Here is a 72089-nt window from a genome sequence, read left to right as displayed (position 1 = left end):
CACTCCTGGGAGCAGGGCCCTTCCAGACCTTGCCCTATGTGCCTCTTTATCTGGCTATTCATTTGTATCCTTTAAAAAATGCCCTTAATAATATACCAGTAAATATAAGTAAAGTATGTTTCTGAGTTCTGCATGCTGTTCTAGTAAATTATCAAACCTGAAGTGGGGTAATGGGAACCATGGTTTTGTAGCCTGTCCGTTACAAGTATGGGGGAGGCACAGGATTTGTGATTAGCATCTGAAATAGGGGACAGTCTTGGGGACTAAGACCTTAACCTGTGGAGTCTGTACTAAACTTCTGTTAAGTTTCAGTATCGAATTGAATTGCTGAACACCCCGTTGGTGTTAGAGAATCAGAGAATTGACTGCTTCATGTTTGGAAAACACTCTAGAGTTAGTGTCGGAAGTGTTACCATGAAAAACCCCTTACCTTTTAATTAATTTTTCAGCATCTAGTTGTATTCTTTTTCAATTTATCTTCCTCACTGGTGCTAATTTACCTTCCTGAAGGAGAGCTATGAACATGTCATTCCCTTGTTCAAAAATCCTACAGTGCGGCGCCTGGGTGGCACAACAGTTAAGCATCTGCCTTCGGCTCAGGGCGTGATCCCAGCGTTATGGGATCGAGCCCCACATCAGGCTCCTCTGCTATGAGCCTGCTTCTTCCTCTCCCACTCCCCCTGCTTGTGTTCCCTCTCTCGCTGGCTGTCTCTATCTGTGTTAAATAAATAAATAAAATCTTTAAAAAAAAACAAAAACAAAAATCCTACACTACTTATCCTAAAAAGATTTGGGTAATGTTTAAAGTTCTTCCATAATACTTACATATGGTTCTGATCTTTATTTTTCTATTTTTTAAAAGATTTTATTTGTCAGAGAGAGAGAGCGAGAGAGAAGGAGAGACTGAACAGGGAGAGCAGCAAGCAGAGGGAGAAGCAGGCTTCCCACTGAGCAAGGAGCTCAATGTTGGACTCGATCCCAGGACCCTGGGATCATGACCTGAGCCGAAGACAGACGCTCAACTGACAGAGCCACCCAGTCATCCTATAAAATGTGCATCATTTATTGAGTTTCCATGTCAAGAACAGGTGGAGGCTTCCCCTGTATTATCTTTTGTTCTCATTGTTAGGTCAGTGTGGTAAGACTCCACCAACGATTCCCCCACTCCTTGACATGGGTCGGGTGGGTGGTTGTATTCTGGTTAATGGGAGGATGCAGTTGGTCATGGAAGCCTCCCACACTGAATCAATGGAAGAGAGTTTTGAAATGCAACCAAGGAGAGAAGAAGCTCTTCTTTCAACACAAGGACTTGAAGTTATGCTAGTAGGAGAGATAAGAATCTCTTAGGTAGCTGCAGGGAGGCTATCTAACTTGTTTCATGTTCTTGAGGACAACCAAAGAAAAACAAACCAAGACTCAAACTTCAACTCACACTGGAGGATTATCTTCCTTTCCTCCCCCATCCTGAGGCTTGAAGCTTCCTCTTCTTCCCTACCCAGCAGTGAAAACCAAGGGCAGGAAGGAAATGACTATGATTCACAACTTACGCTGGAAGAAAACAAAATTTCCCAGGTGCTAAAGAAAGCTCATGAATAGCTAGCTGCTGGGCAAATTGCAGTGCCCAGGAAGTGGGGAAGGGGGAAGAGCAACATGATGAAGAAAGTGGAGACTCTGGGGGAGAGAAAGTGATAGGAGCATAAGAAATAGAAAGAGGGTCAGTGCGGGACAATCTCCTAATTTAGGAAGCGTTCATTTGAGGACATCCTGAAGAGCTGGGCAGCTCAATTCTATATTGCTTTCTATTTACTGTGGTAAAATATACATAACATAAAATTTACCATTTTAATAATTTTTAAAATGTGTAGTTAAGTACATTTCACATTGTTTGCAAAGATTACCACCAACCATCTCCAGATTTTTTTCATCTTTTCCCAGCTGAAATTCTGTACCTATTAAATACTGCTCCCTATTTCTCCCAACCTCCAGCTCCTGAAATCACCATTCTTCTTTTGTCTCTACGAATTTGACTTCTCTAGTTACCTCATGTGAGGGGAATCACACACTATTTGTCCTTTTGTGGCTGGCTTATTTCACTTAGCATAATGTCTTCAAGGTTCATCCGTGTTGCAGCCTGTGTCAGAATTTCTTCCCTTTTTAAGACTGAATAATATTCTATTATATGTACATGCCATATTTTGTTTATCCATTCACCTGTGAATGGACATTTGGTCAACTCTTTATTTCTTTATAAGATAACTAGAATTAAGTGTGAAATGCCACCCCTTTCCCTAAGTCTGTGTCATTTGGATTTTATCCCTGGAACCTTGAGCATAGGCAGGGCTTCTTGAACTTGGCTTGGAATTTTCTGTGTGGGGTAATAGAAACTCCTCACTATGTCTGGGGGCCAATTTAATAGCAAGTTACCAGGACTTTTTCATTTTTGTCTGAGAAAGCTGAGCTAGAAAAAAAATAATGCCAAATCTCTTACCCATCTTCTCCTTCCTCAGCCTCCCTATCCCCTAGACTTGCCACTCTAAGGCCAGAAGTAAGGACCTTAAGACTCAGACGCAACTATTTTTTTTTTAAAAGATTTTATTTATCTGACAGAGAGAGAGAGAGAGAGTGAGAGATGGGACACAAGCAGGGAGTGGGAGAGGGAGAAGCAGGGCTTCCTGCTGAGCAGGGAGCCTGATTCCAGGACCCTGGAATCATGACCCGAGCCAAAGGCAGACGCTTAACAACTGAACCACCCAGGCACCCCATCAGAGGCAACTATTTTACAGAAGATACTGAAGCTCTCAACACCGGAGTTAGTAAGTGGCAGAGTCAAAGGAGTTGAACAGGAATCTGTCTGTGTCAACACTCATAATTCCATCATGGTATTACTTTTACCTTGAAGTGGCCAGACTCCTAACATTTGAGAGGGGGAGTCTGGGCCAGGAAAGAGAGGTTACGCTGATGGCAGGGAGGGGGTGAAATGCACAGGAAGGAGATGTGCTGTATATAAAAATAGCAGAACTTTTGACTTTTAAGTGTTCAGGCTGCTGCTATTTTCACATTTCTCCCTCTAATGTATTTATATCTTAATCTTAAAAGTCATTATGTGAACATGTTACCTTAAAAACTATGAAATAGTATAAATTGTGGAGGGATGTCCGAAAGAAACAATTTCTCTTTTTCTCCTGCCTCGTCTTCTCTTTTTTTTGGCTTTCATTTTACTACTCCTCTATGTACACGCATACTCTGATTAAACGGACCTGATTGCTGTTTCTTTGACATTCAATTTATTTTCTCTATCTCCATGTATTTGTTTATAATATCCCTACCTGGAATGTGTTCCTTTATTTCTATCTTTGTCATCAGAATATACTGGCTTGAATCCTTGCTTGAAATCTCTGTGCTCCAAGTAAAATAATCTCTCTAGTGAACCCACAATTCTTATAGGGAATTTCCCAAATTCTGACATGTATTATAGATACGGTACATATGTATATTTCCTCACTTCACATTATAAGCGTCTAAAGGGCAGGGACATATTTCGCTGTTAAGGTATAATTTTCAAAATAGTGAAATCATGACTCTTATACCAATGAAAAATGAACATGTACCAAAAATTATTCAAGTCATTAATGAGAGAACCAGTAAGATGTTAAAACTGTTTCAAATAAGAATTTGATTTACGCTCTTCACAGGACAAAACTAATTTGCACTGGCAGGAACAGAAATTATTTACATTGTTATCAGTTTTCTAGATCTTCACTTCTGTCTTCCTGGAGTTGCAAAACACTAGTCAACCAAAGAGAGTCAAAGGTCACACCTCTATACAATCAGATAACCCCTAGAAGGTCTTCCTGCTAATACCCAGGGCTCCCCTGAAAGGACATCCAGGAGTACCTCCTGGCCATCTCCGAGTCTTTGATAAGTTTTCCTCATATTATCCATCTTCATTTCTCATAAAATACCAAGAACCAGTGCCTTGTAAAGACCATACTAGAAAACAATAAATCATTGAATAAATATGATTACTGCTGTGTAGAAAATATAGAACAAATTAGAAATCTGGGGAAAAAGCCCCACAATTAGATAACTCCTAGAAGTATATTTATTATATTTTCTAATAAACCTAGACCATAGATGGAATTCTAAGCTTTAATTTTAAAGTTTGACTTATCAGGCCTTTAACTTTAGAATGATTTTTAGTAGTATTTGAAAACTCTTAGTTTGAAAACTGAGAGTGGGAAAACCCAACTCATCTGGTTTTAATTAGCTTAGCCAGGGCATAGGGAATTATGAAGGTCAATGAAAATTAACACTGATTTTTAGGGAATAAAATAAATCATGCTCTGGGCATTTGCAAAATATCTTATTTTGATAGTTATAACCTTAAACAACCTAGTTCTCTCAGAAGATTCAGTAAATAAGCTTCTCTAAGGTTAGCTTACTTTAGGCTTTTCAAAAATATTTGATTACAGAAAGTCCTTTAATTGTACTACTTATTAGAACAAAATGGTACACGATTCAGAAAGCCTACACATAAAATAATGAATGAAAAAAATTTTGTCCTAGAAAGTATAAAACTAAGATGATTCTTTCATTCAAGGGATATTTATATGCCTACAATTCGTCAGCCAAAAACTTTTTAAGACTTCAAATGTATTCTGAGGGTGGAAATGGGAAATAATCTGATAAGTAGGAAGCAATAGTATCATGGCCCATCCAACATGATTAAACCTCTCTCCACAGTGTCGCTTTCCTGGTACCTGGAGAAAATGCCATGAGTCAATGTGGAATTTACATGGTACAGTTTCAGTTGAGACCTGGTACCAAAGAGACCAGGTCAGCATTATGCCTTATCTAGGACCAAACTTATTTCTATAATTAGTCCAGCTGAAAATTACATAATTTAGGAGAGTGATGGTGCTGCACTGATCTGTCCATCTAACTAACCGTTTTAGGAGCCAGAGAACTTTCCAAGGAGCTGGGGCCACGTGTCACCTTTGCAAATGATAGTCTTGGGAGTTGACTGTGGTGATTGATGTTGATGGTGGTGGGTGCGGAGGTGCTCCAGTCTGCAGTTAGCTAAGCCACTTCCAAATAGCCGAGGAGGAGCTGCAGGCGTGGCCGTAGGTACAGCTTATTTTAAGAAGCCCTGGGAGAAGGCTTACAAAAGGAAGAGAAGTGTAGACAAATGAGGGGCAAATTCTGTGGTGGAAGCCTTGAGATTTCGTCATTGCCACTGGAATTCTGCCTTGGGGGAAAAAATCCATCTCTGCTGGATGAGAAGAAAATCTGAATTTAACTCATCTTATATCCTAAATTACTATTAGCATGGTCATCATCAGTGTGTAATTATTGAGTGTCTGCTGGATCTGCTGGATAGGTGCCCTTTAACTAGGAATATGCAGCCTTTACAAACGACGGAAAAATGGTCGAGACTTTCTAGGAGATTTAACAGAAAAATGAGTAGTCGCATATTAAACATAAACATAAATATGGAATGTAGATACACACATCCATGTAAAATGAGTGCGTATTGATAGCCAAATGGCTATTTTACTTTGAATTAGTGTCCAGACTGGAGATGATACATTCCATTGAGAACAGGTAATAATCAGTTTATATGGAAAGCAATATAATTTTTAGAAAGCATTTCATAATCTTTTCTAATAGTGAACTAATTACTGTGATGTTAAGCTTCTGAAATAAATGATATTTAATACAAATCCACCAAGAAACAGTTTTAGGTCCTTAGAGTCCTATGTTCTTTAAATGCAGAGCATTATTATGACACCTTGCTTCCCACCAATGATCTCATGGATCTCTGGGACTACTTAGATAACAATGACAAACATAAATTACTTAATATCTCTAGGCTCTCTGGACTCTTATAGGCAAACTCTTTGGAAATGAAAATATTAAGAACAAAGTAAGCTACAGTTATAGTCCTTTTCAGAATTCTGAAATCTCTAAATCTTTTGACAATTTAACCCAAATGAGATTCAAACAAGGAGCAGTTTAGAGTAAAAAATATCTGCCTTTTGGGGAAGGAGAGCTGCTTTCTTTGATTTGAAATCTTGCCTCGCTCTGTGTAGGAGTGGCTAGCCCCGGCCCCCCGTAGCATCCTTGCTCTCCTCTGGCTCTGTCCCAGGCCTGGGGAAAGGCCATACACTTCTGTCCGTGGGCACCAAGGTGGGCAAGGTTAACTAAATGTAGGCCCATTCTTTACTGCCACTACCACTACAGTATGCAGAATAACTTTCTCACACTTGATTATGCAGCTCAGTGTAAGTCAAGGGTGTCACCAAGTATGCACCAAATATGATCTTTTCTGAGGTCCAGAGAGAGAGCACCCAAGAAACTAACACACTCATAGAGGACCCCTCTTGGGCACATTCATGTTTCTAATCTGGTTTCTTACACCCCATGCTTCATTTTTCTAATTTCTGTCCTGCGAATCTTCACCATCCTTTTGGGAAATCATGCCTCTTAACTGCAGAGGTTGATCTCCTCCCACAATCCATTCTTCTCTTCACGAAAGTACATTTTCCCAAATCTGAGTCATTCATTTCAAAGTAACATTCTGGGTGGGTGGGTGGGAGGTGGGGAGTCAATGATCTGTGCGACACTCCCTAAGTAGCTTGGTAACGGCCAGAATAGATATGAATCTTCCATGAGAGCACTGTAAGTTCATGGAATGGCAGTTTCTTTACCCAGTTGTGCATGGAGGAATACTTAACACACACACACACACACACACACACACACACCACCCCCCAAAGCACATCCTAATTCTGATAGATAGTAAATTCAATCCTATAATAAAATAAACATTTTTCTAATCCATAACCAAATTAATACTTCACAGTTTTTAGATTAAGCAGAACAAATAGTATTTTCCTTCTTCCCTTGTTTTCAAAAAAAAATTTTTTTAAATGGCCAAACTTTTTTCTTCACAAAGGCCCTACAGAAGCTCTGAGATTCTTTCAGCTTCTCTTAAAGGGAGAGAGGAGAAGGTTTTATTCTTTAAGTTACCTTTTATTCTTCCAGTAGCACAATGACTCAAGAGATTCATTATTCATTCATTAATTCCTCATTCATTCACTGATTCATGTAACAGACATTTGTTAGGTAGTACTATGTGCTACTTGGTACTTGGGGGATTATATCAATATAAACAAGATATGCTCTGAGTCCGCAAATATCTCATAGTGTAGTTAACTATAATACCATGTGAAAAGTGCTATAGAAGGTGCTACGTGGGAATGGAGGAAGTTGCAATTAAGTTTTCCTTGGAGAGTCATGGTCTTATTTCTCATTTATTTCCATTGATAATGGGAAGTAACAATTCAGTTGTGAAAGAGAAAAATGTTTCTTTTCTCTTTGTATTTGTACTGCACTGTCTCTCAGAATTAATATTTGGTTTTTGGAGATACCTGGGTTCCCCTGACAATCCTGTGTGTTCAGCTGGAAGAAGAAATTGGCACGCCTTCAACTTAAGAGTGACGGGTAATGGCACAATGGAAGATGCCTCCACCTGGGTAGATTCTGAAACATCTTCATTTTATCTTAGGGATTAGTGATTCACATAGCATGAGTCTCAGTTTATCTCATCAGCTTCATCCTTGCAAAAAAGCTGCTTCCTGGGGGCACCTGGGTCACTCAGTTAAGCCTCAGACTCTTGGTTTCCACTCAGGTCAGGATCTCAGGGTCATGAGATTGAGCCCCATGTGGGGCTCTGCGCTTAGTCTACTTCCCCTCTCCCTCTGCACCTTGCCCCCCAACCCCTCTGCCCCTGCTCACGCAGTCTCTCTTCCTAAAATAAATAAAATAAAATCTTTAAAAAAAAAAAAACTGCTTCCTGGGCTGCTTGTACAGCCATTTTCCCATAGCTGTAACTCCCCTGGGCCTCCTGCTCTTCTGGGTCCACAGCTGTCAAAGGTTGGGGGAAAGGTCAGTGATGGTATGAAAATCTGAAATCCATTTGTCCATTCATTCTTAAAATATTTACTGAGAGCTTCTATGGGACAGGCAATGGAGTAGGATCTGGAGATGTAGCATGTAGTAATAACAGAGATACTGTGGCAAACAGCTCGCTGTCCCCCTAGATTTAATCTCTCCTTCTTCCCTAGGATAGGTGATTGCCAGCTAAAGACTACATTTCCCAGATTCTTTTGTAATTACTTGTAGTCCTGTGACTAAGTCAGGGTTGATGAGTTGTGAGTAGGAGCAATGTATGCTCCTTTAAAGGGTCTCACCCTTTAAATTGAACTTGTGCTGCTGCTCTGGTCCTTTTCTCTTAATCAACAGGGAGGTAATAAGAAATTGTCGGGGCGCCTGGGTGGCTCAGTCGTTAAGCGTCTGCCTTCGACTCAGGGCGCGATCTCGGCGTTCCGGGATCGAGACCCGCATCAGGCTCCTCTGCTGGGAGCCTGCTTCTTCCTCTCCCACTCCCCCTGCTTGTCTCTTTCTCACTGGCTATCTCTCTCACTGGCTGTCTCTGTGTCAAAAAAATAAATAAAATCTTAAAAAAAAAATTGTCAGCTCCCTTGACTTAGAGATAGAAGCCGTGTGTTGAGGAAAGGAGAGCCATCCTACCAGCTCCACATGGCCCTTATGTGGAATGTTATGTGAAAGAGAAATAGGCTTGCAACTTGTATAAGTTCCATTATTTGAGGTTCTCTTTGTGAAAGCATTTTAGTCCTTACCTTAATTAACACAATCCCTGCCTTCATGGATGTTACAATCTGCAGAGAAACTTAGACGTTTGGTCAACTAATCTCAAAATAAATGTATCGTTACAACTGAGATAAAGTTCTGTAAGAAAAGACTGTGGTGTTATAAGAGCATATAATGAGGAGGTTTGACTTAGTCTGGGGAGTCAGGGAGGATTGCAGAAAGATCAGGAATGAAATGAGTATCAGAGATGTGCTGGGATAATATCTGACAACTTGTAAAACAGTGATTTTACAATAAGCCTTTTCAAAGGTCATAACCTAAAAATTTTCTGCATGAATTTCTCTACCTTATGTGGTCCTTGGACTTGAGGCAGCAATTACAAATGTTAGTATATACAGAATAATCAAGTGAAGTAATATAATAAGCTGAAAAATATCTAGCCTCTAATGAGACACTGTATTAGGATGAAGTACCAAACAATAGTGTCTAGTAAGCTGTGTAAGCTGTAAGTCTTATAAAAAGGAAAACATCTTAAATTCTTACCAGACCAACATTCTTAGTATTTAAATTATAATGCTCAGCTTAAAAAGAAAAAAAGCAAGGAAAAATGTTTCTATAAGGTAAATCAACATAGACAAACATATGAGGACATAAAAAATCCAAACAGAAACTACAAGCTCTTTCTCTTACTAAGGAAAAGAATGAAGTTATTTTTGGTCTAAATTGTTGGCTTGTTGTCCACAATGATCAAATACAACTAAAGGACCCTGCAACTGTCTGTTGGCTTCACATAGGCTTGGAAGCAGAGACTAATTGTAACTAATAGTGTGTACTGACAGGGAAAGCCAACATCAGATTCAACAAATGCTTCTTTGAAGAACAGGAGACACTTTTCAAATGATAGACACATCAGCAACTTTAATAAAGTGGTGCACAAATATGCCGTTTTACAAGCAACAGTGCATTGCTCAAACACATCCAGACACAAGAATAAGAAACAGTAGGGAGAGACCCGCATGGATTAAATCTCCGGTTTAAATCCATTATCATCTGAAAGCAAACTCTGTATGATTTAGTCTAAATTTGTTAAGATACATTTGATGGCCTGGAATGTGATCTATCTTGTTCAACGTTCCACATGAGATTGAGATGATTATTCCATTAGGAATCTTTATTTCTGTTTTGCCCAATATAGGGATAATTTGAATTTGGAACCACCGAAGATTGACTAGATCCCCAATATTAATCTAGAAGATATCTATTCAATCACGTCTGGTACAAACATTAAATGCAACAAAAACTAGTGATTGTGGTAAAGACTAGCTAATTACTCTATATTACTCTACATACTACAGTGTTATCCCATATTATTCTATGATGGAGCAACTTGTTCTTTTCAAAACTAAGTTGAGATTACATGGAAGAAATAATCTATATTAAAAAACTATGACATTTGTAAAAAAGTATTGCCTTGGTTAATTAGCTCACATGCTAAAATAAGTCTGATTTGCATTTAGTGCCTTAAGGTTAAAAAAAAAATACACACTGTGAGGAAAAAAGCATGAAAAATGAATGAATAGTTAAAAGTATTAATAGGGAAATAGTCATGAACATATTTGTTTTCCATATAAATGGGAAATTCTACCAGTGGATATAATCTTAATAATTATGATGATGATGATGCAATTTTCATTTCATTATAAGTTACTGGAAATGTTTTCCAAGAGAGTTCTGATAATTTAAACAATCTCTTTTGAGAGGAAATAGTTTAACATTATGTTTTAACTACCTCATTGTATAAAGAGGAAGAATATGTGTTTCTGGAAAGCTGACTTTTGAAATAGGAAAGAAGAAATTTCAAAGAATTCATCGTTAAATATTACCCTCATCTATTCTGATGTAATTTTATTATGATAATAAAAGTCATATCTAATTCAAGTTAAATAAACATTAATATCATGGTTCAGTTATGACTGTTTTATAGAAATAAAAATTCATCATTTAGAAGATGAATTATGATGCTATCTGAAATGGAAAATAGAAAAGCCAGTAAAAATAAGAATACGTTTGTTCAAGAAGCAAAACATCTTTTAATATGCATCATCATATTTAAATATTATTTTATCATTTTCAAATCATTATCACAGGTACCACCTTGTTCTGCGATTTATAATATCCATGTGAGAACAGGGGGTTTATTGAGTATCTATCCTGTGCCAGGTATTGGTAGGCACTGAGAATATAATGTCGGGCCAACAGATACAGTCACTGACCTTTTAGAATTTATAGTTTCCTGGGAAAAAAGAGCCAATATATTTGATATTAGGAGGAACTATGACATATTAGAGGAACTTAAAGGGCCAATAGACTTGATATAGAAGGAAGTATGACATATTAGAGGAACTTAAAGTTAGATAGTGTGCTGAAAGCACAGAATGTTAAAGGGAGTCTGAGCTGAAGAGAGAGATAAGCAGTGCGCTGGTAAACTGTTTCTCCCAGGGGAAAAAGAAACCCCTGTTTTGTAGCATTTGCCAATTTCTCCTACCGCATCCAACCTTAAACTACCAACCGTTCAAAAATCGGTTTGCAAAATTCTGGAGAACTTAACCATCCGTATGCCAGGGCCAGCCAGTATGAGCCCGCTCCAACACACCCCTTTTCTCACACAAGGGCCAGATCATCCAGAGCCTTACATGCTGTGAGAAGGAGTTTATTATCTTAAGAAACAACAGAAAGCCCTATAACTTTGGCTGTAGTATGAAGAAAACATTGTAGAAAAATATGATAGGATGTAATGAAATAACTTCTGTTGCAAGGTCCTGTGAAAGATGATGGTGGCTTGGACAAGGGTGATGGCAAGGAGCAAGAGAAGTAGAAAAACTCAAGAAATATTTTGATGGGAAAATCAATAGGACTTAGTGATGGACCAGGGCATAAGGCAGAGGATGGTCTTTAGTATAATTTACAGTTTTCTGGCTTGCAAAACTGAATGGGTGGGTGGGTAGTGGTATCAAGATAGAAAACTCTGGGGGAAAACCAGCTTGGGAGGGAAAAGATCATGAGATCAGTTTTGGACTTGGAGATTGTGAGTCGCCTTTCAGATCTCCAAGTAAAATGTTGAGTGGGCAATGAGATATGTAGATTTGGAGATTAGAGGAGGTCTGGGATAAAGATAACCCTTTGCGAATCAAGGGTTCAATTAGATGATCATTGACACCATGAGCTTACATCATTGTCTAGGAAGAAAATACAGAGTGAGAAAAATGAGGACATGTAGGAGTAAGCCCTGAGGACTATAGCCTTTAGGGGGCAGGCAGAAGAGACTGAGCCAGCAGGGGAACACTATGACCAGAGAAGTAGGGGGAAAGCGAGGAGAGTAAGGTCACAGAAGCCAAGGGCAAGAGTGCTTCAGGATGCAATATTGCTGAATGACAATTCAGGTAATAACTTGTCCAAACTCACCCTGGGGACGGAGAGCCAAGCATTCTTAACTTCGTGTTAGTTAGGAACAAAATCTCAATCTATTCAGATCAGACAGAAAGAAAGATTATTAAAAGGATACATAGATTTCATTGAGAAATGAAGAAAGGATCTGGGATTGATGGGAATCAGAACTAAGATAATTTTTATTATTCGTCATTTTGATTATCATCTTATATTTAATATATGACTAACATTGTACGTTTACCATGGATCAGACACTGCTCAGTACTTCATAGACATCTTTCTTTTGATTCTAATGACAACCCTATGAGAATGATGTTACTATTAACTCCATTTTATGGATGAGAAAATTGAGATTTAAAGAGGTTAAGTAAGGTTACATTACTGCAAGTTCACATTAGTTGATAGGGAGCGAGGGCTCCAACTTAGTTCTGATTCTGAAACTCACTCTCCTGAATGTTATACAGGGTAGCATTGATCAAGCCTCCATTGTCCTCTCTTTCAGGGTCCCACAGTCCCTTCTACTTCCCTCTGTGGGAATGCTCCAGTTCTTTTCAGTGGCTGGCTCCCTCAGTTACAGCTTGCTCATGGCCCAACATAGTCTCAGCCTCTACTCTTTATGAGCTCAGTCTTTACACATCTCAATTCCAAACCCCACAAAAGAATCCAATCAGACAAGCTCATCTAGGACATACAGGGAAGTCAGGAGCCCCCTCATGATACAAACAGCTGTGGTCAGAGATTGAGGTCACAAGGGCAGGAGGGATTTGGGGCAGGGACTTTTAGTTCAAGGGGAGCTATGCAGAAACAGATTGCTGTCTGGGATACACTCTCCAGTTCTGTCTTTTGTATCTTGCCTTTCTCTTTCGTCTCTTTCCTAAACATAGAAGCATGTTCCTCTCAGTATTACTTGAATACTTCTTTTTTTTTTTTTTAAAGATTTTATTTATTTATTTGACAGAGATAGAGACAGCCAGTGAGAGAGGGAACACAAGCAGGGGGAGTGGGAGAGGAAGAAGCAGGCTCATAGCGGAGGAGCCTGATGTGGGGCTCGATCCCAGAACGCCGGGATCACGCCCTGAGCCGAAGGCAGACGCTTAACCGCTGTGCCACCCAGGCGCCCCTACTTGAATACTTCTGATGATGGTAAATGACAGAAGCCAGCTAGAATTCACTGAAGCAGAAAGGGGGAATTTTATTATAAGGATCCTGATGATCTCATACATCTCAAGGGAAAGAATGTTGCTGGATCTCAGGAACAAACAGAAGCAGGGATCTAAATGTTGCTAGGACTCTGGACTTCTTTCCTTTTTTTCTGTCATTTTTGTACCTTTATATTCCTCTTAATCTTGGCTTCATTTGTCTTTCTCATTACAGGTTGCTTTTCAACACATGATAAAAAAAATGGCTGCAAACTGATTTTTAGTTTCAATCACTGGAATGAAATTGACTCGATATTTCCTCTGGTATGAAATCTAAAAATCCCACGGTAGAGATATTTTGGCTCATTTGATTAACTTAGCCACTCCTAATTTATTCAACTGGTTCATGAAGTTGGGTTCTTTGGATAAATTTTGGTTAGATTTACCCTCTACCAATTAACCTGAACCAAGAAATAGGTCATATAAGAATATAACATCTCAAAAAAACATAAAAACTGGGAGGAGGTGGGAAGAGGAATCAGTTTCTAGAAGAAGAAAATCGCTCCATTGTCTTCCTTCTCATGACTGGATTCCTGCCCTTCAGACTGTACAGAATGAACTCCATTCTCAAGAGTGCTGAGCTAACTATGGTCTTGACCTCTTACTTTCCTTTTCACAGGCCAGCTTGTTGAAAGTGGAATCTATATTCCTCTTCATTTCCCTTATAATGTCATGCTTCTATCTACTGTAATTTGACTTACATTTTCACCAGGTAAGAAATTACTTTTGCCAAAGTTGTCGCTGACTAACAACAATAAATACTTTTCACTCCTTATCTTATAAGAACTCTCTTCAAGTTATGTCATTATTAACCAATTTCTATGTGGCAGAGACTTCCAGTTGCTTCCCTGAATCCATTTCCCCCCTCTTCTTTGGTACATAAACCAGAACACCATTTTTAGCCGGGCTCGTGGTTGCCCAGAGTACGATGTGCATTTTCCAGTCTCCTTTGAAGTCAGACATGGCCATGTGGCTAAATTTTGCCAATGGATTGGAATCAGAAGTGTTGTACAAAATGTAGAGTAACTATCTTAAATGGGAGTGGAGCTCCCTTCCTCAATATGTCCTCCTTTGCACCGGGCTGAATCTTAGACAACCAACTTAGACTATTAAGATGCTGAGTAGAATAGAGAAAGAATTGGATGATAATGGAGCCCCTGCACTAGCACCAGCTGCCCAACTCCACATCTAGACTACATGAGAAAGAACCGTAACCTGCAGCTAAGTCTAATCCTAACCAGTACATAATCTTTCTTAAAACTCCCCTCCATTCCCCCTGTTTACTTTATCTAATTGCTATTCCTTACTGGTCTTCTTCCTATTATTCTTGAATTCCAGCTCAGTCTTTTCCTTGATCCACCCCCCTTAAATGTCTCCAGGGTTCCATTCTGAGTCCTATGCTTATTCTAAATATTCTTTATGTGAAACCTCATAACTTCCCACACTTTGATAGCTAAATTGTATTTTTGACTCAGAAATACAAGTCTCTAGTCTTTCTATCTTCTCTTGACTGCTGAACTGGACCTCTGAACACTTTGACCTTCTGAACATTCTCTTCATTAATTCCACATCTCCTTTAGTGACCCCAGCCTCTAGACTATTGCCTGAGAAAGAAGACTGAATTTCCCCGGACCTCCCTTTTCTGCTCTATTGCTGTGTTCTTCGAGCTGATATTCTTCTCTTACTCAGACTCTCCTCCACCTTACTGCCGAAGTAGCTTTTCTAAAACCAACCTTGATAGTGTCACTTCACCAAGTCATAAATCATTTAGACTCTCTATTATCTAAGGCATTTAGTCCATTCATCGTAATGTTTCATAATAGAAACTTCAGGGACTTGCCTTTCTCTTCAGACTTATTTTTGGCAACTTCTCCTTCAGATTCTGAAACTCCAGCAATACCAAACTATTCACAGCTCCCAAATGAGCCACGCTGTCCTTTTCTTCTATCCCTTGTAGGTGCTGTATGTTTTAAAAATGCACTTTTTCTATAGGGCATGCCTCTCTTCCCCTGTTACGTAACAAATTCCCATTGATCCTTTAAGACTCAACTCGAATAGTTTTTCCTCTAGGAAGCTTTCCCTGACATCTTCAGGTGTATGTAGATTGACACTTTCCTCCAAAGCTTCTAGTAACTCCTTAAATACGCATAAGCCTGAATTGTATTTCTTACAATGCAAGTTACATTACTTACACATCTACGTCTCGTTCTGGAGTATGAGCTTCTCTTTTTATGCTTGGAATTTTGTTTTCTCCCTTGCATACTGTAGGTACTTACTAAAGTGTTGAAATTATTTATTAATTTTAGAAGAGAAAAATGTAGGAAAATCAATGTTCCGTGATAAACACAGGACTTTAGAGCCTGAGTATAAGCTCACCACCAAAGTGGGGTTGCTGCTCGGGCACAGTGATTCTCCAAGTAGCCCTGACTGTACTGTCATCCCTTTCATTCTTCTGCTTATTCTTGGCATTGGCTGTGCTGTTAATCCAAAAAGATGTTGAATCTAGCTGGCCCAGGGAATATTCCCTCCCCAGACAGTTGAAAATAAATTGAGATATGTAAAAACTGAAGGTTCTCAGAGCTGAGTCATCTGATGTGAGCGTTCTGGAGAGAGGGCTCAGGAACAACCAGTCCCCATGATTTTCCTGCATCTGCTCTGATTTCTGTCCTCTTCAAGTTCGATGAATCCTGCCCTTCTTTTGATTTTGAGGGCAACCCTTTTAACACACTCGCCTGTTTCATTTGGATTAGCCAGTCAGTTTCTCGTGCTTGCAAATAGGAGACTCTTAACCATAGTACCTATTGGAAAAGTACTGAAGACTTGTGGACACTATTGGTAGATTCTATGTTCTGTGAGTTAATGATTAGGTTCTCATAAAGCCACACGGTGAAGCTCTTTGAGCATACAGATTTGATAGCCTCAGAGGGATTAGATTGAGCAGAAGTAAAGGTAGGCAAATAAACAATAATCTTTCCTACAAACTGTATCAACTCAATTTAAATCTTTCTTTTTTTCCTTTTCAAGTGTTCCATTTTCGTGTTTTTTATAAAAAGAATATTTTTTCCCCTTTGAGAAACTGAATTTCCACTTCAAATTTAAAATGTCATGTCAAGTTAGTAAAGGATTTGGGCTTAAATTGTTCCTAGAGATTAGGTCTACTTTCCCTCAATGCCAATTAAAATGACACAGTCTGACATAATGTAGTATCTGACGTTTCCATAGCAGCTTGCACTAAGCGGCTTTCCTTGCTAATTAGCCTGACAGCACTCTGTGAAATACCTTCTACCCAAAGATGATATGGCCCCTTTGTAAACATAACCTCATATGACAGGAAACCAGAAAAGCAAAATTTATCCAGATGAAACAGAAAGGGGAAATGCGTTCAGCCAAAGTGTTAAATCCAAGCTGAGAGTTGGCAGAACTCGGGGAAGAAAATATCCTCTCCTGTTTTGTTATCACACACTCAGTGGAATACTTAATAATCAGAAGGAATTAAAGGCTTGGTTTTGTAATGCAGTTTGGCAACTGGCATTTCCACTACCCACAAGTCTTTACGTACCGACACAGACATTATTTAATACTGGTTTAGAGGACATATCAGTCTGCTGATTCAGCCCCACCACTTCCTGTCAACAGGAATGTTAATATAAAAACTCTTCACGTACCCAGCAGTTATTTAACAAAGTAATCTCAGCTCTCAGGAAATAGAAAATAATCCATCAAGCCAAAGGGTTTACTGAGAATTCAAAGCTGCATCACAATGCTAGGTAGTAAAGTTTACGCTGAGCTCTATTTACTCCTCTTTTAGACCTAATCTGAGCCGGTATAAAGTTCAGTTTTATGGCTCCCCATTAGGTGAGCAGCAAATCAGTTTCAATAGAAAGAAACTAGAGAAAAATGATAAAAAATAATTTCTATTACACTGACAGTGAGAGAGTGAAGAGGAAGTTATAGAAAAGTGATCCCCAAACTACAAAACATGTACTTGTCTGGAGTCATTTCACAGACAGGCAGGGGTGCCTGGCTGGCTCAGTTGGTAGAACACGTGACTCTTAATCTCAGGGTCTAGAGTTCAAGCCCCATGTTGGGTATGGAGCCCGCTTTAAAAAACAACAACAACAACAAAGAAGGGCAAATGGACTTATTCAGTTTAGCAACCCCTGAGGCAACACCATGTTATTATTATTTTGCCTTTTTTATGACTTTTTATATTCTGAAAATTATAATGAAAGATATTTACTTTCTAACAGTAGTTTTTTTAGAAGGGAAGCATAAAGAAATTCTTGAACACAAGTAAATACATGCACTGAAAATAAAACACACACATGTACAGCCCTCAAAGGGAGGTCTGTGGAGAGGGTGCTTGTGTTTGGGTGGGCTCTGGTGTGGGGACTTGCCTTTAAGTGTCGGGCAGGAGGCTCAGGACACAGCAAGGTGTACCTACGTAGCGGGGCATGTTCAGGGTGCTGCCTGCTCTGTGGACACCTTCACCCCTCCGGGTGCAGCGAGGTGCCCCACGGCCCTGAGGAATAGGCAGGGGCAAGACTCCACGTGTCCAGGTTCCCCGGGAACTCAGTCTTTGTGGCTCCACAGATACATTCTAAAAGGGCAAATCATAAAAATATTTATGAAAACCAAAAAAAATGGAGGTAGAGGTAGTGGAAGAAAGTATCTTAGACCATCAGGAAGGGTTTCTATCCAGTGTGGAGGCTTCTACTGAAGAAGGTAGGGACATATTTGCTTAACTTTCTATTAGAATTGATTGTAGGACTGAGCCGAGGCATGGGGAAGGGAGGAGATTGAGAAAAGCGGAGCGATGAGTCCACAGAAACAAAATAGGAGACATGACTATGGGCAGGAGTGCAGCAGCAGGCATGCACTGACCCGGAGGAGTGGGAGATGAGAGCCGGCCGACTAACTGGAACCGTAAGGCAAGCACACGACCCGCTCTAGGAGTTTGGGGAGGGGAGGCCTTGGGTTGGAAGCAGAAGAAAGTACTATACAAAAGGGACTATCCAGTGTTGATGTGGGAGGCAATGGTCCTCATTTATTTTAATTAATTAATCTTTAGCCACATGTAATTTGAGAATAGAGTAGAATTATTTTAGTCATATGTCTCTGTCAATATCAAGTAGCAAGTGTTTGACTTTATTTAAAAAGCACGTATGATTTATTTTAAGCAAACATTGTCTTGTGAATTAATAGAAACACAAAGAGATGGTCTTCACTTTCCAGGTGTTTTCAGCTGAGTGACTGGGAGAGTCACATGCACAGGTCAGTCTAATCCAAGTCTGTCCAAAGGAGTATGAATAGAACAATTACTGAGCTCCTACTGCCCGACTATGTACTAAGCATTTAAATAAATTATTTTATCGAAATCTTAGAGCAATCATAAGAAGTAGATATAATTATTTCACTTTCACAGATGGGGATACTGAATCTTAGAAGTTCAGTTAACTTGCCTAGGGCCACAATATTCTGGAAATTGGGGAAGATAGATTCAAATTCCTCATACTCATTCCTCAAGGCATTTCTGCTCTAACCAATTAATTTCTTAGAGTCAAAGTGTGTTTGTTTGATGCCTGACGAGATTTGAAATATTTATTTTTTGAGGCCTCATCTACTGAGTTCTGCCTAGCAGAGTAAAGGCAATCTGTTTTGGAGGGTGGATCATTATCCTAAAGGGTGAATATGGAGAATGAAGCTTACCTCTGAAACCATTTTACACTTTGATTTTTTTTAACTCCTCACTCCCACATACTGTCAAAGCAAATAATAGCGTTTGAGGTAATCTTGTCTCAAAATATTTCTCCATGACTGTGAAGTAGTAGAAAGGACTTATGACAGAAGGTTAGAAAAATAGCAAAATGATGACCAGGATGTCCAGATATCTTTGATTACTTCCCTGCACCTAGGTCTATGCTTCTCGTCTTCCTAAGTTGAAGTAAATTAAAGTATTAAGCCTATTGAACTGGTTAACTTGGGGAGTGATACTTTGAAGCTCTCTTCTTTTGGAATGATGCAATTGAGAAACATTTAGCAGATTAGATTTATTATTTAAGTGCCTAGGAAGAGCAGATGTCATTGAGGAAACACAATGCTAGTCCAGAGTGAGTGCATTTTTAGCATTCCTCATCTCGAAAAAGAATTGCAGAACAACAGACGTTTCATAAGACTCCATGCGTTTATATGGCTTTTCGGCTGCGTTTGGGCATGGTTTACTTAATCTTAACCTACACCTCAAGGAGTCTACTGTGGAATAGTTCTCCCACTCTCCCCAAGAGTTCCATATTTAAGTACAGAAAATTGTTTTGAACAGATGTCTAATTGCTGTCTAATATCAGGAGACCATACTAAGGGTAGGTAATAAATGTGAAACCTCCAGAACAATTATTTCAGATTATCTCTGCTACTCCTCTAGTTGGAAATAGAGTAGCCTCTCTGAGTGCCTTTTTGTTCTTGATAGGATGAATGGGGTGTGGCTTGGTGCCTGGTAGACAGGCAGACACTGGTTTCAGTGATGTTGGGGACTTTGCAATTAACCTTAAATGCTGTTTGCAGTTATTTGAAATAATTTCTCTGTCTCTCTTTTTCTAAATTTCACTTACCTTTTATCCTCTTAATATACGGATTAATTTTCATCACGGAAGTGGAATATTCTGTACTTCTGCTTTTATCTACATGTTTTGAACTCTTTGAAAGAGAGAGGTAACATAATTAGTTGAATAAACAAACTGCGATGCAGAGTAAATCTCACTTGATAATTCAGTCTAATTTTTTTTCTTTTAATATACTTCAAAACAGGGGAAGAACCAGTTCTTAATACAGGCTTAGACTCCTATAAATTTCGAGGTGGATGTTAGGTGTTTGAGCAGGCAGGCAGATTGAATTGAGAATCATTACCCAAGTTTATCTTGGTGTTCAGGGAACACCATGAAGCAATTTTAGTGAATTTCCCTGTCCTTTGGGTTTGTCCTTTGTAAACACCTGTGTTTGTAGACCACGGGAAGTAGGCTCCATTTAGTTAAGTAATTCTTGGCCAAAGTCTATTACTGTGATCAAATTGGCTTGGCTTCTGACTGTGAGTGCTTCTGCCAGATGCGAGCACAGGCAAGAATGGCAATCTGGCTGCTCCACTCTCTCAGCAAATGCTCCTCTTGTTACAGATCCCACATCACTGTTTCCCCCTTTTGCTGCAAGGGTCAGATGTGGGTCCTGATGCAATATTTGCCTCGCATATGGGCTTATTCGTTCAACAGAGACATGTGGTGTGCCTATTACAGGCTGTGTTGCAGTGCGCTCCAGACACATCAGTCCAAGAGCCAGCAGGGCTTCTACTTTGCAGCGTGTTTTTGTATTTTCACTGAGTGAGACTGTGGCAATCTTTCAGTCTAGTTGTTTTGCTCTGTCTTCCTGGGTGCCGAAAATATCTGGGCCTCAAGGAAATTTACGGGTTCTCTAGCCTAGTTATGTTTTGGTCTTTCCTTTCGTTACATTGATTAAACAAGGAGGCGGTTAGACTGAGGTGGTTCCAATACCTATGTAAGCAAACCAAAACCAAGTCCTGTAAACGACTCAAGGTTAAGAAATCAAAACCTAAGGACAAATCACTGATAGCTAATAGGCTTTCCCAAATAAGGCAAATGCTTAAGTTATAGCCAATTGAATGATTTCTCTTTGTTGGCTTCGGCATTTTCTCTGTAAGTCTTTCTCCTCATTCTCGTCACAGGAGCACTTCTAACTACTCCCTGTGTGGAACTGCTCAATTGGAATCAATTTTTGTTCAAATAAACTTAAAATTTGTAATATGCTTCAGTTTATCTTTTAGCACTTCTATGATTTGATTAATAGAATTTTACAGGTGGAAGAATTTACTCATTCATTAAAGAAATATGTATTAAATGCTGCCATATGCCAGTCTCTATGCCAAATACGAAGTACACAGCAGTGATCAAAAGGATAACCTCCCTAGTCTCATAGATCATAGTTGGATGGGGAAGACCAACATTACAAAACAAACATATAAATACATTTATGGTTACAAATTGTGGTAAGAATTGTGAGGTGAAAAAAAGGGTGGGAGAGAAGAATTATGAGGTGAAAAGACCAATGTGAGTTATCTCCTTAAGATTGGAGAACCTCTTTGACAAAGTGAATATGCATTATTATTGTATACTGATGGTTTGCACAATTACAAAGTTATGAAAGGTGCTCACTGGAGTTGGGCAACATGGTGACATTAAAACCTGAAGGAAAGGGGCCCACCATGTAAACATACAATGAAAAAGTTTCCCTGTAGAAAGAAGAACATGTATGATGGCCCCAAAATGGGAAAAAGTTCAGGATATTGGAAATCTGAAAGAAGGCCAGTGAGAGTGTAATAGTTGGACAGGGAGAAGCCAATAATAGGGAATGGAAAAGTAACAAAGACCTGACAATTTGGGCCTAATAGGCCATAGTAAAGTTTTGTTTTTATTTCAAAGATGATGGAAGAGTTTTAAATAAGAAAGTGATAAGATCTTAGGTTTTAAAAAGCTCTCTCTGTTGTAGGGATAATGACAGAATAGAGACCAGTTAGAGGTTTATGGCCCTAGTCTACACAAAAATGAGATTGGATTTAAGTGGTAGATTAAAGAAATATTTTGGTTAGTAGAATTGGGAGAATTTATTATTAAGGGATTGTAAATGATGGGTGAGGGAGATTAAGATGTCATGATATAACTTCATTATTAACATTTCAAATTTAAAATCTTAATAAATCAAAGCTTTGATAACTAGCATTCCAAATAATTTTATGTATTTGGCACTCAGCATTGAACAATGGCAAAATTATCTCCAACTGGAAGTCTTAAATTACACTGAGTATGTTATGGCCTGGTACATATTAAATGATTAAATAATGCTCAGTACATGCTCAGGTACATATTAAATGATTAATTAAAGTAGTAGTGTTTTTACTATTCTAATAATTTATAAAAGTGAATGCTCAGGTACATATTAAATGATTAAATAAAGTAGGTAGTGTTTCTATTATTCTAATAATTTATAAAAGTTAATTAACATATTTTTTATAATTCTTCCTGATTTCTCAAATATTAGAATAATAGTTATTACAATTGCAAACGTTTACATGAAATGCTTTGACAGATCAGTCACTGTAAAATCCAGAATATGTTTGCTGCTATTGGACAAGAAGGACAATTTCTGCTGGGCTGAGTAGCTGGTAGAGTGTGACCCTGAGCTGCTGCTGGTCATCTGTGACAGCAGATGGGGAAGACAAAAGGACAATTCTTAATGAAATCTTTGATGACCTGGGTCTGGTTCCATGAGCAATTCAAATTCCCAATGCCACGAGGCAATATGTTTCCTTTTTGGATTTCAAGCTGGTTTGATAGGTTTCTATCATTTTTTTTAAAGTTTATTTATAGTTTTTAGTAATCTCTACACCCAATGTGGGACTCAGACTCACAACCCCGAGATCAAGAGTTGCATACTCTTCCAACTGAGCCAGCCAGGCACACTGGATTTCTGTTTTCACAAAATGTATTTGGACCAGACAAGGACCTTAGTCTTAAACTGAAGGCTATAACTTAAGGAGAAAATAAAAAATGAAACCACCACAAAGAAAGTAGATTACACACACACACACACACACACACACACACACACATGAAATGGAAGAGTCAGGACACTTGAAATCTAGTTTTGATTCATTTCCTCTTAGCCCTTCTGATTATGGTGCCCTTATTTGGAAAACTAGTGTCCATTCTGTTTCTGAAATTCTGTTTCTTGGTACCGATTTTAGTATTTCAGTATCCAGCTTAAATCATCTATCTTATTTCTTGGTCTTTTTTAGGATAGACACATCAGTGAGGAAATAAAAATGTGTTCCTTAGATGGCTGTATAGAATAAGGAAGGAAACAAAAGAATATTCACCCTAATGTACTAAAGTGGTCAGATTAGGATATAACCATTAAAGTAGAGAATTTACTGTAAAAAATTAGTGTATCATACATATATGTCAATTTTTTTATGGAAATGTGTTGATATATAGTTTGAATTTGTGCTGTAAGACAAAGACTCAGCTGCAGAGAATGGAGAATGCTAATCTCTTGGAAACATATAAATCAAATTGTGCTGACCAGGGGTTCTCAGGCCCATAAATGGTATCATAAAAATATAAAAATGGGCTCTGCTAGTCTTGCTTCTATCTCTTCGGAGGTACCACGGGTTACTCATCTGTTATCTTACTTGGTTTCTTTTCATATCATTGTGTACACATAAAATGATAGCATTTGTTTGGCATTTGGGGCAAGCAGCAAAGACTGCTGTGGATCAGAGGAGACTGGAGACCATGGGCACCCCAAGGCTACTGGAATCACCATCTCTACGCCATCACCCATGCGAGGCATAGCTGTGTGCTTTGACATCCTGGCTGAGAAACTCTGGTTTAAAAAATATATGTGACTTGGGGCGCCTGGGTGGCACAGCGGTTAAGCGTCTGCCTTCGGCTCAGGGCGTGATCCCGGCGTTATGGGATCGAGTCCCACATCAGTATATATATATATATGTGACTTAACATGTCCCCACTGTTACTACTTTTCTTAATAAGTGTTCAAGGACCTCTTTTCTTAAATTCTTGCTCTGGGCTTACATCAGGTATAGTATCAGGGGTCCCTAAAACAGTTTAACGGGGATGTTAGCACTTCACAATCTTGAAAAGAAAGACCCTCAGTTTGCATCAGATTTATACAATAAGCAGACTCTATTGTAACGTCTGCTTAATAAAAAGGGAGCTTTTCCTTTATATCTACAACCACATTCACAGAATGCCAGAGGCGGGGGGGTCACTTTCTATTAACCACTTGCTGATTTTGAGATAAGCCTTCATAAGCTGTGTGTAGAGCACTTAAGTAGCTATTAGGGAGGTCCTTTGGATGCTCAACAAAAGATGTCATACTGACTTACCTTGGTCTCTGAGAGGTTAAGCCCTCTTGTTTCCATTGTGCCTGTGAGTTATATTTGAAATCAGCACTTATTTTCTTGTTCTGAGCCTATGATTTCCTAATTAATTTAGTGTTTATAATCGTTCTATCTTACTGGGAAAATATGTAGGGAAAATCTAAAAGGACTAAGGGGGACAAAAGGTTAAAGCAGAATTTGACTTAAAAAGTATAAGCTCCTCATTCAATATTCACGACATTTACTTTTACTTATTTTTCCTCGGTTAAGTTATCTCTCAAAGGAGTCTATTCTCATGGCTTCAATGGAGAACTGATTTTGAAAGAAGTCATTTCTCTGGGGGCGCCTGGGTAGCGCAGTTGTTAAGCGTCTGCCTTCGGCTCAGGGCGTGATCCCGGCGTTCTGGGATCGAGCCCCACATCAGGCTCTCCCGCTATGAGTCTGCTTCTTCCTCTCCCACTCCCCCTGCTTGTGTTCCCTCTCTCACTGGCTGTCTCTATCTCTGTCAAATAAATAAATAAAATCTTTAAAAAAAAAAAAAAAGAAGTCATTTCTCTGAATTGAGTGCTGACCTTTGCTTTATTTTTACAGAGGCATCCCTACTCTCCTTGCTACTGCCTTTCTGTATTTTACAATTACTCCTGTCTTAAGTCGATTTATGCTTTCCATGTGGCTCAGGAGGGGATAAGCCCATGCCCAGCTGTTTTGGATTTATATACAACCCGTGTCTCTGAAGTCTCATCAATGCAGGATAGTGCAGGCTACTTCCTGAACATAAAGATATACATTTCCTTCTAGGAAATACAACGATTTAAATTACCCCCAGCTCTTCCCGGATTTATAATACTTACCAAGGAGGTTATGCATCTATCCTGCCCACTCCTTACTATTCCACTTGATTTACTTTTATTTGGTTTTAAGCAATAAAAGGTGACTGAGAAGATAGAAATTATTCATTCCTAGGTGCCGTGAGGAAATGTGAGAGCACAATTTTCTTCTATTTCACCAAAGATGAAGGCTTAAAAGTAATTTTTCCCATTTGATCATTCAATCCTGAGGATAAGCTTCAGGAAATATCAGCTGGTCAGAATTTATTTTTGAAGACTTTAGAGCAGTTTTAGGTTTACAATAAAATTGAGAAGGAGGTACAGAGATTTCCAATTTACCCCCTGCTCCCACTCATGCATGGATGGCCTCCCGGCTATCAGCATCGCTCACCAGAGTGGTACTTTTTTTTTCCTTTTTAACCAACGGTGAACTTATACTAACACATCATATCCCCCAATTCCATAGTTCACCTTGAAATTTATTCTTGGTGTTGTATATGACAGGCGTGGGGACAAATGTGTAATTGGCATGTATCTATTATTATAATATCATACGGAGTATTTCCACTGCCCTGAAAAGCCTCTGTTTTGCCTATTCATCTCCTCCCCCAATCCCCTCCACCTCTGGTAACCACTAATTTTTTTATTGTCTCGATATTTTTTTTCAAAATGTCATATAGTTGAAATTAGACAATATGTGGCCTTTTCAGATTGTCTTATTTCACTTAGCAATACACATTTAAGGTTTCTCTATGTCTTTTAATGGCTGGATAGCTCTTTTCCTTTTAGCGCTGAATAATATTCCATTGTCTGGATGTACCACTGTTTATCCATTTATCTAGTAAAGGGCTTTTAGTTGCTTCTAAGTTTTGGCAATTATGAAAAAAGATGCTATAAAGATTCATGTGCAGGTTTTTGTGTGGACCTAAGTTTCAACTCCTTCCTACCAACAATGAGTAAGAGTTCCTGTTGCTTCATATCCTTACCAGCTTTGGGAGTTGCCCATGTTCTGAACTTTGGCCATTCTAATAGGTGTGTAATAGTACCTTATTGCTGTTTTAATTTGTATTTCCCTGATGACACATGACATGGAACATTTTTTCATATGTTTCTTTGCTACCTGTATATCTTCATTGTTGCGGTGTCTGTTAAGGTCTTTGGCTCATTTATTAATCAGGTTGCTTGCTTTCTTACTATTGAATTTTAAGAGTTTTTTAAAAATATTTTTTGGATAACATTGTTTTATCAAATGTTTCTTTTGCAAATATTTTCTCCTAGTCTATAGCTTGTCTTGTAATTCTCTTGATATTGTCTTTTGCACAGCAGAATAATTTAATTTTAACAAAGTCTAGCTTATTCTTTCTTTCCTGGATTGTGTCTTTGGTGTTGTATCAAAAAAGGCATCACCATACCCAAGGGCATTTAAGTTTTCTCTTATGTTATCTTCTAGGAGCATTATAGTTCCATGTTTTATACTTAGGTCATTATATAGGTCATATTTCTAAATCATAAGCCATTTGAGTTATTTTTGTGATGGGTGTAAGGTGTCTAGTGTCTTTTTTTTTTTTTTTTGCATATGGATGCCCAGTTGTTCCAGTACCATTTGCTGAAGGGGCTGTCTTTGGTCTATTATATTGCTTTTGCTTCTTTGTCAAAGATCGGTTGACTATATTTATAGATCAGCATTTATTTTTAACCAATCCACAAAGTTTTCACCTACTCTTCTTGCAAAAAATAGTAACATTGGTTAATGTGTTGGAAGGATATGAACATCAGTAGTTTCAAAAAGTAGAGCTGGATGCTTTGGGGTGCCTGGGTGGCTCAGCCGTTAAGCGTCTGCCTTTGGTTCAGGTCATGATCCCAGGGTCCTCGAATCGAGCCCTGGATCGGGCTCCCTGCTTGGCGGGAAGCCTGCTTCTCCCTCTCACACTCCCCTTGCTTGTGTTCCCTCTCTTGCTGTCTCTGTCAAATAAATAAATAAAATCTTAAAAAAAAAAAAAAAGTGCCTGGGTGGCTCAGTCGTTAAGCCTCTGCCTTCAGCTCAGGGCATGATCCCGGCGTTATGGGATTGAGCCCCGCATCAGGCTCCTCCCCTGGGAACCTGCTTCTTCCTCTCCCACTCCCCTTGCTTGTGTTCCCTCTCTCACTGGCTGTCTCTCTGTCAAATAAATAAATAAAATCTTAAAAAAGAAAAGGTAGAGTTGTATGCTTGGGATCATAATTTCAATTTAGTATGACAGCAAACTGATTGTGACCTCTGTCCCTCCATCACCTCCATGATTGACATGACTGACCTCACTGGCCAGGTGAAGAGGCCTTTCTACCAAAGCCATCCTGAAAATGCTTGCTCAGCTCAACAGGGTGCCTTTCCAAGAGATGGACGGGTATATGAGTACTTATATTTTATTTCTTAAATCCTTTCTCATCCATGGCTTTCTACCATGTTGTTTTTTTTTATTCCTTGGCCTATGCAATGGAGGTTATTAACCTGGAGTCTGTAGACCTCTAGGTTGAACATGAATGAATTTTAGAGGATCCACAGCCTTTTCAAAAACTATGCAAAATTTTGGGTGAATGTGCAGATGTCTATTTTCCTGAGGGAAGGTGACCATAGTGCTCATCAGATTCTTAAAATGTATATGAAACCAAATGATTAAAGCCACTGTTAACCACTCCAGTTAAATTCTACGGCTTAGATAATCTTGATATTTCACAGAATCATATCTAGCACAAGGGACAATTAAGCTGTGAAGTATTAATTCTCTATAATATGATTTATGTTCACATATTTGCATGTGTGGATATTATATAACTTTCCTCTGATCGTTCTACTGAAAAGCCTTTGAGGCTTTGAAAGTGTTATTCGATATAAATCACTGTCATCACACCACCAAGGTGAATCCTTGTGTACAACCACATGATCTGGACACTGAGAGCTGAGAATCATGATCATCTACTCTTCCATGCCTCCATAAATCGTAAGAAAAATATTATTGAATTAAAAACATCTAATCATAAAGATTATTAAAATCTTAGCTACACATTTCCCTTTTAATGTTCACTTATATGTGGAATCTCAAAAAAGGAAAAAAATTTAACTCCTAGAAGCAGCTAGTAGAAAAGTGGTTGCCAGAGGCTGGGGGAATGGGGAAATATGGTGGGGTTAGTAAAAGAGGACAAACTTTCAGTTATAAGATAAATAAGGTTTGAGGATCTAATGTATAACATGGTGACTATAGCTGATAACGCTATTGAATAACTGAAATTTGCCAAGAGAGTAGAACTTAAACGTTCTCATGGGGGGTGGGGAGGAAAGGCAACTATGTGAAGTGATGGATGACTTGATGGGGGGAATCTTTTCACAATGTATAAGCATATCAAATCATCACACTGTATACTTTAAATATCTTTGGTCTCACACAACCCCAGGTTCTTGTGGACCTAGAAGAGGGAAAAGTAAAGCAGACAGTATTTGGACCTGTGGAGAAGCAAGGGAAAGTGAGAGTAAAACACTTTAATTAGATCTGATTGTTAATACAACCAAACAAGAATAGGAAAAGTACCATAGGGTTAATTAGACTTAATATCTAAGGTCTGGGAAAAGAGTGAGACATAAATGTGGAAACAAAATTTAAGGCTGCTAGAAAAAAAATCACTTTGTTTCTGTTGGTTTACTATGTTCTAGTGGGTCTGCAACTCGTGAAGGTGCGGGGTAAATTATTTTTGTGTAACCCAGATAATATAACACAATTCTTTTTATTTTCCTTGGAACCTTTTCTTCATATTTAAAGATGTTCCACATCGGAGGCCCCATACTGGGTTATACAATTGGAATGTAACTGTTAATTTTAGTTCGATGTCTTTGTGAAATGCATTCTGCTATCCACACAATATTTCTCATTTCTTGTTCCTTCAGCTTTGTGTATGCGTAAAACACGCCATAGTGGAATTGCCTGTTGAATGCCAGCACGTTCATTTGTACCTGAGGAAGGAAAAAAAACCAATACAGACCATCACTTATCGGGAATGTACTACATCTATGAGATAATATTAAACTACAGACTGGTTTGTGTTTGTACAGTGCTTATTTGTATTTATATAAGCAATGTCCAAATTGGGCCAAATAGAGGAAAACGGTAGCAACTCATCAAGTTCTAAAGGGAACTTTAGTGTCACTCTACAGATAAAGACAGAAAATAGTAGTTTAAAAAGTAAGTTTATTAAAAAATAAATAAAATAATGTAGGTTTATAGAATCACTAGACAAACTCCAAATCTTCTCAGCACTGCTAGCACAAAGATTCCTGGGAAAATCTTGGTGTTTGGGTGTGTATATGTATGTGCGGAACTTTGTAGTAGTACATATAGCTGGCTTCTAGATAGCGGGCTTGTCTCATTTAGGTAAACTAAATTTTTAAAAAATTGTTTAACTGAGGTAAAGTCTGAAATGGAACAATTCTTTTATTCTTTTCCACTTTGAAAAAAGGATGAGAGGTACTGAGTCCCTCACGCAGTTCTGAAAATGTCAAGCTAAGTGTTCAGGAAGTGGAGGTCCTTGTTTTCAGGAACAGACGCTTCTTTTTCCTGCCAAGGGCAGCTTTCTTAATAGCCTTCTTTGAAGCAGTTGTGCAATAGTGTGGAATTTTAAAAACATCCCTAATATATGGGATAACTTGCATTGTTTTTACTTCTTTCTGTGACAGGCACTAGAGAGCTGTTGGGAAATGTCTGGAGTATAGGAAGGGGCCCGAACTGCTTTCTGGTGCCAGTCCTACCCTAAAATTTGGATAAATTTCAGGGCTGTCTGTCAATCAATTGAAAGGGAAGGGCCAGTGGTCTTAGAGAAATGAATAAAATACACTAGAAAAATTCTCTAGATTTGAGAGACCTTATCCGGTATCCCCATCCCCCTCAAAAAAAGCCCTTTCGTTGAATAGTTCAGTAGCCCAAGAATTGACTATAAATGGATTAAGTACTCTTCTGTTTTTCAGGGAAAGAGAATAATCTAGATTCTCCAGATAGATGTCCATACAAATAATTCCTATGTGTTATAATTGTGTTCTTAAATTATATTATAACCATAGACATATCCTTCTTAAGAAAGGGATGGTTTAGAGAGTGAGATGCACTTAACAGAGTGTACACCATGAGGATAGTCAATATATGATCATGAGAATGTCCGAGCTCTGATTCTCTAGTTAATTGTGCAATAGCTGCCCTCTTTCCAGAGCTTCACTATGTGTACTGGATAGAAAACACTGTGTTTCTGGATAGGAAAATTCAATGGGAATCCATCATATGTGAACCACTGGGCCTCTAAGGCGGAGATACTAATACCCATCTGGTTGTCAAATTGTGAATACGCTTCATCAACTGAACTGATCAACTGTAAAAAGAAGGCCCCCAAAAGAAAACCGAAAGTAAGAAAAAGTCTAAAACTGAGAGAGAAAAAGCATACATAAGCTAATAGCATTTCCATTTATATCATACCTCACGCTCATAAAACACATCCTCCAATGTCTTTCCTCCACTGCCATCACCCACAGCCTCAAACAAAGGCTTGTATACCTAAAAAACAGAGGCTATTTTTAAACATTATTTCTTATAAATATGTATGAAGATATTTTCCTAGCAATACAGAAATGATGTATCTGTTCTAAAAAATCTATCCAGAAAGACTGAATGTTTTTTGTAGGACCTTTGGCCTCCCGAAAAAATACCAAAAAATCCACATAAAAAGAATATGGATGGATTTCTAGCCTATTGGCTTATTAAGGCCTACAGGGCAAGAGCAATTCTACCCTCAATATACCTTGAATGAGCTAATCTCTGCATTAGGTTCTTAGGGCTAGTTGGACACATTATAGAGGATAAATAAATGCTTGTGGTTTAACCAGCGTGGATTCATGGGTTCTTTGAAATGACAGGTGATAAAATTCACATGGAATTTCAAGTGTGGAAGGGGTGGAAACTGGGGAGAAGCTCAAAATTTAATATTATGCTAAAAAGCCTCCTGTGATGACATGAGCTACTATAAAGGTTTATTGCAGTTTGCTGACTTCTCTTTCCTGGAATGTTTCAGAAACGATAAGAGCGTCATTCCAGTTCTGGAAAAGTTAACTAGAGGGCATTATGTTACCATAAGTCAGAAGGAATGGAATCGGGATGAGCTGAAAAGCTGCAGGCTCTTAAGGAACATTTGGATGTGGAGTAAGGGAAGGACATAGCAGCCCTCCTTCCATTCCCTATTTCTGGCCACTGATTAAAGGGAATGGCAGAAACCAATATGTTCATATTCTCCCCTGTATTTCAAGTAGACATTCTGTACCTAAGCCTGTTTACCCAATGGTAAAGGACTGCTGGGTCAGGCTATTGTATATAACTTGGACATAAGCTCGCATATCCAGAACACTGCACCAGTCCCTTGGGGAACTCGCTTTATCAAGCACTTCAAAAGACATGCTCAAATGACTGCTCCTTGGAGATTTAAACAAGTACTTGCTTGGCAGGAACCTCAAAAAAACAACAACGACAACAACAAACCAACCCACCCAAAACAAAAAACAACCCACGTGGCTTAGAAACTTGAAGTACTTCTTTGAGAGTGACAGTTCTAGAATGACATTGCTTTCTACCTTACAAACATAACTGCTTTAGAGAAGACATGTAAATTTGACGTGTGAACTTCTAAGTACAGGTGGTGACATGTAAGACATTCAGGGTGCCTGGTGTGGTTACGTACTCCATAATGGTCCGCTACCCTCCTCATCTGCTCGAAGTCTTCCGCTTGAGCCAACAGGCGCAATCCTTCTGGATAGAGCTTGCCACAAGTCGGGTAGAGGGTCTCCCGGTCGTCTTTGCTCAGTTCCGTGCCAAAGGAGTTAAGAGTGATGATAAAAGCACGTCTGTCAGCCTCAAACTGAATTTGCAAAACACAAAATCAGTGAATTCTAACCATGTTCTAAATGCTATAAACAGAACCCTAAGTAGACAAATTCATTTCCAGAATGATCTGCTTTCCTTTCCAGATTTATGTCTAATTATAATACAAACATGTGTTATTAATGTTCCCTTAGCCTCTTTTTTTTTGAAGATTTTATTTATTTTGACAGAGAGAGAAAGTATGAGGAGGAGCAGCAGCAGAGGGAGGAGAAGCAGGCTCTCCCACTGAGCAGGAAGCCCAACGTGGGGCTTGATACCAGGACCCTGGGATCATGACTTGAGCCGAAGGCTGATGCTTAACCAACTGAGACACCCAAATGCCCCAACCCTTAGCCTCTTCTTATAATGGAGTAATTTTGCTTGCCAGAGAAGGATCACACAGTGATAATGGCCCATGACTCTTGAAACCCCACTGAACTTTGGTTTCCAGGCACTCTGAAATTAGTTACTCGTCTCTGTCACATAGGTCACTAAGGTCTCAAATGTCTCTTCCACAAAAATGGGAATAGTACCTACTTGTTGGGGTCTGTTCAGGGATAGGACAAAATAACGTAAAGGGAAATGCCTGGCAGGGTGTTTGGAACAAAGAGTGTGTGTCGTAAATGTTAACATCTCTTTCTAGTTCTTGATGTCAGTGTGATTTTCTTTTTACCTAATGAAACTTTATGCTTACCATTGGTTTGTACTTGGATGGTTTGGGTTTTCTTCTTGAAAAGTCCTAGGTTGGATATCAATCAGTCTAACTGTGTAGCTCAGGATTACATGGCTCAAGACAAGTTACCTTCCTCTCAGGCCTGTTTCCTCACTTACAAGATGATAGGGTTAGACCTCATGATCTTTCGGGTGGGTCACATATTCTCATGTCCTGTCTTTGTGCTGAACACCACCAGGCACCTAAGCAAACAGCTTCGAGTCAGGCCAATCTCTTCCAACCTCTCAGTGTTTCTTGAAATTTACTATTCCTTTGGTTTCCATGTTTCTTCTGTCTCTTGGTTCTCCTGCTACCTCCTCCAAACATTCTGTCTCAGCCTGTCCTTCATGGGATCCTCTCTGCCTACCGTGGGAGTTTGTCATAGTGTCCTTGAGCTGAGAAACTCTTCTGAAATACCTGCACTACTCACCTGAAATACCCTGCACTTACATTATTTTAAAATCTGAAAACTATTTTTCTCCCTACTACACTGTAAAATCTTTAAGAGAAATCATGCCGCTCTTGTTTCTTGTCTATTTTTTAATAACCAGTGCCTGACACGTAGGAAGATAAAAACTGTTTACTGAATCCAACAGAATGGTCTGTGATTCTACTACTTTCAAAATTCTCCAATATTCTCTACAGTGTTGCTACTCTAAGTGTGTTTCTTGGGTCAGTAGTTTTGATGTGACCTAGATGCTTATTAGAAACACAGAGTCTTGGGGCGCCTACGTGGCTTAGTTGGTTAAGCGTCCTACTCTTGTTTTCGGCTCAGGTCATGAAAAAAATGCAGAGTCTCAGGGAATAGTCCAGCCCTACTAAACCAGGGCTTGCATTTTAACAAGATTTCAAGGTTATTTGTATGCTCACAATAGCTGAAATAATTGCTCTACAATATCCTTTGATCAGCTTACTTTTGACGAATTAACAAATCCAGACTTGCAATAGATTTTACTGGAACTCTTTTGTTAGAACAGGTGTTTCCTACCAGGAGGGTGAGAGTTAGTTCCTTCTGATCCTTTTGACTGACCTAACGGAAAGTATGGGTGACCCAGAAGCAGGGAGTGGCCTCATTTGGAAGCAAAGGCAGCTGCCTCTGGCTACTGAATGTAATTGTCAGGAATTTTAGACCTTCCATGGACAGAAGAAACGCAAGAGGGAGATTTCATGGCCATCAGAAACCTTGAAATAAAAATGAGAGCAGGAGGAGCAACAATAGAGTTAATTGTCCCACATGCCCTTGAATGTGCTTTCTAGTTCTAAGATGTTAGAAGGGTTTTTTTTTTTTTCACTTTTTTCCCCCAGTTTTATACAGAAATAATTGACAGAGATTGCTGTAGAAGATGTTAGGATTTTCAGGAGAGAAGTAAGGTGGGATAGGCAGCCTTGCAGACATGCCTGGCAGCAGAGGCCGTTCTGGAGGAGGAAGATGCATGAAGTTATAAAGCACGACATTTTGGAGGAATGGTCATGGCTCAAGCGCTGGGAAAGAAGGTGAAGTGGTAGGCTGGACAGGCAGCTGGGAAGAGAACAGGAAAGGCTTCACAGGCCATGCCAAGAGAGGATTTGATTGATACAATAGGTTCTCTGAACACTCCAACTTATTGTTCTTGTAAATATCTCTTCCCTTTGCCTACAGTGTGTGTACTTCATTCCAGAATGCTCCACGTTGAAATCTTACCTGCATTGGAGGGTCCCATCAGATGCTATTTTTTTTTTTTACAAGAAGGCCTGCTATTTCCTCCCCAATTGGATATGATTTCCTTTGATTCCCTATTATACTTTAATTTCCCTTTTATTATAACTGCCTGTATATCTACCTTAGTGCCTTTTTCTAGTCTAGAGTTTCTTTGTGTGTGAGTGTGAGTATTGTTAGTGAAAAGAACTATAACCTTGAAATTGTAAAAGGGCTTTCTTGTGTTTGACCATCCCTAAGCAGACAGTTTGACACAACATCTGATTATGGAGGAGAGTAAATGGGGTGGTATTAGATTTCACTTAAGTCCTCTCTATCATTTATGGATGGTTGGCTTCTTGTGTGGCACAGAAGACACCAGATGTCCTATGTCCTTTCACTCTTCCTTACGCGCATTTTAAAGCCATACCTTATTTTTTGTTGTTATTGCAAAAGTATACCGTTGACTTATTCAAAATCATTATCAGTTGCACATGACAGAGTTGGGCTGATCAGGTCACACATTCTTGCTGGTTCATTATCAGAGGACAGGAATACCTTGTGGGGGCAGTGGATCGAGGGGTCGATGGCAGTGGAAAAGGGTTACATGTACTGGAATCGAGCCCAGCCTTGCGAGCTTGGGAAGATGAAACACACTTATTCTGTGCTTGTTTTTCATTGTCTTATTAAACATATAGGTTGTCAGAAGAGCAACGACAAATAATAAAAGGCATAAAGGCAAACAGTATGCTGCAGTACATTTGCCTTGAAAATAAGTTCAGTTCTTTTTTTTTTCCCATATGAAGTCACAATCTCGTAATTAGGTCAAATTTTTGCATGCAAGGCCAGGTTAATGCTCTCTTTTACCACATTAAGTCTTTTGAAGTCTCCTGTCAAATGAGATTAAATAAGAACATATATGGAAGAACTTTATAACTGGAAGTGCTCTATTGTTGCACAAATAAAATGGGGGGTAATTACATGAACTGACATATTTATATATCAATTTATATAAATCTGACAAATCTCTTCTGATCATATCATTAGAAGCATTATAATTGCATGCTATGTATAACTAATACTTCTACGTAATGTATAAAGATAGTTAAATGGACTTTTATTTTTAACACAGCTTGAAAAAACCTAATCTAATGTGGTAGTATCATGGGTATAGGAAAGGGATAATGGGAACACTGGGTATATAGTAGTCTGATCAAACCCTTACAGAGATAAGGATTCTTGTAATACTATGCTGTCCTTTCTGCATTACTGAGGACTACAGAGACATAATTCTTATCTATTTCCGATTTTTATAGCACACGCAATATGATCTTGATTATGAATTAGCACTTACTTTTTTAAAAAAAGATTTTATTTATTTATTTGAGAGAGAGCACAAGCAGGGGGAGTGGCAGAGGGAGAGGGAGAAGCAGGCTTCCCACTGAGCCAGGGCCCAACTCAGGGCTGGATCCCAGAATCCCGGGATCCTGACCGGAGGGGAAGGCAGACGCTTAACGGCTACCGGGTGCCCTGAATTAGCACTTACTTTTATATAAGAATTGCGGATGGTGAATTTAATGTAGAGGTAATATAGTGGATAAACACAGAGGATCCAGAACTAGGCTACCCGGCTTCAAATTCTGACGTTGCCACTTATTATCTGTGTCATCAGGCAAGTTACAGTTGCCCGTTCTGAAAAATAGATAGTAAACTCCCATGTTGTTGTGCTGTAGTTTTATTTTCATTGTGCTCGTTTTGTTTTTTGTTTTAGATTTTTTATTTATTCATTTCAGAGCGAGAGCATGGAGGGGGAGGGCAGGGAGGGTCAGAAGGAGAGGGAGAAGCAGACTCCCCACTGACAGGGGGCTTGATCCCAGGACCCCGGGGATCGTGACCTGAGCCGAAGGCAGATGCTTAACCAACTGAGCCACCCAGGCACCCTCACTGTGCTGTTTTGAAGTTCAAGTGAATTCAAGTATATAAAGCACTTAGGGTAGTTATCTGGTGCATTATAAATGTTAACTATTAATAGTGTCATTGCATATCTTTTGTAAGGTTATGAGTTTTGCCATAGCTCTTATTTCACATATTTTGTGGGTATAAAGCACACAAGCCATTTCTTTATGCCAGTAGAAATTACACTTTCGAGCCACAGATAATGTGGCTTCTTATAGTGTGGCTAGTAGTTAAAAATTTATGACAAGAAAGGGGAGTGCATCATAGGGCCAGCAGGTTACTTATGTTATGTGATCAGAATGTCTGAAAGAGACTAGCTTACTTTCTGACATTTAGTATACCATAAAAAAATGTTATTTTATTTATCAATGCCTATTTCTTGTGTAACATAGCTAAAGGCAAAAGAGATTTCTTGGCATTGTCCAGTAATAAATTTTGCTTCAAGGACTGGTTTTGCTTGAGGAGTTTCAACAGGGGATAGCAAAGTATCTTTAACTGTAAAATTTTAATTTTAGATGTTTTGAGGGGAACTAATTTATCATATGCAGTTTCAGAACATTAGGTTAAAATACATGCGGATGAAGTTATTCAGGTTTTTTGTTTTTTCCCTTTTTTGCCTAAAGGGCAGTTCTTATCAAGCTTTTCTTGAAATCAGAAGTCATCGAACTATTTAATCTACCTACCAATGAAGTTACTGTGACAGATAATCTAATGATTAAAGATATTCTTTAGACAAAACTTAGTTTCACCAGGCAAAGCAAAGGGCTTTTCTAAGTCTAGAATGGTATCTGCCCACCCCCCTCTTATTCAAGTGAAAGCAGGAAAAGAGATCTATATGAAACACAATACAAACTATGCCCAGGATATCCCCAGATCCTTCTGATCTTTGGCCTGAATCTCTGAGATCAACACATGCACGCAAGATGATCTCTAAACACAGATGAAAACTGTGATGATAAAGAGGAATTAAAAGGATTAAAGCATCAATCAGAGAGGTAGAAAGCAGTGGTGACATTTGACACATAATTTAGTGAACACACCAACTGTGAATCACTGAACCCAGAGTCTTCCTACCCAGAGCTGGAATGTTTGCGGATTGTTTGAGTGTCCTTTATTTTAGGATTTATATAAGGAGCAAGGCCCATTGTGGACTTTGGTTCCACATTGGAGAATTCCCAGCTTGCCCAATATTCCTTGTTGGAGGGAAGTTGGGTTATTATTACAAGTATTCATAGTCTACCAATTCCTCATAGTATACCAAATTTTTAACTAATTATAATCTACTTTGTTCATATTACATCAAAATGAATCATGACCAAACTTTTATAGGCATTATTCTTTTCTAATTCCAAAATAACTCTGCTATGTAGAAAACTTGGAAAATACCACTCCTTTCTAATTCCAAAATAATTCATCTATGTAGAAAACTTGGAAAATACCACTCTTAACTGAAGACATCAAATGATATATATGATAAAATACGTTGTTCATATTATTTTTAGATAAAGGAGTTTTTTTTAAGTTTTTATTTATTTGAGAGAGAGAGAGACAGAGAACATGAGAGCGAGTGAGCATGAGCACGGGGGTGGAGGGAGAGGGAGAATTTGGTTTCCTGCTGAGCAAGGAGCCCAATGTGGGGCTTAATCCCAGGACCCAGAATCATGACCTGAGCTGAAGGCAGATGCTTAACTGACAGCCACCCAGGCACCTGGAGATAAAGTAGCTTCTAACATAAATAAATGTAAATAGGATTATATAAATGAAAAGTGTGTAAGCACATTATCTGGCATAAAGAAATTCAAGGACTTTCTTACCTCAAGAATGGGACACATGATTTCTGCTGTGACATCACCATGATTCTTACAGAATTTATAGAATGCCTCGAGGTAAGACTTAAAAAAGAAGAAAGATCATAAAACAATAAAATGAAGATATTTTCCTCTGGAAATTTCTAGATCAGCTTTTCATGGCTTATTAAATACTTTAATGGAGGTTGAATTACTTGTCCCGTAGGGCGATATTTTATTAAAAACTTGATACAAATGTTCACAATGAAGCATGTTGCACAACTTTAAAAAAAAAAACAAAATTGTACCTATCGTACCTTATGATTCCTTAACAAGCACTTTTTTTGCATGGTTCTTGGGTTTAGTTCACATGGTTAAATTTTGGTACTCTAATAAGAGCGCCAAACTCTTTTTTTTTTTTAAAGATTTTATTTATTTATTCGACAGAGATAGAGACAGCCAGGGAGAGAGGGAACACAAGCAGGGGGAGTGGGAGAGGAAGAAGCAGGCTTCTAGCAGAGGAGCCTGATGTGGGGCTCGATCCCATAACGCCAGGATCACGCCCTGAGCTGAAGGCAGACGCTTAACCGCTGTGCCACCCAGGCGCCCCAAGAGTGCCAAACTCTTTGATGAGCTCAACAAATAGTTCTAAATTTGGTCATGTGCTGACATTTAATCACTCTTGGTGCTCAGGAGACATGTCTGGATGGCTTGTGTCATGGAGGACACATTGGGAAGGCAGAGTCTGGCTGAATAGTTAGACTGACTGTGTTTGCATCCCAACTCAATTACTTACTAGCTAACTGACTTTTGCCAAGTAAATCTTACCTCTCCATGTCTCCGTTTTCTCATCTGAGAAATGGGGATAGCACATAGTTTTGCTGGCTAGATTAAGTGAATTAATGCCTATAATTTGCTTAGAACAGTGCCTGCTGTTAGCTATAGTTCAAGGATGCCTCCTCTAAGTCCATACATTTCTTTCTAAAGAGGAAATGGCCTGCAACACAGTGCTTTTGAAGGGACCATATGTTTTAGCATAACCAGCTGTATATATGGCATGACAGCATATACTCCTTCAGTTACTGTGTGAGATTGTCCAAAGATGCTATGGTTGTATGAGTGAAAATGGACAGATTTTGCTCAGTCCATAGGACATAAACCACTCAAATGATGGCAGCATAGTCCAGACAGACAGCTGGCCAGGTTATGCAAGGTAAGACTCAAGGACAGAGATGGATACTACATAACACAAGGATCACTATGTATGCTGGTTGTTTAATTTTTTTAAAACTTTTATTAAGATTTTTAAGTAATCTCTACACCCAACACAGTTCTTGAACCTACAACCCTGAGATCAAGGGTTGCAGGCTCCACCAACTGAACCAGCCAGGCACCCCTGTATGCTGGTCGTTTTAAAGTGGATATGGTTCACTTTACTCATCCGTCCACCCACCCACCATCCATCAATCCAATCGCTACTTTTTATGTCCCAGGCACACCAGGCAAGGAGCTAGGAATGCAGAGACGAAGGGGGTGTGTAACTTCCTCTCAAGAACCTCGCTGCTTCACAGGAAGCTGACATGTATGCATTGAACCAGAAGACCAGAACTGTAAAAGCTGTATTACAAGTATGCAAAGCTTCCTAACTGCAAAAGTTGGCTAATGGGCAAAGTAACCTTTAATAAAGAACTCTGGTTAAGATGTATTATGTCGTAAGGAAAAACATAGTATTTTGGCAAACACTTACTTTGTATAGTTTATTGCGCAGTAATTCAATATTCAGTTCATCAAGGGTATTTTCAGACATGCAGTCTTGAAAGAATGGAGCTGAAAGCAGAAATTACCACACAAAATAAATTAATCCAAAGCATGATTATAAACTGTAGAAAAGATTTCCTGAGCACATCACCTTGGGCTCACTCCTGACTAGGACACTGTGCAGTGACAAGCCACAGACTGGATCAAACTACCAGTAATGACGGCAGTAAGAGTGATTACTTACTAAGTGTTCACTGCGTGCAAGCTGTTCACTAAACACTGCATATATTTTACCTTATCTGATCTTCACGACACCTTGGGGCAAGTCACTTTACGGCTTACTTTCTGAAGCCCCCCTCACCCCTATCTTATAGTAGTATTTATCACTTGCAACCTTACTATGTGCTAAACATTGAGTTGTACTAAACTGTGTTGTATTTAGTTTTTAAAGCTCTGTTATACTAAGATACTATTATTTTTAAAATGAGGAAACTGAGGGGAACTGCACTGCCCCAAGTCACCGAGATGGGACCAGGCAGAGACTGGAATCAAATATCCATGATTATGGACTTACCCTCTTTCCACCACGCTCCCTTAGCATCACACATTTAATCATGGCCCATTTTTTTGTCTTTTTGAAATTTCTGTTTTTAACAGCAACTATTTTGACACACGATCAACAGCAAATTGCTATGAATTGCTACTCTCCAGTTTTCCTGACACTAACATATATAAAATTATCCCATTAGCATTTTGAATGCTAGAACTATTATCAGTGCTAAATTATGATGAAATTAGCATTTATTTCATCATTGCTTCAGGTCATTTGACAGGCGCCCCTGAGCATCTCAGAAAAATGGCATTCCTAAACTTCCTAAAACAAAATGCTGCCTAGATACAGCCTTATTTAGACAGAAGTTTAAAACAAAAAGATGAGGAATTAATCATATAAAACCCGGCTAGAAAATTAATTTTTTTAAAAAAATTACAAGTTCTATCATTTATTTACTATGATCTGGTACAACGTACAAAGTTTTGGAGGTTGGGTGATGAGCCCCAGCTCCTACTTGGCTACAAATGGTTCTTATGTGACTCTGGGACGGTTACTTTCATTTGTTGTCATCTGAAGAATGAGGGAGCTGGACTAAACGATTTCTTAATGTCCCTTCCACATCTAGGAATCGTATAGCATGACACTGGATTCATGGAGAAAACTATGACTTGAACGTACATTTTCTGATGACTATGGTAACATGCACAGGGAGCAATAGGATTGCTTACACATTCATACCTAATGCTGTTTCCACCAGAACAGCATTAAAGAGATCAGAAGGTGTCTCCGCAATGTTGACTGCTTCCATTTCCGTGAAACGGCCCAATGGGTGGCACTTGACCAGAATTTCTTTCACAGATTTTTTTTGCAATGCACCGTTCATCAGTAGAATCACATTGTCTATCATGTAACTGCATCTGGTTTAGAAGAAGGCTCAATCATTAGGAAAGCAACTGTATGAGAATAAGCAGCATACCATAAGTAAGAAAGAAAAATATAGTTCAGGCACAAACTCTTGCATTAAAGAAATATAGAAGTCTTTTTTTTATTTTAAACTCTGGGGTTTGAGAGATGTGAGTGGGGTAAAATATCTGACTCTCTGGGGATATCACAGTTTGAAAATCAATGTCGTAATAACTAAATAAAGCTAAATAAAACGTAGGCTGGTGGGAATAGGCAGAAAACGACCCCAACATTGTAATTGTCAAATGTGGTAGGGTGAGGATGAGTGTGAAATTGTGTGGTTTCTCAGAACAGACTATGGGCTTAAAAAGTTGAGAAACACAGACCTGGAGCATTTCACTCTACCTTAAAAACTGACTTTTTAAATCTGCAATAAAGCCCATCGTTGATTCAAAATTTAAAATATTTTAAAATAAATAAAATACTTACTAAATTTAATATTAAAATATTTAATATTTTATTTATTAAAAAGTTAAAATATTCTGTATTCTTTTCTTCCTATGAGACCAGGTGGTGAACTTTCTAGCTGTTTTCTTCCCAGGTCTCCAAGAGTCCCTAGGTTCACATTTTATATGATTATGTTGCTCAATATCAGCTCTGCCCAGGATATCCTGGGTGCATATGCTTGTTCACTCATGTGCTCAGCACCCAGGATATTCCAAGCAATGAGGCTGAGATGTAAGAGAGAGTTCCTCACTTCACAGAGAATATAGTGTGAGGGCGGAACTGGACAAAGAATCCATTACAGTAAATTGTAACAAAGCATGGATGCTAGGCAAATTACAGGGCGGTGTGGAGATTCAGAGCAGGGCACCAAAGCAGTCTGGGATCAGACTTCCTAGGGAGCAATATTCAGGCTGAAACTTGCAGAATGAGTAGGAGCTGTCCAGGCAAAAGTGGCTGGGAACTGAGGGAGCAAAGTCTTCAAGGCAGAAGGAAGAGCATGCAAAAAAAGCCCCAGAGAAGAAAATACAAGGATTTTTTTTCTGCCCAGCACTGGGCAGTGGAGGTAGGGCCAAGGCTGAGCATGCAGGGTTTTGACAGACAAAATAGGAATTTGGGGTGGAGGGCGATGGAAGATACCGAATGCCTTTAAGCAGAAGTGGGTGTTATGATCCAAGCAGAATGATGATTAAAACAGGAGAAGGGGTAAACAGACAGATAGTGAGGTGCTTTACAAAAGTTATTTTAATTAATCGGGATAACAACACTGTGATGATAGTAGGTGCCGCTCTTCTCTCCACTTTATAGACGAGGAACCAGAGGGACCCAGAGAGGTGAAAATCTCACTCATGATGACACAGCTAACAAATGAGACAGCTGAGACACTCAAACAGTCTGCTTCTGGAGTCTCTTAGCCCTTATACTATGCTGTGTTTAACTGTCAAGGATGATACACAGGTTTCTAGGTTTAACAGACTGTGGAGCCACTGGTTGAGACGAGAGCATTGGAGGAAGAGCAGGTTGTAGTGGGAGAGGATGCTTTGGACAGAAGGAGTTTAGATGCCTGGGAGATATCCTAGAGGAGATGCTAAGTAGTCTTCAGAAGTCCGAGTCCTGAAGACAGTCAGGACCAGACATTTGGGGGGTTTAGTGGAGGAAGTTTAATGGTGGAAGCAGAAGTCTTGGGGATGATTGGGATCACGTCCTAGAGTGCACATCAAGAGTTCTGCCCTGAGAACCCTGGAGAACCTCAACATTTGAGGACCTTTATGTAACCTGAGAAGGAATGACCGGATAGTAGGAGGAAAACCGGGGAGGGGGGAGTTCTAGAAGTTCTAGGAAGAAGGGGTCAGAGCATCAAAGGCCACGAGAAAGTCAAGAAAGACACTGAAGTGTCCATAAAAAGCAGCAACTAACAGGTCATATGACAACAGTGAAAACACTTCCAGGTGAGTTTATTAGTGGAAGGGAAAGGGGAGAAAGTGGCAGAAATGTGACCTCGTGTGTTTAAAGTGAGTGGAAATAAAGAGATCTAAAAAGAAAAAAGAGTTCAAACTACAAGTTGACCTTAAAAGAAGGGGAAGATAGCTCTATGGAGACCCAGGGGCCAAGGGGCTGTGGACTTCAGTCTTTGTTTTTTTTTTAAGATGGGAGAGAAGAGAACATTTTCTAGGGCTGAGAAGGAGGGAGCCGAGAGGGCGAGGTTTCAGATCAGGACAGTGAAGGGGCAGCCAACTGAAGAGCTGAGGTCCCCCAGGTCTGACAGTGATGGGACAAACCGCGGCCACAATTCAGGCTTGAAAAACAACTGGATAGGGGCGCCTGGGTGGCACAGCGGTTAAGCGTCTGCCTTCGGCTCGGGGCGTGATCCCGGCGTTATGGGATCGAGCCCCACGTCAGGCTCCTCCGCTATGAGCCTGCTTCTTCCTCTCCCAGTCCCCCTGCTTGTGTTCCCTCTCTCCCTGGCTGTCTCTATCTCTGTCAAATAAATAAATAAGATCTTAAAAAAAAAAAAAAGAAAAAAGAAAAAAGAAAAACAACTGGATAAGAATTAGCCAAGCCACTTAGAAGCAGTGTCACTGGAGTCTGGCTGCATGGGTCACAAACGTCATGTGCAAGAGAGCATTTCCAGCTGCAAGAGTCTCCTTCACTGTGGACCTTCTACAATTTACTCCAATAAAAATTCTATCTGAAGAAGTTTAGAAGCAGGCAATTATCCTTTATAAAAGGCACATGAGTCTAAAGTTTCTTCACCTCCCAAACAGCAGTACCAAATTTAGACATTATAGAATTTTAGACTCCTTTTTATCTCTTGAAAATGATATTAAAATGGAAGTGCTTATTTAACTGTCCCTTTATGGCTCAAAATCTATTACCTGAGAGGGGAATAGCTAGCACTTAATAATCCTTAGCAGGCTCCAGACATTTAATTGTTCCCCACAGCACCTCTGTAATGTAAAAGCATATGAGCTGCCAACACTCCCAACTTGCAGAGGACTATTAGACTAATGCGGACGGGCAACCAATGTCAATGCTTAAGGATTTAGCCCACATGTCACACTCAAGCCTATGTCCGTGCAGCGTGTGCATGTGGGTGTGCACATGTCTGTATTGAGTTAAAAATTCTTTTTAGGGGCGTCTGGCTCAGTTGGTAGGGCATGAGACTCTGATCTCAGGGTCTTGAATCACGTTGGGGGTAGAGTTTACTTAAAGAATAAAAGAAAATAAAAATTAAAAAAAAAATTTTACTAAGTCTGGGCCCTATAGTATAAAAAGCAAGGACCAAAGCAACTGGATTCTCTATTAGTTCAACTCACTATTTAACTGCTCTGTTTTTAAGATGGCGCAATAACACCAGTTCTAATAGTGTGTTCAGGAAATGGAGTGAAGACCCAGGGCTTAGCCCATGGCAGGAGGCAGAAGGGAGGGTGTCTCTTTCCTGTCCCCTCCCTCATCCCTATCACACACATGCACTGGGTGTATAATTATCGTTGGCTTTCTGGGGTGGCAGGGGGATGACGTGCCCAGAAACAGTTTCCTTTCTTCAGCCTATAATCTTTATAGATCCTCAGGGCCACACATAGAGTGGTTAGGAATAAAATCACTGCTGATATTGCTTGACTAATTTTTGAGCTCAAAGACACCAGGGTGTTCATCGAGTTCAAAGTGCTCATGTTTTAGATAATTGTGTTCATATGTAGTGACAGAGCTAGGCTGAGCTAGGTTAACTTTTCTCTAGTGGTCCAGCAAATATTCTCATGTATAGCCCCTGCTAAATATTTTATTCTATAACTCTAATACTGGCACCTGTGAAAATCATGAAGTCACCTAAAATTGTAATAGAGTGAGTGATTTAATTTTCAAAATTTTAGGTTGTAAAAATTATAATCTTTAAAACACCAGACCTCTTTGAGGTTTTTCCTGTGTGTCGGGCATTACATGCGTGTTCTCACTCAAGCCTCACGATTCAATGCTGTAAGGACCATTATTACCACTTTACTTAAATACCGCGTCCAAGGTCACAGTGCTAGGAAGAGGCAGAGTTGGCACCCCAAAGCCAAAACTCTGGCTCCTATTAGATTTGGAGAAAAAACAGCTCGAGGCAGATGATATTTTTAACATTTCCTTTTGGTCTTAGTGCTAGTCTTTCTCTTTTTGCTCCCGAACGTATTTAAGGATCTTGAAGCTAACTAAAATCCATTTCCTGTACGTTAACTATTCAGTTCTGGGCTGATACAACAGCTGCCGAATGGTCAGACAACGCAGAGCCATCATTTGGTGAGTTAGAGGAATCATTCTGCAGTTCGAGTCAAAATCTCTCTGCCCAGCCTCAGACCCTCACTCTTTTACCCCCTTTTTGTGGCTATGATTGCCTGGTTTTCTCATAGACGCCTCAGTCACATTATCTCAAAACCTGAATGCCCCCAGGGTTTCTCCTTCTTCTATAATCTCTATCTCTGTCAGCAACATCACAACTCTTATTCCTAAAAATCTGTCAATGCCTTCCCTTTGCCTCTAGAATAAAGCAGAAATTTCTCATCATTGTATGCAAAGCTCTTTATTACCTGGCTTTTCTGATTACTTCTCCAGCTATGGATGTAAATAATATCATAAAAAAAAAGTATGCATTTTAGAAAAGTGAATAGAACAGACCCCCCCACACACACACCGCAAAAAGCTCTTAAGGGGCAAGATTTTGCAAGGCAGGCTGAGGAAGGGCCAGAATGGGGAAAGGAGCACAAAGAGAAAGTGTCCTCACAGAATGCATGGGCCAAAACCATCAACAACTGAATACCACAGCAAGCTGTGAAAGGGCTGAAAATATATCCCTTGGATCTAGCAACTAGAATGGTTTGGGCGGCACAATGAGGTAGGAACCAAGACTGAAGTGGTTTGAGTACACAAGTGAGAAAACAGATGAGTATAGACCATCCTTTTTAAGAAGTTTAGCATCAAGGTGTGGGAAAGGGTAGAACACGACTTTCTTCATACGGTCATTGTGTAAACTAAATCAAATCATACATGTAACAACATTTTATAAATTGTGAAGTTGTCACAGTAGAAGAGGCCCAGGCTTTGAAACAGAGAAGCCTAACTCTAAGCTTAACTCTGTCACGTAAAAACCAGTTTAGCAAGAGCTCCATTTTCTCAGGCTTAAAATGGAAGTACTTGTTCGGCTTTGAATGGTTGGCATTTGGATTAGTGACACATATGAAAGCACCAGTAGTGCCTTGGATAAAGAAAGAGGATGTGATCACACACTCTCAGGAGATCATAAACCAGACTTTGGAGGAAGGGGAACAGGAAATTATAAGCCACATAATTTTTGATATAATAAACTTACAATGTTTTAATTCTTCTATTGTCTGAGATTTCTACATCTCTAGTTTTACACTTAGTTCTAGCCAACAGAATCTTTTCTAAATTTACCCATTGCTTTTATTTTATTTTTTTAAAGATTTTATTTATTTATTTGACAGAGAGGGAGACAGCCAGCGAGAGAGAGGGAACACAAGCAGGGGGAGTGGGAGAGGAAGAAGCAGGCTCCTAGCGGAGAAGCCTGATGTGGGGCTCGATCCCAGAACACCGGAATCACAGACGCTTAACGACTGCGCCACCCAGGCGCCCCTACCCATTGCTTTCAAAAGATAAGAGGTTATTAACCCTTTTGTGGTGTAGAGACAAGGAACTGAGTGGAAGATTGGATCATCTACAAGACCATAAATTATGTTATTTGCTGGGATATTAAATATTAAATCTGGCTTATACCTATTTTAGAAAACCTGTTATCATCCTGTTCTGCATCACATTACCCTAGAATGACCCTTGTGTGGTCATTACTTCATGATGTTTCCTTTAAGATACCGGAACTTCAGTTTCATGTTTATCTTTTGGGAACGTAATCATTAATCTCAAAACAATGCCTGTTAACTAGTTGTCATAAATGATAACTGCTTTTATATATTAAAAGGCCTGAATTCCTTTGTTAGATGGAGGCTCTTCAAGAATCAGCCTGAACTACTCCACTTGGGTGCGACTGGATGGTAACTAACTTGGTGAACTTGTGATTATAGGAGATTCCGTATCTGAAAGCACTGTGACTTCAGTGTGGCTTCATTGCAAGAGCCCCCTCCTGATATCAGGACTTGATTTGCTACAGGTTCCTTTCTACCAAGAGGCTGGGTCAGCATCCTTTCATCTGCAACACATAATATATAGCATTGTTGATGACGACGATTCTGTTTTAGGTGACCAGAACTGTGATATGTTTGCTAGGCCACATTTGTACATGAGGAATATACAGGGACATGAAATGCATAAAGAGTGATTGTTCACGGCAAGGATTGGGCTGTGTGTGAAATACACTTGGTGTACTCTAAGTTATTTCACTCTCATGAAAGGTGCTGATCCACCCCGAGGAGGCCCAACATATTTATCATGACATGATAGGGCCATGCTGGAAGTATTTTCCAATATATTAATTTTCAAATGAAAGTTTCCTCAATCACATTGGTAAACATTTCTGTGACTGCAGATTCATGTAATCCGATGCTAACTCTAACTCCTCACAGGGGGGCAGTTCTGTTTAGTCTGACTTGTTAAGTAGACTGCTGAGATTTAGAATATCCCCCATAAACATCTGCTCCCTCTTGAAATTTGACTTTTTTGGGTAGCATTTCTTACTTCCCTAAAGTTTCCCTTTTTTAAATAGAAGAAGTGAAAATTAAAATAATTTTAAAAAGCAATTAATTTTGCTGTCACACTCATTTTTCCTTCTCACAAAACAAAATGCTGAAAAATTGCTCAGAAGTCAGCATTGCCTATAATAGCATATTTTAGAACAAGAATGCTGATCACTATGCATTTCCCAAACCCTTGGTAGCTCTGGAATCTTTAGAAAACTCTTTCTCCAGTACTTCTCTAGTATCTTGGTTTAACCCATCTGTTCGGATTTAAAAATTCCTCAAACTTATTTGTCCTTTTCTACATCAGTGTCTTTGTTCTTATTATTCTCTAGATATATAAAACCTTCCTTCCCCACCAACTGCTAGAAAGCAAAATCCTTCCCATTCTTTAAGGTCATATTCAAATACCACATTTTTCATTAAGCTTTTAAAATATCTCCAGCTAGAAGTGATATTTTTTTCCTCTCTCTAAATTTTTGTATTTATATTTATCCTGGGGTAAAATTAATTTTCAATATATATTGGTAGTATCACTGGTGAACATGATTAGTTAACTCATTCATTCACAAATATTTATTGCATATCTGAGGAAATAAGACCTGGACTGTAATACTAATTTTGCCACTATTCAACTGTGTGCTTTTAAGTAAGTCATTTTACATATTCATTTCAAATATAGTTATTTGCAGATATTCTTACCAATCTTTATTAGTTATAGGAATTTGTTCATTACATTTTTTTGTGGCCTCCAAGAAGCCTGAACCTCATACTTGTACAGAATAGGGACACGATAATGATTTTTTAAAATCAAATCAATGAGTAAATTTTTCTTTATGTTCATTCAATTACATTAACTCTGATACCGGGGAAATAGAAGTGAAGGAGATAACTGGCTACCTGGTATCTTAGCCTGAGCTCCCTTTCTAGGGGTCATAGCTGCCTATTCCTTGCTTTTTCTATACTTTTCCATTGAGGAGAATTATAATACTAGGGAAATTACTCCACTGTCACCCCTTTGTTGGCCATGCATGTAAATATTATGGTCATTCACAAGAAAACACCAGTGGAGTGATTTTTCTTGCCAGTTAGATGGGTTTAAATAAGCTGTGTCTATCATAGCCTGTTTTTGTTTGTTTGTATTTTGGGGTTTTTTGGTCAAGAACAGTTAACAGGTGGATCTCATCTTTATTATATTCAAAACACCAGTTACAATAGATGTTGGGGAATCTCATATCTTCTGATGACGAAAGAAAAGAAAAATAGCAGAGAGACTAAGAAAGGAAGAAAACGTTCATATATTGTTGAAGTATGAGAGAGCAATCTGCTAATGTGTATCACAATCTAAGACCTGCACATCTATTGACAATTTCACTTCTGGGAATCCATGTTAAAGAAATTCTGGCGTAAGAAAGCACAGATATGTACAATGATGTTTGTTGCAGCATTACTTGGGATAGCAAAGAAATGAAACAACGTAGATGAAAAAAAGGGGAATGGTTAAATAAATGACAGTGGATGCAACACAATGGGATACAATATGTGCTTTAAATAAGGTAGACTTTGTGTGCTTATGTAGAAAATTGACTAGATTATGTTAAAAAAGGCAAAGTATAGATAATACATGTAATATGATCTTACTGTTCTAAAACAAACAATAAAACCAACTATGTATATTTATATTTGTTTACATATAAACATTTGCATACATATAAAACTTTTTTCACATAGAAAAAAATTATGCATCAAACTAATAAGGGCTGGGGCTCCTGGCTGGCTCAGTCAGTAGAGCATGCAACTCCTGATCTTAGGGTTGAAGGCTGGAGCCCCACCTTGGGTGTAGAGATTACTTAAAAATAAAATCTAAAAAAAAAAAAAAAGAAGAAAGAAAGAAAAATAATAAAAATAAAAACAAGAACAAGAAACACTTATGAGGGTATGTCTGGGCTTTGGGAAATGCATTCGGAAATAGTCTCTACTTAATGTTTCCTTATTTCTAAAACGCAAATATTAGTGCTACCCATGCGGATGTCATGAGAATTAAATGAATTTAATACATGCAAAGTAATTATAGAAATGCTGGCTTTCAGTGAGCACTAAATAAAATTTAATAAAAAACACAGGCACGAGCTTTTTTTTCAATTAAAACGAAGAAGAAGAAGAAGAAGAAGAAGAAGAAGAAGAAGAAGAAGAAGAAGAAGAAAAATAAACACGATAAAATACAACTAAGGCAGTGGATATCTGGATCAGTACCAGGGTGGATTTCAGTCCTTCCAGGTTATGAGGCAGTCTCAAATTTATTTTACCGAACAACTGTTGGGGAAGGAGCAATAGAACAGGCTACCGGGATCAATCATGCCCCCTGGTGGTTGATTATTACCCCACCTGGAATGTAGACGAAGAACGAAGGAAAAAAACACGTCTACCTTTGCCCTGATTTGTTTCCCCTTCAGGGAGAACTGTTGTAGGGATGGTATCCTAAGGTCTTTTATCTCCATTACCTTAACATCCCTAACGGTCAGACGCTAATTTTGCGGGTGGCACGTGGCACGGGCAAGGCAACAGTAGTACTGAGGAAGCCGGCCACGTTTCTGCGCGCGCTGCCTCCTCCCAGCCACATCCGCGTGCAAGCACGGTCTCACCCTTCACGTCTTCAGCTTTGGCATCACCTCCTCTCTGCGGTCTTTTCTCGTTTTCACCCGTGATTATAACTCTAATGCAAAAAATTAGCTGCATTTGTTTTTGAGTATGTGCATGTGGATATGGTGTAAGTGTGGATATATTCATATATTGTGTAGAGACACTCAGGCAGTTACGTGGGCGTGCAACCCGTGTAGTCACACAGGGCCCAACACTTGGTTTAATTCTCTGCTGTTGCTCTCTTGAAATTACTATATATGTATGGTTTATTTCTTTATTTATTTTTAACAAGGGCCTTGTATGTTCATTTGCACCAGGCCTCGCAAAATACACAGCTGGCCCTGTTTTCAGATTACACTCACAATTCTAAATTGAATATGATTATTACTATTCTAGATGAGGAAACCAAGGCTTTGAATGACAAAGGAACTTTTTTTTCAAGATCCCACAACTGGCGTATTGTAGACTCAGGTTAGAGTCTACCAAATGGTTCCAAGAATTTCTCTCTTGCAACAGGGTCACCTAGACGGCTGATTAGAAGCGCAGATTCACAGGACGCATTCCAGGACCTAATAAAACATAATTTTTAGAGGCATGGTCTTGGAATCTGCACCTTAAGTAACTACTCCACTGACTTAGAGAACAAGTTTACGTTCAATTCACCTCTAATTTTAGAACCTAGGGCCTTCACTGCTGGCAGTCACTTAGTATATGGTACGCTGATTAAGTGAATGTCATTCAGTTCCAGACAGATCAAGTACTGCTATTGCAGGATAGCAGAAGGGTTTTGCAATTCTCAAAGTGCTGAGAGTTTTAAATGCTGGAGGCCTTATCAGCAGCTACAGTTGAGACATTTTTGCCCCATGGAACATCCCCATGGGATCGCTGGATATAAAATCTTTAAGATGTTGCAGTCCTTAAGATTTCAGAAGGACTTTTCCGGCCAGAGATTCAGAATTACAAATGCAAAGTGGTGTCAAATGGTCAATCTCATAATGTTATTGGGAACTTGATTCCTGAAATCAAAATTTAATAAATTAAATACGGTGGGGACTTGGAGGTAAGACACAGAACTCAGCCCTTTAAAACGTTCATGATCAGATGGAAGGCTATATAATCATTTACAAGTATTAGAAAAAATTTTGACATAGAAAAAAATGCTGATAGTATATATAGAAAAGTTAAGATTCAAAATTGTATTTCGAGTGATTTTAGTTCTTTTAAAATGTATGAAAAAAAAAGAATATGAAAGTAATGCCAAATGATGGTGAGGTTAAGGGTATTTTATTTGTATAATTGTCTCTAATTTACAGTGGGCTTCCTATTCTTTTTGATTAGAAATAAAACCAAAATCCTTTATCTCACTTGCAGATTCTCTTTCCTTAGCTTAGAATTCGCAGGAATTATTGCCTGTTTTCTCTCACTGATCATAAATCAAGATGCTAAATTCTGTTATGTCTATCTCCCATATGTATCTAAGCACTGTCCCCTCCTTTCTATCTCAGCTGCTATTTCTAGTCTAAACTTTTAAAATATCTCCCTCTTTCTTCTCTATTTCCAGTTCCATCCCTTCAGTGCATCTTTCGCAATTCCAACAGAATCATCTTTCTAAAATACACGTAAGATCAGTCCCCTCACTTTTCAAGGCAGTGTTAAGTGTTGTGTAAAGTAAAAACAAATGAACAAACAAAGAAGAGAAAGTAGCACCTTTAGAATGCTATCAGGAGTGACCTGATGTCACATCTCAGCTTCTCTACTACCCGCCACAAGGGCCTTACGTATCCCCAGGAAATGGGCATAATAATAACAATTACCAATTACTGAACAAACACTAAGTACACAATAAGAACAGAGACTTTCCCATTGGTTAGAGGAGAAAACTAATGCCATGTTATATTGCCTTAGGCAGGGGAGCTGTAAGTGTTCAAAGGCTCTTCCAAATGGCTTCCCAGCAGAATACACCCCACCTTACAAGGTGGTGACCATTCAGTGAGGGTACAGTCAATAGCACATAGGAAGCATGCCAATAGTGGAACCCTTTCTGAAAAGCCTTCCTTTATTGACTTTTACTCATAGACACTTAGGGTCGGAGCCCTTAATCTGGCCAGACTCTTCATTCTCTTTTCCCAGCCCATGCTCCTGCTCTTGTCTAGGCTCCAGCCACATCCGAGATGACTGTCATTTCCAAATACAAAATTTTCTCATGCCTCACTAATACATAAGTTATTCCTTCAACTTAATGCCCATTTCAAATTTTGGTTCAAATTCGATTTTTTTCTGCAAATCTTTTTTTTAATACAGATTTTATTTACTTATTTGGGAGAGAATGAGAAAGAGCACGAGCAAGGGGAAGAGGGAGAAAGAGGCTCCCTGCTGAGCTGGGAGCCCGATGTGGGGCTCCATCCCAGGACCCTGAGATTATGACCTGAGCTGAAGGCAGATGCTTAACCAACTGAGCCACCCAGGCATCCCAAATCTTTTAAAATCATAATAAGTTATTCCATCCCCTAGCCTCCTCCAACTGAATGTTCAGGCCTCTATTATAGCCGTTGCTTAATTCTGTCTTACTTTTTCACCATTTGCGAATACATCAGGTGCTCCGTTAGAATGTAAGAATGTAAGTGACCTAGCATTATATTATTTGTTTTGTGACTAACAAGTGATAGGGCAACCAATTCATCCGGTTGGCTAAGGACTTTCCTGGTTTTAGCAGGAAGCCTTAGAAAACCCTGAGAAACCCCTCCAGGCAAACGAAGGTGTATAGCCTCCTAACGTATAGTGCAGTGAAAAGCCTGTAGAAGGTTTATAATACATCATCAGAATAGTCAAGAACTTTGATTAGCCTTTATGAATAAATCTTTAAAGATTTTTTTCAATGTGTGGTCCTTAGCCTACAGTTCTTGGCTAATAATAGTCCAAGTACTTAAAACTACGTTTGATCTTGCTCTTCCTTGTTCCTCCTATATTCAGAAAATGTATATCCCCTGAGGTGGAGTATTTTGAACATTAAAGATTATTTTTAAAAGATGGCTAATCTCAAAAGGGATGAGAAGTTGAAATGCTGCCAGAAAGTTGAGTAGGAGGAAAGAAAAATAAAACAATCCAGTCCTATATTAAATAGTCTCTTCATTAAAATGCTATGGATTCATTCCTTTGTTTCACACAACTGTGTATAATTATAGTATACAAAACCCCCAGATCTTCCTGCTATTAAGCATTTAAAAATATCCATTCCAGATTTTCAAAATAAGTTTCACATATACAGTAATTATATCACACAAATGTGCAATGCTTAGATTGTATTTATGATAACAACTTAAATTTAGACCATCTCTATTAGGGTTGACTTCACATTTTCAAAAGAATGCCCTGGGCACTTCCTGACAGAACAGGAAGTAATCCTGTTTGATGGAAGTTCGTGGGTGCTAGACACCTGACTTCACAAAACATTCTAGAAGAGAAATAAGAAAAGTAGTTTTATAACTCTTTTTCATATGTACACCTTTTGTTATAGTAACACATGTCAGGTTCTGCACAGGGCAGCTGGATGCTGCCTGGGCTGGCACTCACAGGATTTGGTGGGATAAATCATGGACCGAGATTTAGAAGACCTAGGTTGTGGTGCAGTTGAGCTATCTGGTCTCTGACAAGGAGATAATGCTGTCTGTGCAGATAACTATGAAGAGAAACTCATGAGAGTAATTGTGAAAGTGACTTCCAGGTCATAAAGTTGAGGCACCAAGATGAGACATATTTAATCAGAGGTCCACATCAGAATAACCTAGGTGTCTTCCAAAAGGGTGTCTGCCCCACTCCAAGGCCAACAAGCTCAGAACTTCCTAGAATAGGGATCAGGAATAGACTTACTGGGGCGCCTGGGTGGCACAGCGGTTAAGCGTCTGCCTTCGGCTCAGGGTGTGATCCTGGCATTCTGGGATCGAGCCCCACATCAGGCTCCTCTGCTATGAGCCTGCTTCTTCCTCTCCCACTCCCCCTGCTTGTGTTCCCTCTCTCGCTGGCTATCTCTCTGTCACATAAATAAATAAAATCTTTAAAAAAAAAAAAAAAAGGAATAGACTTACTTTTTAAAGGCCCACAGATAATTCTGAATTACTTGCCTTTTTATACTACCAGGGCAGTGCAAGATCTTTACCTTTCTAGACTGATGGACCTGGAATCAAATCCCTTCCAATCTCTTAATAATGTTGTGACTTTAGAAAATTTATTAATTTATTGACCTTCAGTTTCTCTAGCTTAAAAAAATGGAGATATAAACAGCTTCTTTACAGGGCTCTTGAGTGGAGATGTAAATAAACATTTAAGTGAGAATAAATATCTTCAGGGATCTAATAAGCAACCTAAGATCACAAGACACAAGGCAGATCAGAGAGAATGTTAGAGACTGTGGCTAATTGAAGAACGTAAGCCTCAACTAAATATACATTTTTTAAATTATTTTAAACACTGACCTTGTCATACAAAATGTATCTGCTGGCATGACATTTGGTTTTTACCCTAACATATTGGCCAATAAATAACCAATATTCAAGTGTTACATAAAATATAAAATCCTGAGTAGTCTGCAAGTATTTTCTAGCTCTGTGAAAGGTGCTGATAAATACAAGATTTTCTATTGATTCAACAAATATTCAGTGCCCATTACATACTAGCAAGTACAGATAGGGATACTAAAAGAACTAATTCAAAGAATTTACAGCCGAGAGAGAGAGAGAGAGAGAGTAGATAAATTAAAACATGTCCATCACTAATACCACTAACAATACTGATACTGCCCAACTACTTTTCCACTTTCAATTTTGCATTAATATTCTATGCAGGGCTTTGTGACCACCTGTATTCTTATATGTAATTTTTAAACATTGTTCATGACTAGAAATATTTGGAATTTTAAGTAATTTTGTTTTAGAAACAGAGTACATTTTGCTTTTTAAATTGTATTTATTTTTTCTAAGTGGAGTACAATACGGGGCCTGAACTCACGACGCTGAGATCAAGACCTGAGCTGAAATCAAGAGTTGGATTCTTAGGGGGTGTGGGGTGACTCAGCACCTTCCTGCTCAGCAGGAAGCCTCCTTCTCCCTCTCCCACTCCCCCTGCTTGTGTTCCCTCTCTCTCTGTCAAATAAATAAAATCTTAAAAAAAAAAAAAAGAGTTGGATGCTTACTGGAGTGAGCCACCAGGAGCCCCTAGAAACAGAGTACGTTTTCACTAGATCAACATGGTTGTTTTCTGTGAAATAAGTATGCTCGCTTAATTAATGCTAAGGCTTCTCCCAGGTTTAAGATTCTGCAGTTAGGAAACACTAAAGTGTGGAGTCATCACATAAGAGGAAACATTGACCAAGTGACTCAGAGTCATTCTTAGAGCAAAAGTACTTCCTAATATATATTGAACAAGTTTCTGTCATGTGAGACCTGTCTCTCAACGCAAAAAGTACAAAACCTAGCAGCTTTCTGACTCCATTAAAATTGGTCTGTCCTCTGTCACTATCATGGGTCAGATTTTCTGAACTCATCTAAAACCTAAACAAAATATGTTTATAAAACCTACTGCCAACATTTACCTTATTTTTACTTTAAAGCATGACTTCTCCATTTGTTGATCCGTGACCCGGGCAAGTTACTGCACTTAACTTTTAGTTTCCTCATCCTTAAGATGGTGAGGGTAAGAACTAAGATTTGTCAGGTTTAAAGAAGACAATGGTTGCAAAGCACTTGGCAGAGCCCTGACATACAGTAATATTCCATAAATATTGTGAAGCTTTTTGACTGTCATTTCTACTTCCACACAGATAGGACCATTTTGTCTTTCTGCTGAGAAATCTTTAATGATGTCTCCATAACTACCCTGGTCAGACATATTTGCTGGAGGCATCGCTGCTTGGAAAGCCTCTCTCCCAAGCAGCTACTGAAGATTAGGTATGAACCTGGAGCTGACTCAGTCCAAGCCCAAGCACTTTGTTCTTCACCCCAACCATGATGAGGAAGTAGGAGTCCTAAGAGCAAACCTGGCCTTTTCTTTGGTCTCTTTTACATTTTTGGTTTCTGCTTTGGCTTTTGATTTCTTTATTTTTTTAAATGCTTTATTTTATATTTTGAGTAGGCACCACACCCAACATGGGGCTTGAACTCATGACCCCAAGATCTGGAGTCACAAGCTCTACCGACTGAGCCAGCCAGGCACCCCTTCAGATTTTTATTTTTAAGGAAGGGTCTTGCAGATACCAACACACACACGAAAAATACTCTCCAATGTGATAAAGCCCAACTTTCTTAGCCTGCCATTGAAGATAGGGCATAATCCAGCTGAATTTACTTTTCTAACCTTCCTTCTCCATTGCTCCCCCCCGCCTTTTGGCACAACCCACTCCTGCCCAAACTGTCCCCTTATTCATCATGCATGCTGTGTCCTTCCCATCTACATGCTTCAATCCCAGATGCTCAGCCTTCTCCCTCATCTCCAAATTCCACCCTATTTCCAGNTTCAGCAGCAATGTCAGATCTCCGGAAGGCTTCCCAAAATCCTTCTCAGAGAAAGTGCTTGGGCTTTGGACTGAGTCAGACCCAAGTTCACACATAATTTTCATCTCTAACTAGCAGTGTATTTGTGGATTCTTTAAAAAATCAGCACCTGGGATCTTGCCTATAAATAAAATCTTAACCTATAGCACTGATAAGAGATCTAATTCCACAAACAAGGTATATAGGCACTAATCACATATCTCAGGTATACCGACGATTACTTCCTGCCTCAAACCATGGTCATCTCTTCTACTTGCTTATTTTTGGACATGGTGTAAGAACAACTGGATAGTGATTGGGGGAAAACAATTTGAGCTGCATCCCTAGTCTCATTCCCTATACAAAAATAAATTCTAGAAGAACCAAGGTTTTAAATGTAAAAAATGAAACATTAAAAAAAAAGGAAAGAAAAAGAAAAAAGAAACATCAACAATAAAGAATGAATGAAATAAGAGGTAAATTTACCATAACTTTGGAGTGGAGAAGAAATTTCTAAGCAGGATACAACAATCAGAAGTCAACAAATGAAAGGATTGATGGTTATAGCTAATGAAAAAAAGTCAATGTTTCTACAGGGGAAAAAAGCTATAAAAATGAAATTATATCCCGCTGAGAAAATAATTTTGCAACATATATTACGAAGGCTAAATTTCTTAATTTACAAAGAGTCCTTCCATATCAAGAAAAACTGCTGAATACTCCAATAAAAAAAAAGACAAAGTATTTGGTCAGGTAGCAAACACACATGATTAATAAATGCACAATGATGTTCAAATTTGCTAATAAAGAAATATAAATGAAAGCAAAAGATACAGTTTTTAACCTATCGATAGGCAAAAACTGAAAAGATAATAGTCAATGTTGGTAATGGTGTAAGGACACAGGCCTTCTCATGCACTGTTCTGAGGGTGCAAATTGGTCTACTTTTGTTGAGTACAACTCAGCAAAATTCACAAAAATGAAAAGGACATTCCTTTGATTCACTACTGCCATTGCTAAAAATTTATCTTAAAAATAAATTCAAGACCTACACAGTAATAAACTAGTTGCAAAACTTTTTGCACTGGAAAAAAAATTAGTTATTTGTTAATAGATGCCCCTGGTAAACTGAGTCATGATACATATAAAACATGGAATCCTAGGCAGTTATGAAAAGAATGATGTTGACAAGGATATTTCTAAGAAATATTAGGTGGGAAAAAAGTACAGAAGGAATATGATTCCATTTGCACAAATCTGAAGTGTGGAAGTGGGGTAGGTTGAGTGTGCATCAATAAACATACTCAACTCTAATTATTTTTCTAGAAAATACATATGAAATGGAGAAGCATTTACTTTTGGGGAAAGGAACCGAGTGGGGAAGAAGGGGACACACAGAATAGAGGAATATTTTTATTTTATGCCTTTCTAATCCAGTCTAGGGCCTGGGTTTAGTATTCATTATTGTGTATATTACACTGAAATGGTATATACATAATAATCAGCTCATCTACTGTGGACGTTTGTTCCCAGCTTATCTGTTAGAACAACTGGAGAAGCCCAAAGTTTTGAGCACTGGATAGGATTTATTAACTGGATTAACAAAAGTATAATTTATTATCATGTGGAAATTCGAGCATTTTTTAGAATGAAAGTCCTTCACAGTGAAAGACTGGAACTACCGGTGATGGAAAGGGATAAAAATAAGACATATATAACTACGATGGGAACGACTTCTGCTGTTGCAAGGAGAATCAGGAAAGGGTAGACGTGCCTTTACCAACAACTTGGGATGTTATAGCTCCAGCCTGACAAGTGATCCAAAAATGTCACATAGTATTTACCCTCAGTATCAGCAGCCACAACCCTTTAAACATCAGCCACTTACCATTTTTCTTAAAATGAAAACTGAAAACACAGCTTTTTTCCTTTCTTTTCTTTTTTAAGCTAAACTTTACGCCCGATGTGGGGCTTGAACTCATGACCCTGAGATCAAAGCGAGCCAGGCAGCCCTGAAAACATGACTTTATGTGGAGGCTGCCACCACCTACATAATCATGTTTATAAATAAATGAAATCTATCTTCTAACAGTGAATACGTGGCTCTGTAAGCTTATCAGTTGCTAAAATTTGAATACAGTCAAACTTACAAACAAGAGATAAAGGTTTTTAAGCTTCATGCCGCCTAATGCCCCCCCCCCCCCGCAACTATTAGGGATCATTTGCACAATCACATGGGGGACTAACAGGGCTTCCTGCTACCACTTACGTCATGTATGTAAAAAATGTGCTCAGGGGTTCCAGGGAATGATTCCGGAAATATTCAAATTCTCTGCATAGCTTTTTCCTCATCTCCGTGTCAATTTTGGAAACAGTAAGAGGATTTGTTTGATTAGCCAAGAAGTTGCCATAATCAGTGGTCTGGAGATGAATTTTCACATCTGAAAATGGAATGAAACCTCAAATCAGATTAAAGTTTGAACATGCATAAATAGCTTTTACAACATTAATTGAATTTATTGTGACTTTACGATAAACGCATATTAAATTATTATTACCTTATTAGATATGTATGTCTAGGTATGATTTAGCCTTGAGTGTTACTCTCTAAAGCAATAAAAAATTCAATGTTAGGACAGATATTCTAGTACAACAACAAAAAATTCAATGATCTAAACACTCTAGAATTATTTAACACAGATGAAAAGAACATTAACAACCACCTGGTCCTAAGTTTACCTGAGCCAGTTATAGTCATTTGGAAATAGCTGCTCAGAAAACTGTTGAGCAGGATACTAAAGCTTCATTTAAGCTTGATGAAAACGAGAAATTTATTAGTAATATTTAGCGTGGGTATGGGAGGTGGAATGGGCAGTCATCAATAATAATCCTTTTATTATAGAGGAAGAAATTGAGTCTCAATGGGGCTAAGCGGTGGAGTTCTAGAGTAGTAAGGCTCGAATTAGGAGATGGATCTCCCTACTCTTTTTTTTTTTTTTAAAGATTTTATTTATTTATTCGACAGAGAGAGACAGCCAGCGAGAGAGGGAACACAAGCAGGGAGAGTGGGAGAGGAAGAAGCAGACTCCTAGCGGAAGAGCCTGATGTGGGACTCGATCCCGTAACACCGGGATCACGCCCTGGGCCGAAGGCAGACACTTAACCGCTGTGCAACCCAGGCGCCCCTGGATCTCCCTACTCTTTTTATTTTTTTAAAGATTTTATTTATTTATTTGACAGAGATAGAGACAGCCAGCGAGAGAGGGAACACAAGCAGGGGGAGTGGGAGAGGAAGAAGCAGGCTCATAGCAGAGGAGCCCGATGTGGGGCTCGATCCCATAACGCCGGGATCACGCCCTGAGCCAAAGGCAGACGCCCAACCGCTTGCACTGGAAATATTCTTTATCTAACTGCAGAATTTATTTGCTCAATTACCTATTTAATTAACTTAATTTTTTAAAATTATACTTTTTTTTGGCCATATCTTATTTGGCTTTTATTTTGGCAGTTCCGATTTTTATACAATTTGACAGTTTGCATCCTCAGCACTGAGGAATATTTGCCAACAGAAGAAACACAAATGTTATTTCTTTCAAAACCATGATATTTTGCTCAGGCGGCATATGTTTCTCTTAAGCAAAATAACTTCCAAACCTTTCAGCTGCCAGCGAGATCCTGAAATTCAACGTCTCAAGTGTTTCAGACCCCACAGGAATCGTGTAATACTGTAGTCAATGGAGAGGCAAATGAAATAGAAGGAACTTTTTTTCCCAGCACCAAAACAATCCAAAGGACACCTGCACTGAGGGTCTAAGAAAATCTCAAAATCTGAAATGTTTGCTCTGCGATGATAATAGACTGCTAATAATATCAACAGTGCTTATAGTTTGATACTTTTCAAAACGGGCTCACATAATTTTTCCTCTGCATTTCCCCAAGTGCTTATTTAAATAGGTATGTAATAAAAAGGACTTTGTGGTCAAATAAATTTGGAATAAACAGGCTTCTTAGCTGTAGGAATTGAAAGCCTTTAACACATTACTTTGAGTGATTTTTGCAAAGAGTATGGTTCAGAACCTCCCAAGCCACTAGAAAACAACAGAGCCACCCACAGAGCACGCTTCAGAAAATTACACTGCTTCTTCATCCAGTGAAGTGACTTTTTTTTTTTTTTAATTCAAATGAGGAAATGGAATGTTTTCCAAACTGGGATCACTACCAACTAAATCAATTTAATAGGTCCCAACAGCAAAGAATAAAAGTATTAGATTAGGCTATTGTAACAAATATGAGCATATAAGGCAGAGTAGCATATACACATGTGTGCACACAGGGGCATCACGTAAAAATGTGGCTTCCATGGGTGGCAGTCACTGGGATCAGTGAATTTTCAGATCACTTGGCTAGTGAGGCAGGATGATGATCTGGGACACCCCAATTATCTTCTATTAATTTGTTGGTCAGATCAGTTTTAGAAAATGATAATTTTTTTTTCCTGTGCAGCTTCCTGTTTGGGGCTCTCTGTAAAAGTGAATGTCCACAACTTTCACATTCCAGGTAGGTTTTATGCAAAGGAAGCACTTTCAAGAGGTACCCACAGAGAGTGCTTTCCTTGAGCCATCGCCCTTTTCCCTACACTCTGCTGGCGCTGAACTTAAGAAGTTATCTGACTTTTCTTTTTTTTCTTTTTTAAAAGATTTTATTTATTTATTTGACAGAGAGACAGCCAGCGAGAGAGGGAACACAAGCAGGGGGAGTGGGAGAGGAAGAAGCAGGCTCCCAGCGAAGCAGGAAGCCCGATGCGGGGCTCGATCCCAGAATGCTGGGATCACGCCCTGAGCCGAAGGCAGATGCTTACCGACTGAGCCACCGAGGTGCCCCAGTTATCTGACTTTTCTGAACTCAGTTTCTTCACCTACAGAATGGATATAGAATCCATGCTTTCGGGTGGTTGTGGGGATTAAACAAGAGGATGGAGGTGAACAGCCAGCAATACTCTACAATATATATATTTTTTTCTCCTCACTGGTACCCACCTACTTCAGCGATAATTTGATTCAGTTGACTAAAGACTTCGATACTTATTCTCTAAATCAGAATATTCTCAGCCAATATATTGGCATTGACTATCAGGTCTTAAAATTACTCAGATTTTAATACATATACCAGTATCTATAAACCTGGAACTTCTCCCTCCAGTTTTACTAATTTACTGCCATTCTTACGGCGATAAAACTTCAAGTCCTTTCTGGTGCTTTCTTACTCCAAATCCCTTGCACTGTTCGTTAGTGTCTTCTCTGGTACTCCGAGTACCCCTGGTTTAGAATGGCCACCTGACAGCAAGATTACTGCTCTGAGCTCTTAAATTGATTCTCCCAAGCTCATTTCTCCTCATGCACTCCCTGCCTCAAATTTAATCTTTCTTAAGAATTATTTTGAGTTTGTTAAGGACCCTATAAGAATCTTGGAAACACTGACAGTTGTAGGCAAATTAAATAGGACTTTCCTAATATTTGTAGTGTTTTACCACTGACGGAATGGCTCTAATGGACATCATCTCTCAACCTTACCAAATATTCCCATTTCATAGATGAGGAAACTGAAGCTCAGAGAAATAACATGTTCATGTTTTCTATGCTTGCAAGTATTTGACCAAAGATTCAGACATGCATCTTGTCCTCATTCATTTTCCTAAAGCTCCATAATCAGATCTCCAAGGTCCTTCAAGATTTTTCTCAGTCTAAATTCCAGCCTTATCCCAGCTATTGTAGTATTGCGGTCAAACTGGTTTACTCCTCACCCAGACACTTTTATTTAAATACAGGAATCTGTAGTTCATTAATTTTCCCTCCTGGCCCAGAACACCCAGCCACCTCAACACTGCTTGCTCCCATCTCACGGGCATTCTCCTAGCCTATAGCCCTGCAGATCTGCTCTGCTTTTGAATATATCTGTGATCTATAGGTTTAACTTGTTCTTGTAATTTAAATTTTGATTGTTTTTACTTATTTGTGATATCTTCTCAACTAGAGAACCGTTTAGGGAGTGAATAATATCTTACTGTTTATCATATTCTCTACATCACCTAATACAATTTTTATCACATAGATGAGCTTCAAATATTAGTAGATTTAATTTCTGATTAAAACCTAGGACCTCAGGGCGCCTGAGTGGCTCAGTCGGTAAGCATCTGCCTTCAGCTCAGGTTCATGATCCCAGGGTCGTGGGATGCAGCCTCAAGTAGGGCTCTCTGCTCAGCAGGGAGTCTGCTTCTCCCTCTCCTTTGCCCCTCCCCCTGCTTGTGCTCTGTCTCTCTCTCACTCTCTCTCAAATCAATAAATAAAATCTTAAACAACAACAACAACAAAACACCTAGGGCCATACAGCACTTCATTATGTAATTCCATGCATGTTACCAGGACTGAAACTTCTCATTTTGGTTCTTACTCACCAAACTGGTGCTCTCCGAAGAACACAATCAGCTACATAGAACCACATACAAAACACCATTGATCCTAACCACGAGATGGGAAGAATTATTTCAGGAATTCAAAAGTCCAGCAAAAGAGGGAAAACTAGTTCTTGTTGTATACACACTGTCGTTCAGAGAGGTGCTTATGATTTCTCAGGAATTCTTGATTAACAGTTTACAAAACATTTTCAGAAATTTCTGATGCTCCTGATAACTGGGAGTTAGGCCAGGGGCAGATTATCTAAGTGTCAGATAAGAAAGCCCCATGTTAAAAGTTAAGCAGTCTGGCTTAATATCCTAGAGCCAGAGAGTGGAAGTGCCAGGACTTGAACCCAAACACGCACACATTTCTAACGTGAATTTTCAGATTCTTACTATGTGCAAAACACAGCCTTAGGCTAGGGAACTAGGACAGTAAAGTATATAGTCTCTACCCCTTTGTAAAAAAATGGATATTTCTTTTTAAAATTTCGGCTTTATTGACGTGCAACTGACAAAACTAAGGTATTTAAAGAGCACATTCGATATACATTGTAAAAGTATCTCCCCCATCTGACACCTCAGTGGTCTCACATATTGATACTTTGTGCCCTGAAGCAGCTTAGGGTATAGGAGGAGATAGACTCATTTATTCGTTGATGAGTTAAGCCCTTAACTGTTAATTCAGGGGGATAGTCAAGCGAGACAAATGTCCGCCCCTGGCGTGATTCATCGATGCAAATGTCACAGAATTAGGTGCATTACAAGGTACAATCGAATACAAAGTTAAGGCTTGTCCATTGTACCCCAACACGGCTGCAGCAGGAAAAGATTTACAGAGGAAGTACCTTGAGTGGAGTCTTGAAAGAGCGATGAGTGTTCTCCGGGCAAACATGACAGAGAATGGAATTTGTGACTGAAGGAATAACTTTACAAAAGATAAGAGGGTTTTGAGGAAATGGTTGCAAGGTCAAAGATCAGCAAGACGGCTCCAGCCTTTTGAACCAAGTGTGAAGTTGATCTTCCCTGATAAAAGCCATTGAAGTATTTTTTTTATAAGATTTTATTTATTTATGTGACAGAGAGACAGCCAGCGAGAGAGGGAACACAAGCAGGGGGAGTGGGAGAGGAAGAAGCAGGCTCCCAGCGGAGGAGCCCAATGTGGGACTCGATCCCGGAACGCCAGGATCATGCCCTGAGCCAAAGGCAGACGCTCAATGACTGCGCCACCCAGGCGCCCCACCATTGAAGTATTTTTGAACAGGAGAGTGATGGCATTGGTTATGCATTTTTAATACAAGGTGGAAAAAGTTAGTGCTATAATTAGAGGTACAAGTAGTATTGAAGGGAGCATGAAGAAAGCCCTTTGAACTAAGTCTTCCTCCCAGAAATATATTTTTTTCATTTAAAAATAGGTAGTAGGTATAAATATAGGTAAAAAGTGAAAGGTCACCTAAACTTGTCATCCACCACCGCCGCCCAGCCACTCCTAGATGCAGGTAACAACTATTTTTAGTTTCTGTTAGATCCTTTCAGTCTCTTTGGATCTAGACCATCATATAGAAAATATATTTTTAAACTTACCTGCCTTTTTACTAAAGAGTACTATGCCACACATAGTTCTTCCCGTTGCTTTCCTCCCTTAATAGATCTTGGTGATCTTTCCATATCTGTCCTCTGAAAGGGGTGTCCTCATGCCTTTTTTTTTTTTTAATAGCTGCAGAATATTCTGTTATGTGAATGTTACATAGTTTGTTTAATCAGCTCCCTGCAGATGGACATTTGATTTGCTTCCATCTTTTGCTATTCTAAACAATGCACATGAAGTCCCAGGCCAAGTATCGACGCATTTGGAATTTTGATAGGTACTGCCCAGTTGCTCCCATTAAAAGTTCTTATTTTTCTATATTTTTATTCTCCAGACTGGGAGCCCTTTTAGGGCAGGGACTATATTTTATTTAGTTTTACTTTCTTGACTCTAGCCAGAAATGCTTAATATGTTGTTGTTAAATTAATTCCTATTGGAAAGGAAAGATGGTCATGTCCCCTAAAAGGGACATAATTGTTAGTAATATAGAATCAGATTTCCTCATTCCCTTTTAAAAAAATATGGCAGGGAGGACAAAGGAAAGGTTCAATGCACAGAGGCAGTGGACGCTGCTCACCATATATTTTAGAAAAGATCAAGTATTAAATTCTAGAGCTCTAAAGTATTAATTATTATCAATTATTAATTAATTATTAAAGTATTAATTTTACCACCTTGTCTTTTTTGAAGAGGAAAGAATATTTACAAATTTGTAATTTAAAAAATTCTAATGAAAATAGCAGTTTTGCCATGAAAAGAAATGGAGAAAACTTAAATGCATGTTATTAAGTGAGAGAAGCCAATTTGGAAAGGCTGCATACTGTACAATTCTAACTACATTACATTCTGGAAAAGGCAAAACTATGAGAGACCAAAAAGATTGGTGATTGCCAGAAGTGGAGCTGGGGGGAGAGGAATGAACAGGTGCAACGGAGGATTTTTAAGGCAGTGAAATGACTTTGTATGATACCTTAATGATGGATACATGTCATGATGTATTTGTCCAAACCCGTAGTGTACAACACCAAGAGTAAACCCTAATGTAAACTATGGACTCCGGGTGTTAAGATGTGTCAGTGTAGGTTCATCAACTGTAACACGTACACCACAGGCTGTGCTGGGGAATGCTGACAATGGTGAGGCTGTGTGTGTGTGTGGAAGCAGGGGGTATATGTGAAATCTCTGTACTTTCTCAATTTTGCTGTTAACTTAAAAGCTGCTCTAAAAAAAAAACAGTCTTAATTTTTAAAAAGTGTTAATTCTTTAAAAGAACATTTCCTGTCCCTTTAGCATCACTATTTTGTGGCAAAGTCACTTTTAAAGGTTTTAAAGTTTCCATGTGGTACAGCCTTCCAGCACTACCAGTGGGACAGGCCATGTGAACCAGCTTCGCTCCTTTGTCCCTGGGAAGGACTGAGTCACAGAGCGTCCTAGCAAGTGACTCAGGTCACTGTTAGTCAGGGGCAGACCTTGGAACAGATGAGTATTTCTGATCACACTGGCACAATTACATACGCAGTTAAGGACAAGTATGAATTCTAGGACGTTTCAAAGCTTTTCTAGACAATCTTCATTTTCTCTTCTAAATTTACCTGAAATCTCATGTGTTCCTTCTAAGTAATTCTAAAATAATTCGTTGGTCTCAGAACACTTGAAGTCTAGAGAACTTGAAAAGACTAAAGGAAAATTTAATCTTTGCCAAGTTAGCTTTTCTTTTACAGAAAGTGTCTGTGTCAACACGGACTACCACAATGACAGTTTCACCTACTCTTCTTCATCCAGTATTGGGACAGGGCATATTTTGTGCAAATGTAAACAGAAATCCCAAAGTCCTTAACATCTATCCCAACAGATAACCTTGATTTCTTCTCTTCAACTCTTTTTTTTTTTAAGATTTTATTTTTAAGTGATCTCTACATCCAACATGGGGCTCGAACTTGCAACCCCAAGATCAAGAGTCACATGCTGTAGTGATTTAGCCGGTCCGGCGCCCCTCTTCTCAACTCTTAATCCAGCTCAGAAGATGGCTGGGTTTCTCTCAGTGCATTTGCAGGTGCGACAGTTGCATTGCTTTTCACAAGTTATTTCCCAACGTCCTATGGAATAATCAGATAGGGCAGACCTTGTGATTTTCTGTATCAACATGGAGCTGGGGTGCCTGGGTGGCTTAGTCAGATAAGCGTCTGTCTTTGGCTCAGGTCATGATCCCGGGGTCTTGGGCTCCCCGTTCAGCGGGGAGTCTGCTTCTCCCTGTCCCTCTGCCTGCTACTCCCCCTGCCTGTGCTCTCTCTGTCAAATAAATAAATAAAATCTTAAAAAACAAATGGAGCTGGCAGCAACATGGACAGTAATCATTTATCTTCAATTCATGCTCAGCAGGCACGGACATTTCAACGGAAAGAGAGATGTGGCTATGCCTATACTCCCTGACTAGAATGTCAGCTCAGACACAGCCAGGGAAGCCTCAGTATCCTCAACTGTTACCTGCAGACATGAAATCCTTATTTAGATTTACTTTTCTCAGCATCCATTATAACCCGCAGCTAATGACTCACACTTGATATTCCTGGGAGTCTCCAAACAGATTGGCACACAGATTCAAACACAGTTGTGAAATGAATGGTTGACAAAATATATATATTATTAGGAGGAAAGAAAGATAGAAAGCTGAGGTAGGACGACAATAAAGCAATGGTGCGTGTGCCAGGGTTTCTTAAGCAGGATGCAGGGATGGCTTTGGGTGGCCCATGACCCCTGATATTACATAGAAAATTCTGTACCTATGCACCTGTATTTTTCTAAGATTCTTCATTCAGGTCTTCAAAAGGGTCTGAAACCCTTTTTCTCTCTCCCAAATTGAAGCCGAGAGTGGTTTCTCTCTGAATTCTTTAGTGAGCTGGCTAAACCTGATTTCGTATCACATTTTAGGCATTTTATGTATTGTTTGTGTTAAAATTTGCACTGCTTAGCTCATTGAAAAGCTTGGCTGGGGACGCCTCACTGGCTCAGTAGGAGCATGGACTCTTGACCTTGGGGTTGTGAGTTCAAGCCCCACGTTGGGTGTAGAGATCAGGTAAATAACCTTTAAAAAATAAAAAAAAATAAAAAAAGCTTGACTGAAAACTAAGTACAATTCATTCAAGTGGCTTCTGTTAAAAACACCCATTCTTGGGGCACCTGGGTGGCTCAGTCGTTAAGCGTCTGCCTTCGGCTCAGGGCGTGATCCCAGCGTTCTGGGATCGAGTCCCGCATCAGGCTCCTCCGCTATGAGCCTGCTTCTTCCTCTCCCACTCCCCCTGCTTGTGTTCCCTCTCTCGCTGGCTGTCTCTCTCTCTGTCAAATAAATAAATAAAATCTTTAAAAATAATAAAAATTAAAAAAAACACCCATTCTTCCCTGCGTTTGTTCACTTTTTCTACTTCAATTTAAGTACATTTTCTCTTTGTATTCAAGTATAGTGGACATATATTAGTTTCAGGTATATGACACACTGATTCACCAGTGATACACCTTACGTAATGTTCACCACAGTAAATGTAGTTAGCACCTATCACTCTACAAACTTAGCCCGGTATTTGTGCAGATGTTCTGTACACGATTAACACTCTCCAGTCACCTAACTCCTCATTTAATATGCTGACGTGATTTAGTATTTGGGATTATATTGTGATTATTTGTAGCTCACAGAATTGTTTATCATCTGAAAGATTTTTCCAGCTGTCCTCATTGCTAAGGAAAGGAAAGCATCTATCTCAAATCGACCAGCTCCGCCTTAACTCTGCTTTAACTAGTCAGAACCACAAACAAGTGACCCAGGACCCTCAGCCTCAGCCAAGTCACCTTCAGGTTTTTTGTCTTGTTTTTGCTTTCAACACCTTTCCTAGCAGTTTCGATCCTATTGCTTTCCTATTTTTTCTAGAATAATCTGGAGGTTTTAAAGCACCTTATTATTGACATGTTGATTTTATAAGGACATTTCAAAATGAACTAGCGTAGTTGTTTTTATAATAAAAATACTGTATTATAGATGTGAAATCTTTGGTAAAGTTTTGAAAATATTGTAGCTTAAAGATAATTTCCAGAGTAAAGGGAGAAATGGGGATGTGTAAGTCAATGGGTACAAAGTTTTAGAAACACAAGATAAATAAGTCCTAGAGATCTCCTGTACAGCATGGATAAAGTAGTTAAAACACACACACGAATAATAATAGAGGGCAGGAAGAAACTTTTGGAGGTAATGGATAGATCTATGGCATAGATTATGGTGATGATTTCACGGAGGCATACTTACCTCTAATCTCATCCAGGTGTATGCATGAAATATATACAGTTTTATGTATGTCAATCATACCTCAATGAAGTGCTTTAAAAAAAGGTATTTTCCATTTCCACAGTGCTTCATGGTTTCTCATGTACCTCCCAGGTGTTACTTCATTTATTTCTCCAAACAAAGCAGGCAAAGCAGGCATTACCATTGCATTTTACAAACGGGGACTCTGCGGCTCAGAGGCAGTGAGGCTCAGGCCACCTACCTAGGCCTGGCAGAGGTCAAAGTTAGCACTTTTGAATCCAGGGCTGGCCTCACCACCCAGCCATCTCTTGGCTTTTTTCTTAAGCTTCAGTTAAAGGTAAACCTCAAATAAATCTCGTATCAATACATACTGAGAAACTGGGTATAGACTAAAATTCTCTAGACCAAGTTTCTTAGCATTTGACGGGGGGCGGGGGGTGGAGGGGACGGGGGGTGGAGGGGTGCATTCATCCCTGGGCAGTTTGATGAAGTCCTTCTCCAAATATTATTTATAAATACATAAAATGAAAATACATAGGATTACAGAGTAAACAAAATATGTTAAAGTATAGTTATCAAGATGTTTTAAAATGTGTAACACTGTGGGGTGCCTGGGTGGCTCAGTGGTTTGAGCGTCCCACTCTTATTTCGGCTCAGGTCCTGATCTCAGGGTGGTGAAATCGAGCCCTACCCAGAGTCTGCTTAAGATGCTCTCCCTCTCCCTCTGTCCCTCCCCTACTCTTGCACACGTGCTCGCTCTCAAAAAAATTTTAAAAATAAAAAAAAGTGTAAGTCTGTACTTCTGTATTAAGACATTAAACACCAAGATTAAAGAATAAGTGCAAAACCTAGTATACTTGTGTAATCATGAAAATATAAAAGATATTTCAAAGTATCTGCAAGAATTGTATAGGGATATGAAAATATTGAATTTTTATGGTTTGTTGACAAAGTGCTAACCACTGTGATTTGTTGCCTACATTCATGGATACCAGGAAATGCTAAATTTTACTTAGAGAAAACTGAAAAGAAAGATGTAATTTTTTTCCTCATCCAAGTTCGTGGACCCCTGAAATCCGGACCCTGGGAATAAGAACCTGTCCTGGACTCTCGGGCCCCGGGAACACAGTCCCTTCTCCACGCTTCCAGTGGGCAGCATCACTTCCTTTTTCCCTTTGTAAATGGTGAGAAGAGCAGCACCTACCTTCCAGGGTCTCGCACTGGACCAGGTTGATGTAGTCCTGCTGGGTCAGGAGGCTGGCCTTGCACCCTCGCACCAGGCCTTCCAGGTAGCCATGGTCCACGTTAAAGTAGAACTCGGCGCCCTCAAGCATGGGGAAAGAGATCACAGCCAATTTGGGCTGAAACAGCTCCGGATCCTTGTCCGCTCCTGAAGATTGGCTCTAGTCTGGAAAAAAGCACTAACAGTTATCAGGAAGAAATCTATCAGCTGATAGTCAGGGTTTTCATGACTAGTTTCCTCTGGTTTCTGTGGCTTTCAACAGCATGCTCAGCCTTGTTTTCACAGCAACAGGGAATCAGCGAGATAAGCCAAGTAAACCCGGGAGCAAACCGCCAGCGGGAGAAGCGGAGTAGGAGAAAGGGAGGGTCAGGCCTCTGCTCTTTCCCTCCCAGGGCGACTGGCCCCCTCCCAGCTTTTGCCTTTGGAAGTCCTGAAACGCCTGAAGGTTTTGTGAACATTCCTCCCTCCATGTGAGCTTCTGAGCTCTCCATTGTGAATTGCATTTGTCCTAAATTTCTTGAGGACTATTAATATGAAAAAACGGAGGGCTTTTTTCTTTTTTAAAAAAATATGTTTTGTAAATAGATCAGTTGGGAGCAGGCAGTTTGAAGAATCCTGAGAAGCTAATTCAGCAATGCAGTGGTTTGTAAAACAAATGATTAGAAATGTCTTAACACTGCAAAGACTGATAGCTGTTTACCCCCACGCCTCCACCCTCCCTGCCCCCTGCCCCCTTACCCCCCTGCCCCCAGCCCCAAGTCTGGGAGCAGAGCCCAGAAAGCAATCCTGGAGGCAAATACATAGAGCTGTGATTCTGTAATAAGCCACTACCTTTTTTAAATTGGACCGTTTATAAGGCATTCTTTATTTTCTTTTTCCCATTTAAATCTCACAATCACTGGAACACATATCTGGGCAGATAGTATTATTACCCAAATCACAGATAAGAAACCAGATCTCAGAAACTGTGAGATAGCTCAAAATGCACAGGTGGTAATACAGCACGTACTTAATTAAGCCAGGGCTTAATTATTGAGTTTCATGCTCCAAAAAGGAGTGCTTGTTCTCTCCTATACTTAGCTCAAAAATTGTGTCAAATACCCTGAAAACTATTTTACCTATGTAGTATTTCACTTTCATATATATTGTGTCCAATTCTTAACTGAATTTAAAGTGTCAGAAATTCTCCAGTCTCTGTCTCAGTATTTTCAAGCTGGGAGAAAGAGTGAATCACAAGAAACTCTGCTTTAGTTGTTGAAAATCAGAGAGAGCCACACTTGGTTTAGCCCAGTG

General features: G+C 39.2%; 1 protein-coding gene and 1 non-coding gene across 2 annotated transcripts; both read right to left on the bottom strand.

The window, feature by feature from the left end:
- Positions 1–28855: 28855 nt before the first annotated feature.
- ATP6V0D2 (ATPase H+ transporting V0 subunit d2) lies at positions 28856–71090 on the bottom strand. The gene is made up of 8 exons (XM_008689111.2): positions 70758–71090; positions 59493–59664; positions 41212–41390; positions 39910–39989; positions 38190–38267; positions 31854–32030; positions 30602–30679; positions 28856–29094 (listed from the first exon to the last, which is right to left on the bottom strand). The coding sequence occupies exons 1-8, from the start codon at positions 70885–70887 to the stop codon at positions 28933–28935; spliced, it is 1056 nt and encodes a 351-aa protein (XP_008687333.1). The 5' UTR covers positions 70888–71090; the 3' UTR covers positions 28856–28932.
- Positions 56832–56904, bottom strand: TRNAW-CCA. The gene has a single exon. It is a non-coding gene; the product is annotated as a tRNA-Trp (tRNA).
- Positions 71091–72089: the final 999 nt, after the last annotated feature.

Source organism: Ursus maritimus, unplaced genomic scaffold, assembly GCF_017311325.1.
Source record: "Ursus maritimus isolate PB19 unplaced genomic scaffold, ASM1731132v1 scaffold_9, whole genome shotgun sequence".
NCBI lineage: Eukaryota > Metazoa > Chordata > Mammalia > Carnivora > Ursidae > Ursus > Ursus maritimus.
The sequence above is the reverse complement of the archived record's forward strand: the minus strand, read 5'-3'. Positions and strand labels throughout refer to the sequence as shown.

What these genes read in the sequence shown, in the direction of transcription:
- ATP6V0D2 (XM_008689111.2), bottom strand. Translation starts at nt 70,887, where the DNA reads ATGCTTGAGGGCGCCGAGTTCTACTTTAACGTGGACCATGGCTACCTG. An exon ending in CCAGTGCGAGACCCTGGAAG is followed by an intron (nt 59,665 to 70,757) that starts GTAGGTGCTGCT and finishes TTCCATTTTCAG; the next exon opens with ATGTGAAAATTCATCTCCAG. An exon ending in TGCGCAATAAACTATACAAA is followed by an intron (nt 38,268 to 39,909) that starts GTAAGTGTTTGC and finishes TTCTTTTTTAAG; the next exon opens with TCTTACCTCGAGGCATTCTA.